The 72,089-nt window shown below is 42.6% G+C and overlaps 1 protein-coding gene across 2 annotated transcripts; it reads left to right on the top strand.

Moving 5' to 3' along the window:
* Positions 1 to 28,183: 28,183 nt before the first annotated feature.
* PAPOLA (poly(A) polymerase alpha) lies at positions 28,184 to 58,421 on the top strand. Of its 2 annotated transcripts, none has more exons than XM_069735034.1 (22): positions 28,184 to 28,358; positions 34,317 to 34,484; positions 35,009 to 35,075; positions 35,695 to 35,776; positions 35,931 to 36,040; positions 37,736 to 37,789; positions 38,378 to 38,489; positions 38,942 to 39,031; positions 39,106 to 39,244; positions 39,347 to 39,419; positions 40,004 to 40,124; positions 40,273 to 40,357; positions 46,737 to 46,790; positions 47,668 to 47,787; positions 47,872 to 47,981; positions 48,070 to 48,191; positions 50,151 to 50,293; positions 50,377 to 50,462; positions 50,552 to 50,784; positions 51,661 to 51,729; positions 53,768 to 53,827; positions 56,084 to 58,421. In XM_069735034.1, exons 1-22 carry the CDS (start codon positions 28,351 to 28,353, stop codon positions 56,177 to 56,179), a joined length of 2,202 nt encoding a protein of 733 aa, XP_069591135.1. In that variant the 5' UTR covers positions 28,184 to 28,350; the 3' UTR covers positions 56,180 to 58,421. The 2 variants fall into 2 exon arrangements, with proteins under 2 accessions (XP_069591135.1, XP_069591144.1); XM_069735043.1 differs by having other exon boundaries at positions 50,380 to 50,462.
* Positions 58,422 to 72,089: the final 13,668 nt, after the last annotated feature.

Below are 72,089 nucleotides of genomic sequence, written 5' to 3' on the forward strand. Positions count from 1 at the left end.
AGGTCTGGATACACATGATGAGAGCATTATACTGCCTCTGTACAAATCCCTAGTTAGACCGCACATGGAGTACTGTGTCCAGTTTTGGGCACCGGTGCTCAGGAAGGATATAATGGAACTAGAGAGAGTACAAAGGAGGGCAACAAAATTAATAAAGGGGATGGGAGAACTACAATACCCAGATAGATTAGCGAAATTAGGATTATTTAGTCTAGAAAAAAGACGACAAACGGGGGTGCGATCTAATAACCATGTATAAGTATATAAGGGGACAATACAAATATCTCGCTGAGGATCTGTTTATACCAAGGAAGGTGACGGGCACAAGGGGGCATTCTTTGCGTCTGGAGGATAGAAGGTTTTTCCACCAACATAGAAGAGGATTCTTTACTGTTAGGGCGGTGAGAATCTGGAATTGCTTGCCTGAGGAGGTGGTGATGGCGAACTCAGTCGAGGGGTTCAAGAGAGGCCTGGATGTCTTCCTGGAGCAGAACAATATTGTATCATACAATTATTAGGTTCTGTAGAAGGACGTAGATCTGGGCATTTATTATGATGGAATATAGGCTGAACTGGAAGTCTTTTTTCGGCCTTACTATGTTACTATGGGGCTCTGTGGTCTCATGGCATTATGCTATGATGGGGCACTGGGATAAGCACTGTTGATCTGATAGGGGTACTGCGAAGGAAACCATTTTTTCTTCTGTATCTTCCATCTTGTTCCCTGTGTTGACAATGAGTGTAGACTTTCATCCATGCAGCCCCCCAACCTGGAAGAACAAGTTCTCTAGTGGCCCTGGATGACTGAGGGCTATATCTATTGTGCATGTGAGGACCCCCTGTTACTGGCCATTAATTTATCTGCCTTTGAGCCTAAATAAACAGGAATTTACATTGAATACAACTGCTGGATCTGTGTGTTGCCTCCTCCTTTATATCCATTTTATTCAATTAGGCACCACACTGTGCAGCAAGGAGCTGTTTGTCACAGTCTGGTGGATCTCCCATAAGGAAAGCCTAGGCCAGGACCTAGGGCGCAACAGTCAGGACGGCATCTGTACAGAAGAAATAAAAAGCAAATATTTACATATTTTTCCATATAAATTGCTGTTTTTTACATTTAAAACATGAACAAATAGTAAATTGAGAGAAATACATTTTCGTTGCCATCTTCAGGTTTGGCGTCACAATAGTGATTCATTAAGCTCATATCACTTGACTTCTACATATCTACTGTCGTCATAAATGCTCTAAAATACTGTGAACATGACGAAACCCCAAAAGCAGGAACTCGAGCAGAAGCTGGAAATTATCAACTGTGAAGTCTGGACTCCACGCTCATGACGCAGAGTGGGGATCGGAGATGCTCACATTACACCAAGTCAATAAGTACATGAAAAACAGGGAAACTGATGTTATGGAAGTTCTTCAATCACTAGTGAAGTTCTTGATAGAATTGCAAGAACAGGTTTATATGAGGAAGGGAAAGAATATGAAGATGAAAAGCGATGGATTCTCAGGAATCTTTAATCTGATGAGACTATGTGATGGTGAAGTTTGTTTTAGCGGGCGTGACAACTTTCGAATCAATATCTTTCTAATCAACTTTATGAGGGGGAAGAAGGTGGCGCAGAGATATGTGATTTGACCCTGGGCATAGAAATGTATAAATCTGGCCCTGGTCACTGTTGTTGTGGTGGAGGCACTATGATAAGTCACTGTTGTTATGATGGGGCACTGTTGTCAGGGTCAGCTCCAGGTTTTTGTGGGCCCAGGGCGAAAGAGTCTCAGTGGCCCTTTTAATACATATAACAATTCATGATGCACAGCAGAGAAATATACAGTTAGGGCCAGAAATATTTGGACAGTGACACAATTTTCGCGAGTTGGGCTCTGCATGCCACCACATTGGATTTGAAATGAAACCTCTGCAACAGAATTCAAGTGCAGATTGTAACGTTTAATTTGAAGGGTTGAACAAAAATATCTGATAGAAAATGTAGGAATTGTACACATTTCTTTACAAACACTCTACATTTTAGGAGGTCAAAAGTAATTGGACAAATAAACATAACCCAAACAAAATATTTTTATTTTCAATATTTTGTTGCAAATCCTTTGGAGGCAATCACTGCCTTAAGTCTGGAACCCATGGACATCACCAAACGCTGGGTTTCCTCCTTCTTAATGCTTTGCCAGGCCTTTACAGCCGCAGCCTTCAGGTCTTGCTTGTTTGTGGGTCTTTCCGTCTTAAGTCTGGATTTTAGCAAGTGAAATGCATGCTCAATTGGGTTTAGATCTGGAGATTGACTTGGCCATTGCAGAATGTTCCACTTTTTGGCACTCATGAACTCCTGGGTAGCTTTGGATGTATGCTTGGGGTCATTGTCCATCTGTACTATGAAGCGCCGTCCAATCAACTTTGCAGCATTTGGCTGAATCTGGGCTGAAAGTATATCCCGGTACACTTCAGAATTCATCCGGCTACTCTTGTCTGCTCTTATGTCATCAATAAACACAAGTGACCCAGTGCCATTGAAAGCCATGCATGCCCATGCCATCACGTTGCCTCCACCATGTTTTACAGAGGATGTGGTGTGCCTTGGATCATGTGCAGTTCCCTTTCTTCTCCAAACTTTTTTCTTCCCATCATTCTGGGACAGGTTGATCTTTGTCTCATCTGTCCATAGAATACTTTTCCAGAACTGAGCTGGCTTCTTGAGGTGTTTTTCTGCAAATTTAACTCTGGCCTGTCTATTTTTGGTATTGATGAATGGTTTGCATCTAGATGTGAACCCTTTGTATTTACTGTCATGGAGTCTTCTCTTTACTGTTGACTTAGAGACAGATACATCTACTTCACTGAGAGTGTTCTGGACTTCAGTTGATGTTGTGAACGGGTTCTTCTTCACCAAATTAAGTATGCGGCGATCATCCACCACTGTCGTCATCCGTGGACACCCAGGCCTTTTTGAGTTCCCAAGCTCACCAGTCAATTCCTTTTTTCTCAGAATGTACCCAACTGTTGATTTTGCTACTCCAAGCATGTCTGCTATCTCTCTGATGGATTTTTTCTTTTTTTTCAGCCTCAGGATGTTCTGCTTCACCTCAATTGAGAGTTCCTTTGACCGCACGTTGTCTGCTCACAGCAACAGCTTCCAAATGCAAAACCACACACCTGGAATCCACCCCTGACCTTTTAACTACTTCATTGATTACAGGTTAACGAGGGAGACGCCTTCAGAGTTAATTGCAGCCCTTAGAGTCCATTGTCCAATTACTTTTGGTCCCTTGAAAAAGAGGACGCTATGCATTACAGAGCTATGATTCCTAAACCCTTTCTCCGATTTGGATGTGGAAACTATCATATTGCAGCTGGGAGTGTGCACTTTCAGCCCATATATAATTGTATTTCTGAACATGTTTTTGTAAACAGCTAAAATAACAAAACTTGTGTCACTGTCCAAATATTTCTGGCCCTAACTGTATGTATAGTACAATGCAAAGGATTTCACTAACTTCTTACATTACATGAGTGATATCATTAGCTCAGAAACCGGACAGTACAATCCTCCACACAGTATTATTAGAACCACATAGTGCTCCATACAGAATAATGGACCCCATATATTGCTCCCTACAGAATAATGAACCCCATATATTGCTCCCTACAAAATAATGAGCTCCATATATTGCTCCATACAGAATAATGAGCCCCACATATTGCTCCATACAGAATAATGAGCCCCATATATTACTCCACACAGTATTATTAGCACCACATAGTGCTCCATACAGAATAATATACCCCATATATTGCTCCCTACAGAATAATGAGCCCCATATATTGCTCCCTGCAGAATAATGAGCCCCATATATTACTCCATACAGAATAATGGACCCCATATATTGATCCCTACAGAATAATGAGCCACATATATTGCTCCCTACAGAATAATGAGCACCATATATTGCTCCATACAGAATAATGAGCCCCACATATTGCTCCATACAGAATACTGAGCACCATGTATGGCTCTAAACAGAATAATGAGCCCCATATATTGCTCCATACAGAACAATGGACCCCATATATTGCTCCATACAGAATAATGAGCCCCATATATTGCTTCATACAGAATAATGAGCCCCATATATTGCTCCATACAGAATACTGAGCACCATATATGGCTCTAAACAGAATAACGAGCCCCATATATTGCTCCATACAGAACAATGGACCCCATATATTGCTCCATACAGAATAATGAGCCCCATATATTACTCCATACAGTATTATTAGCACCATATATGGCTCTAGACAGAATAATGAGCCCCATATATTGCTCCCTAAAGAATAATGAGCCACATATATTGCTCCCTACAGAATAATGAGCCCCATATATTGCTCCATACAGAATAATGAGCCCCACATATTGCTTCATACAGAATACTGAGCACCATATATGGCTCTAAACAGAATAATGAGCTCCATATATTGCTCCATACAGAACAATGGACCCCATATATTGCTCCATACAGAATAATGAGCCCCATATATTACTCCACACAGTATTATTAGCACCATATATAGCTCTATACAGAATAATGAGCCCCATATATTGCTCCATACAGAACAATGGACCCCATATATTGCTCCATACAGAATAATGAGCCCCATATATTGCTCCCTACAGAAAAATGAGCCCCATATATTGCTCCATACAGAATAATGAGCCCCATATATTGCTCCATACAGAATAATGAGCCCCATATAATGTTCCATACAGAACAATGAGCCCCATATATTGCTCCATACAGAATAATGAGGACCATATATTGCTCCACACAGAATAATGAGCCCCATATATTGCTCCTTACAGAACAATGAGCCCCATATATTGCTCCATACAGAATACTGAGCACCATATATGGCTCTAAACAGAATAATGAGCCCCATATATTGCTCCATACAGAACAATGGACCCCATATATTGCTCCATACAGAATAATGAGCCCCATATATTACTCCATACAGTATTATTAGCACCATATATTGCTCCATACAGAATACTGAGCACCATATATGGCTCTAAACAGAATAATGAGCCACATATATTGCTCCCTACAGAATAATGAGCCCCATATATTGCTCCATACAGAATAATGAGCCCCATATATTGCTCCATACAGAACAATGGACCTCATATATTGCTCCATACAGAATAATGAGCCCCATATATTACTCCATACAGTATTATTAGCACCATATATGGCTCTAGACAGAATAATGAGCCCCATATATTGCTCCCTAAAGAATAATGAGCCACATATATTGCTCCCTACAGAATAATGAGCCCCATATATTGCTCCATACAGAATAATGAGCCCCACATATTGCTTCATACAGAATACTGAGCACCATATATGGCTCTAAACAGAATAATGAGCTCCATATATTGCTCCATACAGAACAATGGACCCCATATATTGCTCCATACAGAATAATGAGCCCCATATATTACTCCACACAGTATTATTAGCACCATATATAGCTCTATACAGAATAATGAGCCCCATATATTGCTCCATACAGAACAATGGACCCCATATATTGCTCCATACAGAATAATGAGCCCCATATATTGCTCCCTACAGAAAAATGAGCCCCATATATTGCTCCATACAGAATAATGAGCCCCATATATTGCTCCATACAGAATAATGAGCCCCATATAATGTTCCATACAGAACAATGAGCCCCATATATTGCTCCATACAGAATAATGAGGACCATATATTGCTCCACACAGAATAATGAGCCCCATATATTGCTCCTTACAGAACAATGAGCCCCATATATTGCTCCATACAGAATACTGAGCACCATATATGGCTCTAAACAGAATAATGAGCCCCATATATTGCTCCATACAGAACAATGGACCCCATATATTGCTCCATACAGAATAATGAGCCCCATATATTACTCCATACAGTATTATTAGCACCATATATTGCTCCATACAGAATACTGAGCACCATATATGGCTCTAAACAGAATAATGAGCCACATATATTGCTCCCTACAGAATAATGAGCCCCATATATTGCTCCATACAGAATAATGAGCCCCATATATTGCTCCATACAGAACAATGGACCTCATATATTGCTCCATACAGAATAATGAGCCCCATATATTACTCCATACAGTATTATTAGCACCATATATGGCTCTATACAGAATAATGAGCCCCATATACTGCTCCATACAGAACAATGGACCCCATATATTGCTCCATACAGAATAATGAGCCCCATATATTACTCCATACAGTATTATTAGCACCATATATGGCTCTATACAGAATAATGAGCCCCATATATTGCTCCCTACAGAATAATGAGCCACATATATTGCTCCCGACAGAATAATGAGCCACATATATTGCTCCATACAGAATAATGAGCCCCACATATTGCTCCATACAGAATACTGAGCACCATATATGGCTCTAAACAGAATAATGAGCCCCATATATTGCTCCATACAGAACAATGGACCCCATATATTGCTCCATACAGAATAATGATCCCCATATATTACTCCATACAGTATTATTAGCGCCATATATGGCTCTATACAGAATAATGAGCCCCATATATTGCTCCCTACAGAATAATGAGCCACATATATTGCTCCCTACAGAATAATGAGCCCCATATATTGCTCCATACAGAATAATGAGCCCCACATATTGCTCCATACAGAATACTGAGCACCATATATGGCTCTAAACAGAATAATGAGCCCCATTTATTGCTCCATACAGAACAATGGACCCCATATATTGCTCCATACAGAATAATGAGCCCCATATATTACTCCATACAGTATTATTAGCACCATATATGGCTCTATACAGAATAATGAGCCCCATATATTGCTCCATACAGAACAATGGACCCCATATATTGCTCCATCTATATATATAATTGCCGAAGGGTTTTTCCGTCTGTCTGTCTGTCTGTCCTGGAAATCCCACGTCTCTGATTGGTCGCGGCCGCCAGGCCTCGACCAATCAGAGACCGGCACAGCATCGACGTAGAAATCCCGCGTCTCTGATTGGTCGAGGCCGCCAGGCCTCGACCAATCAGCAACGGGCACAGCGACGATGATGTCATAATGGTTGCCATGGCGACGATGATGTCATAAAGGTTGCCTCGACCAATCAGCGACGGGCACAGTCTGCCTCGAATTCTGGAATCATCATTGGCCATATACTACGGGGACATGCATATTCTAGAATACCCGATGCGTCTACGACTAAGGGCTACGGCCAGAAACGCGTTAGAATGTTGGACTCTTTTTAAATCTGTCTGGACAACACTTTTTTCCTTTTAATGGAATAAAATAAAAAGAAAATTTTAATTGTATCCAGCCTATGGATCCTTTTTTCTCTCCTTTTTTCCTGAATGCATCCAGTGGTCACTGGACTTGGATCCTCGCTGCACTATTAAGAAGCAACCGACCATACATTACATGGTGAGGTTTATTTCCTAATATACGGTATATATATATATTTATTTCCTTTTATATATTATAGTACACTCCCCATAGGAAGATAAAATATAGTATATTGCACTCCCCATAGACCTCTATACTGTATAATGCACTCACCATAGGTCTCTATATAGCAAAATGCACTCCATATAGGCAGATTCTATATAGTATAATGTACACCTTATGATTGGTCGAGGCCGCCAGGCCTCGACCAATCAGCGACGGGCACAGCATCGACGTAGAAATCCCGCGTCTGATTGGTCGAGGCTGCCAGGCCTCGACCAATCAGCAACGGGCACAGCGACGATGATGTCATGAAGGTCGCCTCGACCAATCAGCGACAGACACAGTCAGCCGCGAATTCTGGAATCATCATTGTCTATATACTACGGGGACATGCATATTCTAGAATACCCGATGCGTTAGAATCGGGCCACAGTCTAGTCTATATATATAATTGTCTAAGGGTTTTTCCATCTGTCTGTCTGTCTGTCCTGGAAATCCCGGCTCTCTGATTGGTCGAGGCCGCCAGGCCTCGACCAATCAGAGACAGGCACAGCATCGACGTAGAAATCCCACGTCTCTGATTGGTCGAGGCCGCCAGGCCTCGACCAATCAGCAACGGGCACAGCGACGATGATGTCATAAAGGACGTAGAAATTCCGCGTCTGATTGGTCGACGCCGCCAGGCCTCGACCAATCAGCAACGGGCACAGCGACGATGATGTCATAAAGGACGTAGACATCTCACGTTTCTGATTCAGCGATGGGCACAGTATCGACGTAGATGTCATAATGGTTGCCATGGCGACGATGATGTCATAAAGGTTGCCTCGACCAATCAGCGACGGGCACAGTGTGCCGCGAATTCTGGAATCATCATTGTCCATATACTACGGGGACATGCATATTCTAGAATACCCGATGCGTTAGAATCGGGCCACAATCTAGTACAGAATAATGAGCCCCATATATTGCTCCCTACAGAAAAATGAGTCCCACATAATGCTCCATACAGAATAATGAGCCCCATATAGTGCTCCACACAGAATAATGAGCCCCATATATTGCTCCATACAGAACAATGAGCCCCATATATTGCTCCATACAGAATAATGAGGACCATATATGGCTCTATACAGAATAATGAGCCCCATATATTGCTCCATACAGAATAATTGACCCCATATATTGCTCCATACAGAATAATGGACCCCATATATTGCTCCATACAGAATAATGAGCCCCATATATTGCTCCATCTATATATATAATTGCCTAAGGGTTTTTCCGTCTGTCTGTCTTTCTGTCTGTCTGTCCTGGAAATCCCACGTCTCTGATTGGTCGAGGCCACCAGGCCTCGACCAATCAGCGACGGGCACAGTATCGACTGTTGTGATAGGCAATTCAGTATCACAATGGACATAGCGGTCAGAGCACATACAGTGATCTGACAATAACCCAAAATAATAGAACGAGCTCTGAGACGTGGGAACTCTGCAGACCGCAATCCCTAATCCTTTCCAAACAACACTAGAGGCAGCCGTGGATTGCGCCTAACTCTGCCTATGCAACTCGGCACAGCCTGAGAAACTAACTAGCCTGAAGATAGAAAATAAGCCTACCTTGCCTCAGAGAAATACCCCAAAGGAAAAGGCAGCCCCCCACATATAATGACTGTGAGTTAAGATGAAAAGACAAATGTAGGGATGAAATAGATTCAGCAAAGTGAGGCCCGACTTTCTTAACAGAGCGAGGATAGGAAAGATAACTTTGCGGTCTACACAAAACCCTAAAGAAAACCACGCAAAGGGGGCAAAAAGACCCTCCGTACCGAACTAACGGCACGGAGGTACACCCTTTGCGTCCCAGAGCTTCCAGCAAAACAATTAGACAAGCTGGACAGAAAAAATAGCAAACAAATAGCAAAGAAGAACTTAGCTATGCAGAGCAGCAGGCCACAGGAATGATCCAGGGAAAAACAAGTCCAACACTGGAACATTGACAGGAAGCCTGGATCAAAGCATTAGGTGGAGTTAAGTAGAGAAGCACCTAACGACCTCACCAGATCACCTGAGGGAGGAAACTCAGAAGCCGCAGTACCACTTTCCTCCACAAACGGAAGCTCCCAGAGAGAATCAGCCGAAGTACCACTTGTGACCACAGGAGGGAGCTCTGCCACAGAATTCACAACAGTACCCCCCCTTGAGGAGGGGTCACCGAACCCTCACCAGAGCCCCCAGGCCGACCAGGATGAGCCACATGAAAGGCACGAACAAGATCGGGAGCATGGACATCAGAGGCAAAAACCCAGGAATTATCTTCCTGAGCATAACCCTTCCATTTAACCAGATACTGGAGTTTCCGTCTTGAAACACGAGAATCCAAAATCTTCTCCACAATATACTCCAATTCCCCCTCCACCAAAACCGGGGCAGGAGGGTCAACAGATGGAACCATAGGTGCCACGTATCTCCGCAACAATGACCTATGGAATACGTTATGTATGGAAAAAGAATCTGGGAGGGTCAGACGAAAAGACACAGGATTAAGAACCTCAGAAATCCTATACGGACCAATGAAACGAGGTTTAAACTTAGGAGAGGAAACCTTCATAGGAATATGACGAGAAGATAACCAAACCAGATCCCCAACACGAAGTCGGGGACCCACACAGCGCCGGCGATTAGCGAAACGTTGAGCCTTCTCCTGGGACAATGTCAAATTGTCCACTACATGAGTCCAAATCTGCTGCAACCTGTCCACCACAGTATCCACACCAGGACAGTCCGAAGACTCAACCTGTCCTGAAGAGAAACGAGGATGGAACCCAGAATTGCAGAAAAATGGCGAAACCAAGGTAGCCGAGCTGGCCCGATTATTAAGGGCGAACTCAGCCAAAGGCAAAAAGGACACCCAGTCATCCTGATCGGCAGAAACAAAGCATCTCAGATAGGTTTCCAAGGTCTGATTGGTTCGTTCGGTCTGGCCATTAGTCTGAGGATGGAAAGCCGAGGAAAAAGACAAGTCAATGCCCATCCTACCACAAAAGGCTCGCCAAAACCTCGAAACAAACTGGGAACCTCTGTCAGAAACGATATTCTCTGGAATGCCATGCAAACGAACCACATGCTGGAAGAACAATGGCACCAAATCAGAGGAGGAAGGCAATTTAGACAAGGGTACCAGATGGACCATCTTAGAAAAGCGATCACAGACCACCCAAATGACTGACATCTTTTGAGAAACGGGAAGATCTGAAATAAAATCCATAGAGATATGTGTCCAAGGCCTCTTCGGGACCGGCAAGGGCAAAAGCAACCCACTGGCACGAGAACAGCAGGGCTTAGCCCGAGCACAAATCCCACAGGACTGCACAAAAGTACGCACATCCCGCGACAGAGATGGCCACCAAAAGGATCTAGCCACTAACTCTCTGGTACCAAAGATTCCAGGATGACCAGCCAACACCGAACAATGAACCTCAGAGATAACTTTATTCGTCCACCTATCAGGGACAAACAGTTTCTCCGCTGGACAACGATCAGGTTTATTAGCCTGAAATTTTTGCAGCACCCGCCGCAAATCAGGGGAGATGGCAGACACAATTACTCCTTCCTTGAGGATACCCGCCGGCTCAGATAAACCCGGAGAGTCGGGCACAAAACTCCTAGACAGAGCATCCGCCTTCACATTTTTAGAGCCCGGAAGGTACGAAATCACAAAGTCAAAACGGGCGAAAAACAGCGACCAACGAGCCTGTCTAGGATTCAAACGCTTAGCAGACTCGAGATAAGTCAAGTTCTTATGATCAGTCAATACCACCACGCGATGCTTAGCTCCTTCAAGCCAATGACGCCACTCCTCGAATGCCCACTTCATGGCCAGCAACTCTCGGTTGCCCACATCATAATTTCGCTCAGCAGGCGAAAACTTCCTGGAAAAAAAAGCGCATGGTTTCATCACTGAGCAATCAGAACCTCTCTGCGACAAAACAGCCCCTGCTCCAATCTCAGAAGCATCAACCTCGACCTGGAACGGAAGAGAAACATCTGGTTGACACAACACAGGGGCAGAAGAAAATCGACGCTTCAACTCTTGAAAAGCTTCCACAGCAGCAGAAGACCAATTGACCAAATCAGCACCCTTCTTGGTCAAATCGGTCAATGGTTTGGCAATACTAGAAAAATTGCAGATGAAGCGACGATAAAAATTAGCAAAGCCCAGGAACTTTTGCAGACTTTTCAGAGATGTTGGCTGAGTCCAATCATGGATGGCTTGGACCTTAACAGGATCCATCTCGATAGTAGAAGGGGAAAAGATGAACCCCAAAAATGAAACCTTCTGCACACCAAAGAGACACTTTGATCCCTTCACAAACAAAGAATTAGCACGCAGGACCTGAAAAACCATTCTGACCTGCTTCACATGAGACTCCCAATCATCCGAGAAGATCAAAATGTCATCCAAGTACACAATCAGGAATTTATCCAGGTACTCTCGGAAGATGTCATGCATAAAGGACTGAAACACTGATGGAGCATTGGCAAGTCCGAATGGCATCACTAGATACTCAAAATGACCCTCAGGCGTATTAAATGCAGTTTTCCATTCATCGCCTCGCCTGATTCACACCAGATTATACGCACCACGAAGATCTATCTTGGTGAACCAACTAGCCCCCTTAATCCGAGCAAACAAATCAGATAACAATGGCAAGGGGTACTGAAATTTAACAGTGATCTTATTAAGAAGGCGGTAATCTATACAAGGTCTCAGCGAACCATCCTTCTTGGCTACAAAAAGGAACCCTGCTCCTAATGGCGACGATGACGGGCGAATATGCCCCTTCTCCAGGGATTCCTTCACATAACTGCGCATAGCGGTGTGCTCAGGCACGGATAAATTAAACAGTCGACCTTTTGGGAATTTACTACCAGGAATCAAATCGATAGCACAATCACAATCCCTATGCGGAGGTAGGGCATCGGACTTGGGCTCATCAAATACATCCCGGTAATCAGACAAGAACTCTGGAACCTCAGAAGGGGTGGATGACGAAATTGACAGAAATGGAACATCACCATGTACCCCCTGACAACCCCAGCTGGACACCGACATGGATTTCCAATCCAATACTGGATTATGGGCTTGTAGCCATGGCAACCCCAACACGACCACATCATGCAGATTATGCAACACCAGAAAGCGAATAACCTAATGATGTGCAGGAGCCATGCACATGATCAGCTGGGTCCAGTATTGAGGCTTATTCTTGGCCAAAGGCGTAGCATCAATTCCTCTCAATGGAATAGGACACTGCAAGGGCTCCAAGAAAAACCCACAACGCTTAGCATATTCCAAGTCCATCAAATTCAGGGCAGCGCCTGAATCCACAAACGCCATGACAGAATACGATGACAAAGAGCAGATCAAGGTAACGGACAGAAGAAATTTTGACTGTACTGTACCAATGGTGGCAGACCTAGCGAACCGCTTAGTGCGCTTAGGACAATCAGAGATAGCATGAGTGGAATCACCACAGTAGAAACACAGCCCATTCAGACGTCTGTGTTCTTGCCGTTCAACTCTGGTCATAGTCCTATCGCACTGCATAGACTTAGGTTTAATCTCAGGTAATACCGCCAAATGGTGCACAGATTTACGCTCACGCAAGCGTCGACCGATCTGAATGGCCAAAGACATAGACTCATTCAAACCAGCAGGCATAGGAAATCCCACCATGACATCCTTAAGGGCTTCAGAGAGACCCTTTCTGAATATAGCTGCCAGCGCAGATTCATTCCATTGAGTGAGAATGGACCACTTTCTAAATTTCTGACAATATACCTTTATCTCATCCTGAGCCTGACAAAGAGCCAGCAAATTTTTTTCTGCCTGATCCACTGAATTAGGCTCATCGTACAGCAATCCAAGCGCCAGGAAAAACGCATCGATATTACTTAATGCAGGATCTCCTGACGCAAGAGAAAATGACCAGTCCTGAGGGTCGCCACGCAAAAAAAGAAATGACGATCCTAACCTGTTGAACTGGGTCACCAGAGGAGCGAGGTTTCAAAGCCAGAAATAGTTTACAATTATTTTTGAAACTCAGAAATTTAGTTCTATCTCCAAAAAACAAATCTGGAATAGGAATTCTCGGTTCTAACAAAGAATTCTGAACCACAAAATCTTGAATATTTTGAACTCTTGCCGTGAGGTGATCCACACATGAAGACAGACCTTTAATGTCCATTGCTACACCTGTGTCCTGAACCACCCAAATGTCTAGGGGAAAAAAAAGGCAAAACACAGTGCAAAGAAAAAAATATGGTCTCAGAACTTCTTTTTTCCCTCTATTGAGAATCATTAGCACTTTTGGCTTCCTGTACTGTTGTGATAGGCAATTCAGTATCACAATGGACATAGCGGTCAGAGCACATACAGTGATCTGACAATAACCCAAAATAATAGAACGAGCTCTGAGACGTGGGAACTCTGCAGACCGCAATCCCTAATCCTCTCCAAACAACACTAGAGGCAGCCATGGATTGCGCCTAACTCTGCCTATGCAACTCGGCACAGCCTGAGAAACTAACTAGCCTGAAGATAGAAAATAAGCCTTTAAGATGAAAAGACAAACGTAGGGATGAAATAGATTCAGCAAAGTGAGGCCCGACTTTCTTAACAGAGCGAGGATAGGAAAGATAACTTTGCGGTCTACACAAAACCCTAAAGAAAACCACGCAAAGGGGGCAAAAAGACCCTCCGTACCGAACTAATGGCACGGAGGTACACCCTTTGCGTCCCAGAGCTTCCAGCAAAACAATTAGACAAGCTGGACAGAAAAAATAGCAAACAAATAGCAAAGAAGAACTTAGCTATGCAGAGCAGCAGGCCACGGGAATGATCCAGGGAAAAACAAGTCCAACACTGGAACATTGACAGGAAGCCTGGATCAAAGCATTAGGTGGAGTTAAGTAGAGAAGCACCTAACGACCTCACCAGATCACCTGAGGGAGGAAACTCAGAAGCCGCAGTACCACTTTCCTCCACAAACGGAAGCTCCCAGAGAGAATCAGCCGAAGTACCACTTGTGACCACAGGAGGGAGCTCTGCCACAGAATTCACAACAATCGACGTAGAAATCACATGTCTCTGATTGGTCGAGGCCGCCAGGCCTCGACCAATCAGCGACGGGCACAGCGACGATGATGTCATAAAGGACGTAGACATCCCACGTCTGATTGGTCGAGGCTGCCAGGCCTCGACCAATCAGCGACGGGCACAGCGACGATGATGTCATAAAGGACGTAGACATCCCACGTCTGATTGGTCGAGGCTGCCAGGCCTCGACCAATCAGCGACGGGCACAGCGACGATGATGTCATAAAGGACGTAGAAATCCCACGTTTCTGATTCAGCTACGGGCACAGTATCGACGTAGATGTCATAATGGTTGCCATGGCGACGATGATGTCATAAAGGTTGCCTCGACCAATCAGCAACGGGCACAGTCTGCCGCGAATTCTGGAATCATCATTGTCCATATACTACGGCGACATGCATATTCTAGAATACCCGATGCGTTAGAATCGGGCCACAATCTAGTACAGAATAATGAGCCCACATATTGCTCCATACAGAATAATGAGCACCATATATGGCTCTATACAGTATAATGAGACCCATATATTGCTCCATACAGAACAATGGACCCCATATATTGCTCCATACAGAATATTGAGCCCCATATATTGCTCCATACAGAATAATGAGCCCCATATATTGCTCCATACAGAATAATGAGCCCCATATATTGCTCCATACAGAATAATGAGCCCCATATATTGCTCCATACAGAAAAATGAGCCCCATATATTGCTCCAAACAGAATAATGAGCACCATATATGGCTGTATACAGAATAATGAGCCCCATATATTGCTCCATACAGAATAATGGACCCCATATATTGCTCCATACAGAATAATGGACCCCATATATTGCTCCATACAGAATAATGAGCCCCATATATTGCTCCATACAGAATAATGAGCCCCACATATTGCTCCATACAGAATAATGAGCACCATATATTGCTCCATACAGAATAATGAGCCCCATATATTGCTCCATACAGAACAATGGACCCCATATATTGCTCCATACAGAATAATGAGCCCCATATATTGCTCCATACAGAAAAATGAGCCCCATATATTGCTCCATACAGAATAGTGAGCACCATATATGGCTCTATACAGAATAATGAGCCCCATATATTGCTCCATACAGAATAATGGACCCCATATATTGCTCCATACCGAATAATGGACCCAATATATTGCTCCCTACAGAATAATGAGCCCCATATATTGCTCCATACAGAATAATGAGCCCCACATATTGCTCCATACAGAATAATGAGCCCCATATATTGCTCCATACAGAATAATGAGCCCCACATATTGCTCCATACAGAATAATGAGCCCCATATATTGCTCCATACAGAATAATGAGCACCATATATTACTCCATACAGTATTATTACCACCACATAGTGCGCCATACAGAATAATGGACCCCATATATTGCTTCCTACAGTATAATGAGCCCCATATATTGCGCCATACAGAATAATGAGCCCCATATATTGCTCCATACAGAATAATGAGCCCCATATATTGCTCCATACAGAACAATGAGCCCCATATATTGTTCCATACAGAATAATGAGCACCATATATGGCTCTATACAGAATAATGAGCCCCATATATTGATCTATACAGAACAATGGACCCCATATATTGCTCCATACAGAATAATGAGCCCCATATATTACTCCATACAGTATTATTACCACCACATAGTGCGCCATACAGAATAATGGACCCCATATATTGCTTCCTACAGTATAATGAGCCCCATATATTGCGCCATACAGAATAATGAGCCCCATATATTGCTCCATACAGAATAATGAGCCCCATATATTGCTCCATACAGAACAATGAGCCCCATATATTGTTCCATACAGAATAATGAGCACCATATATGGCTCTACAGAATAATGAGCCCCATATATTGATCCATACAGAATAATGGACCCCATATATTGCTCCATACAGAATAATGCACCCCATATATTCCTCCTTACAGAACAATGAGCCCCATATACTTCTCCATACAGAATAATGAGCCCTATATATTACTGCATACAAAATAATGAGCCCCATATATTGCTCCAAACAGAATAATGCACCCCATATATTGCTCCATACAAATAATAAGCCCCATATATTGCTCCATACAGAATTATGAGCCCTATATATTACTCCATAAAAAATAATGAGCCCCACACATTACTCCACACAGTATTATTAGCACCTCATAGTGCTCCATACAGAATAATGGACCCCATATATTGCTCCCTACAGAATAATGAGCCCCATATATTGCTCCCTACAGAATAATGAGCCCCATATATTGCTCCATACAGAATAATGAGCCCCACATATTGCTCCATACAGAATAATGAGCCCCATATATTGCTCCATACAGAATAATGAGCCCCATATATTGCTCCATGCAGAATAATGAGCACCATATATGGCTCTATACAGAATAATGAGCCCCATATATTGCTCCATACAGAACAATGGACCCCATATATTCTCCATACAGAATTATGAGCCCCATATATTACTCCATACAGTATTATTAGCACCACATAGTGCTCCATACAGAATAATGGACTCCATATATTGTTCCCTAAAGAATAATGAGCTCCATATATTGCTCCATACAGAATAATGAGCCCCATATATTGCTCCATACAGAATAATGAGCCCCATATATTGCTCCATACAGAACAATGAGCCCCATACATTGCTCCATACAGAATAATGAGCACCATATATGGCTCTATACAGAATAATGAGCCCCATATATTGCTCCATACAGAACAATGGATCCCATATATTGCTCCACACAGAAAATGAGCCCCATATATTGCTCCATACAGAATAATGGACCCCATATATTGCTCTATACAGAATAATGAGCCCCATATATTACTCAATACAGTATTATTAGCACCACATAGTGCTCCATACAGAATAATGGACCCAATATATTGCTTCTTACAGAATAATGAGCCCCATATATTGCTCCATACAGAATAATGAGCCCCATATATATATCGATACAGAAAAATGAGCCCCATATATTGCTCCATACAGAACAATGAGCCCCATATATTGCTCCATACAGACTAATGAGCACCATATATGGCTCTATACAGAATAATGAGCCCCATATATTGCTCCATATAGAAAAATGGATCCCATATATGGCTCTATACAGAATAATGAGCCCCATATATTGCTCCATACAGAACAATGGACCCCATATATTGCTCCATACAGAATAATGAGCCCCATATATTGCTCCCTACAGAATAATGAGCCCCATATATTGCTCCATACAGAATAATGAGCCCCATATATTACTCCATACAGTATTATTAGCACCATATATGGCTCTATACAGAATAATGAGCCCCATATATTGCTCCATGCAGAACAATGGACCCCATATATTGCTCCATACAGAATAATGAGCCCCATATATTGCTACCTACAGAATAATGAGCCCCATATATTGCTCCATACAGAATAATGAGCCCCATATATTGCTCCATACAGAATAATGAGCCCCATATATTGCTCCATACAGAATAATGAGCACCATATAAGGCTCTATACAGAATAATGAGCCCCATATATTGCTCCATACAGAATAATGGACCCCATATATTGCTCCATACAGAATAATGGACCCCATATATTGCTCCATACAGAATAATGAGCCCCATATATTGCTCCATACAGAATAATGAACCCACATATTGCTCCATACAGAATAATGAGCACCATATATGGCTCTATACAGTATAATGAGCCCCATATATTGCTCCATACAGAACAATGGACCCCATATATTGCTCCATACAGAATAATGAGCCCCATATATTGCTCCATACAGAATAATGAGCCCCATATATTGCTCCATACAGAATAATGAGCCCCATATATTGCTCCATACAGAATAATGAGCCCCATATATTGCTCCATACAGAACAATGAGCCCCATATATTGCTCCATACAGAATAATGAGCCCCATATATTGCTCCATACAGAACAATGAGCCCCATATATTGCTCCATACAGAATAATGGACCACATATATTGCTCCATACAGAATAATGGACCCCATATATTGCTCCATACAGAATAATGAGCGCCACATATTGCTCCATACAGAATAATGAGCACCATATATGGCTCTATACAGAATAATGAGCCCCATATATTGCTCCATACAGAATAATGAGCCCCATATATTGCTCCATGCAGAATAATGAGCACCATATATGGCTCTATACAGAATAATGAGCCCCATATATTGCTCCATACAGAACAATGGACCCCATATATTCTCCATACAGAATTATGAGCCCCATATATTACTCCATACAGTATTATTAGCACCACATAGTGCTCCATACAGAATAATGGACTCCATATATTGTTCCCTAAAGAATAATGAGCTCCATATATTGCTCCATACAGAATAATGAGCCCCATATATTGCTCCATACAGAATAATGAGCCCCATATATTGCTCCATACAGAACAATGAGCCCCATACATTGCTCCATACAGAATAATGAGCACCATATATGGCTCTATACAGAATAATGAGCCCCATATATTGCTCCATACAGAACAATGGATCCCATATATTGCTCCACACAGAAAATGAGCCCCATATATTGCTCCATACAGAATAATGGACCCCATATATTGCTCTATACAGAATAATGAGCCCCATATATTACTCAATACAGTATTATTAGCACCACATAGTGCTCCATACAGAATAATGGACCCAATATATTGCTTCTTACAGAATAATGAGCCCCATATATTGCTCCATACAGAATAATGAGCCCCATATATATATCGATACAGAAAAATGAGCCCCATATATTGCTCCATACAGAACAATGAGCCCCATATATTGCTCCATACAGACTAATGAGCACCATATATGGCTCTATACAGAATAATGAGCCCCATATATTGCTCCATATAGAAAAATGGATCCCATATATGGCTCTATACAGAATAATGAGCCCCATATATTGCTCCATACAGAACAATGGACCCCATATATTGCTCCATACAGAATAATGAGCCCCATATATTGCTCCCTACAGAATAATGAGCCCCATATATTGCTCCATACAGAATAATGAGCCCCATATATTACTCCATACAGTATTATTAGCACCATATATGGCTCTATACAGAATAATGAGCCCCATATATTGCTCCATGCAGAACAATGGACCCCATATATTGCTCCATACAGAATAATGAGCCCCATATATTGCTACCTACAGAATAATGAGCCCCATATATTGCTCCATACAGAATAATGAGCCCCATATATTGCTCCATACAGAATAATGAGCCCCATATATTGCTCCATACAGAATAATGAGCACCATATAAGGCTCTATACAGAATAATGAGCCCCATATATTGCTCCATACAGAATAATGGACCCCATATATTGCTCCATACAGAATAATGGACCCCATATATTGCTCCATACAGAATAATGAGCCCCATATATTGCTCCATACAGAATAATGAACCCACATATTGCTCCATACAGAATAATGAGCACCATATATGGCTCTATACAGTATAATGAGCCCCATATATTGCTCCATACAGAACAATGGACCCCATATATTGCTCCATACAGAATAATGAGCCCCATATATTGCTCCATACAGAATAATGAGCCCCATATATTGCTCCATACAGAATAATGAGCCCCATATATTGCTCCATACAGAATAATGAGCCCCATATATTGCTCCATACAGAACAATGAGCCCCATATATTGCTCCATACAGAATAATGAGCCCCATATATTGCTCCATACAGAACAATGAGCCCCATATATTGCTCCATACAGAATAATGGACCACATATATTGCTCCATACAGAATAATGGACCCCATATATTGCTCCATACAGAATAATGAGCGCCACATATTGCTCCATACAGAATAATGAGCACCATATATGGCTCTATACAGAATAATGAGCCCCATATATTGCTCCATACAGAACAATGGACCCCATATATTGCTCCATACAGAATAATGAGCCCCATATATTACTCCATACAATATTATTAGCACCACATAGTGCTCCATAGAGAATAATGGACCCCATATATTGCCTCCTACAGAATAATGAGCCCCATATATTGCTCCATACAGAAAAATGAGCCCCATATATTGCTCCATACAGAATAATGAGCCCCATATATTGCTCCATACAGAATAATGAGCCCCATATATTGCTCCATACAGAATAATGAGCACCATATATGGCTCTATACAGAATAATGAGCCCCATATATTGCTCCATACAGAATAATCAACCCCATATATTGCTCCCTACAGAATAATGAGCCCCATATATTGCTCCATACAGGATAATGAGCCCCACATATTGCTCCATACAGAATAATGAGCCCCATATATTGCTCCATACAGAATAATGAGCACCATATATGGCTCTATACAGAATAATGAGCCCCATATATTGATCTATACAGAACAATGGACCCCATATATGGCTCTATACAGAATAATGAGCCCCATATATTGATCTATACAGAACAATGGACCCCATATATTGCACCATACAGAATAATGAGCCCCATATATTGCTCCATGCAGAATAATGAGCCCCATATATTGCTCCATACAGAACAATGAGCACCATATATTGTTCCATACAGAATAATGAGCACCATATATGGCTCTATACAGAATAATGAGCCCCATATATTGCTCCATACAGAATAATGGACCCCATATATTGCTCCTTACAGAATAGTGGACCCCATATATTCCTCCTTACAGAACAATGAGCCCCATATATTTCTCCATACAGAATAATGAGCCCTATATATTACTCCATACAAAATAATGAGCCCCATATATTGCTCCAAAACAGAATATTGCACCCCATATATTGCTCCATACAAATAATAAGCCCCATATATTGCTCCATACAGAATTATGAGCCCTATACATTACTCCATAAAAAATAATGAGCCCCATACATTACTCCACACGGTATTATTAGCACCACATAGTGCTCCATACAGAATAATGGACCCCATATATTGCTCCCTACAGAATAATGAGCTCCATATATTGCTCCATACAGAATAATGAGCCCCACATATTGCTCCATACAGAATTATGAGCCCCATATATTGCTCCATACAGAATAATGAGCACCATATATGGCTCTATACAGAATAATGAGCCCCACATATTGCTCCATACAGAACAATGGACCCCATATATTGCTCCATACAGAATAATGAGCCCCATATATTACTCCATACAGTATTATTAGCACCACATAGTGCTCCATGCAGAATAATGGACCCCATATATTGCTCCCTACAGAATAATGAGCTACATATATTGCTCCATACAGAATAATGAGCCCCATATATTGCTCCATACAGAATAATGAGCCCAATATATTGCTCCATACAGAACAATGAGCCCCATATATTGCTCCATACAGAATAATGAGCACCATATATGGCTCTATACAGAATAATGAGCCCCATATATTGCGCCATACAGAATAATGAGCCCCATATATTGCTCCATGCAGAATAATGAGCCCCATATATTGCTCCATACAGAACAATGAGCCCCATATATTGTTCCATATAGAATAATGAGCACCATATATGGCTCTATACAGAATAATGAGCCCCATATATTGCTCCATACAGAATAATGGACCCCATTGTTATGACCTGGTGGTAAGGACAATAATGGACCTGGTGGTTAAGCGCACACGGAATTACCTGATAGTTACTAATAATATAGGACGAGCTCTGAGACGTGGGAACTCTGCTGACCGCAATCCCTAATCCTATCACACACACTAGAAATAGCCGTGGATTGCTCCCAACGCTCCCTATGCAACTCGACACAGCCTAAGAAACTAGCTAGCCCTAGAGATAGAAAAATAAAGCCTACCTTGCCTCAGAGAAATTCCCCAAAGGAAAAGGCAGCCCCCCACATATAATGACTGTGAGTAAAGATGAAAATTACAAACACAGAGATGAAATAGATTTAGCAAAGTGAGGCCCGACTTACTGAACAGACAGAGGATAGGAAAGGTAACTTTGCGGTCAGCACAAAAAACTACAAAAAGACCACGCAGAGGGCGCAAAAAGACCCTCCGCACCGACTCACGGTGCGGAGGCGCTCCCTCTGCGTCCCAGAGCTTCCAGCAAGCAAGACAAAAATCAAAATAGCAAGCTGGACAGAAAAATAGCAAACCAAAGAAAAACAAGCAGGAACTTAGCTTCTGCTGGGAAGACAGGTCACAAGAACGATCCAGGAGAGAACTAGACCAATACTGGAACATTGACAGGTGGCATGGAGCAATGATCTAAGTGGAGTTAAATAGAGCAGCCAGCTAACGAATTAACCTCGTCACCTGTGGAAGGAAACTCAGAAGCCGCAGCTCCACTCACAACCACCAGAGGAAGCCCATGGACAGAACCAGCCGAAGTACCATTCATGACCACAGGAGGGAGCTTGACAACAGAATTCACAACACCCCATATATTGCTCCATACAGAATAATGGACCCCATATATTCCTCCTTACAGAACAATGAGCCCCATATATTTCTCCATGCAGAATAATGAGCCCTATATATTACTCCATACAAAATAATGAGCCCCATATATTGCTCCAAACAGAATATTGCACCCCATATATTGCTCCATACAAATAATAAGCCCCATATATTGCTCCATACAGAATTATGAGCCCTATATATTACTCCATAAAAAATAATGAGCCCCATACATTACTCCACACAGTATTATTAGCACCACATAGTGCTCCATACAGAATAATGGACCCCATGTATTGCTCCCTACAGAATAATGAGCCCCATATATTGCTCCATACAGAATAATGAGCCCCACATATTGCTCCATACAGAATTATGAGCCCCATATATTGCTCCATACAGAATAATTAGCACCATATATGGCTCTATACAGAATAATGAGCCCCACATATTGCTCCATACAGAACAATGGACCCCATATATTGCTCCATACAGAATAATGGACCCCATATATTGCTCCCTACAGAATAATGAGCTACATATATTGCTCCATACAGAATAATGAGCCCCATATATTGCTCCATACAGAATAATGAGCCCAATATATTGCTCCATACAGAACAATGAGCCCCATATATTGCTCCATACAGAATAATGAGCACCATATATGGCTCTATACAGAATAATGAGCCCCATATATTGCTCCATACAGAACAATGGATCCCATATATTGCTCCATACAGAATAATGAGCCCCATATATTGCTCCATACAGAATAATGGACCCCATATATTGCTCCATACAGAATAATGGGCCCCATATATTACTCCATACAGTATTATTAGCACCACATAGTGCTCCATACAGAATAATGGACCCCATACATTGCTCCTTACAGAATAATGAGCCCCATATATTGCTCCATACAGAATAATGAGCCCCATATATTGCTCCATACAGAATAATGAGCCCCATATATTGCTCCATACAGAACAATGAGCCCCATATATTGCTCCATACAGACTAATGAGCACCATATAAGGCTCTATACAGAATAATGAGCCCCATATATTGCTCCATACAGAACAATGGATCCCATATATTGCTCCATACAGAATAATGAGCCCCATATATTGCTCCATACAGAACAATGGATCCCATATATTGCTCCATACAGAGTAATGAGCCCCATATATTGCTCCATACAGAATAATGAGCCCTATATATTACTCCATACAAAATAATTAGCCCCATATATTGCTCCAAACAGAATAATGCACCCCATATATTGCTCCATACAGAATAATAAGCCCCATATATTGCTCCATACAGAATTATGAGCCCTAGATATTACTCCATAAAAAATAATGAGCCCCATATATTGCTTCATACAGACTAATGAGCCCCATATATCTCTCCATACAGAATAATGGACCCCATATATTGCTCCATGTATAATGAGCCCCATATATTGCTCCATACAGTATAATGAACCCCATATATTGATAAAAATAGAAATCCAGTGGCGCTAACAACACCAATGTTCCTGCAGCAGATAGTAGCGCAGTACCACTCTACTGCGTGTATATCTATAAATGATTTAAATAGTTTGTATCTGCGCTAGAGAACACTCCTCATTTGATATGTGGGTCGATAAATAGTAACGGTATTAAAACTTATTTTAAAAGCAAAAGAGAAGCAGCTAAAGGTAAGGTAGAATTAGCTAATAAAATGAATGCCCTTACCGAGAGAGTTGTAATGGGGGCACCCAGTAGTATGAGATAAAATCATATAGGTGTCAAGCATACATGATCATGCCGCAACTTCAGGGATAGATGAAAACGGTTTACCTGATGTATTTAGTGGTGTTGCGTGCTGTCTAGCTTTTGTATGCTGCTTGCCTCTATGCAATTTCCTTTTTCCGGAGGTCCCATGTAGGTACTTCACGTAGTGGCACCGGTTTTCTCTGCCCTGGCCGGTGGCAGGATGCCGCTGAAGTGTCTGCCGGCGTGCGGTGAATGCACGTTGCGCTGTACAGCCGCTAGGTACTCTGTGAATACAGGACCTTGCGTGACGTCACGGTCACGTGATATATCACGTGACTGGCTAAGGAGAGCGCGATGGATCAATTCCTACGCGTTTCAGAATAGACGTATTCCTTCCTCAGGGATCACTGTGACATCCCCTTTAAGTACCAGACCCGGTACTGAGTACCTCACGGCCCTGGCGGGCGTTCCACCATGCTACACAGCTAGGTAAATCAATGTGTGGATGAAGGACCACCACATCAAATCCCAAATTATGTCCATCGCAATCTCCAGACCAGAACCCAATTGAAAACCTCTGGAATGTAATGAAGAGGAAGATGGATAGTCAGAAGCCATCAAACAAAGAAGAGCTGCTTACATTTTTGTACCAGGAGTGGCATAAGGTCACCCAAAAATAGTGTTAAATACTGGTGGAAAGCATGCCAAGACACATGAAAGCTATGATTAAAAATCATGGTTATTCCACAAAATATTGATTTCTGAACTCTTTCTGAGTTAAAACATTAGTATTGTTGTTTCTAAATGATTATGAATTTGTTTTTTTGCCTTATTTGATGTCTTCAAGCAATGCATTTTTTGTTCTTTTGACCATTTCTCATTTTCTGAAAATAAATACAAAATGTATTGCTTGGAAATTCGAAGACATGTCAGTAGTTTATAGACTAAAAGAACAATTTACATTTTACTCAAAAATATACCTGTAAACAGAAAAATCAGGCAAACTGAAAATTTTGCAGTGGTCTCTTAATTTTTGCCAGAGCTGTATATTTGTCCATGCATTATAATAAGCCCCATATATTGCTCCATACAGTATAATGAGCCCCATATAATGCTCCATTTAGTATAATGAGCCCCATATAATGCTCCATAACAGAATATGATGGGCCCCATATATTGCTCCATATAGAATGAGCCCTATATAATGCTCCATACAGAATAGGCCCCATATAATGCTCCATACAGTATATGATGAGCCCCATATTATGCTCCAATATATGATGAGCCCCATATATTACACATATTGCTCCAAACAGAATGAACCTCATATAATGCTCCATATATGATTGGCCCCATTAGATGATCCATATATGATGGGCCCCATTTGATGCTGGCCCCATAAGTTACTCCATATATAATGGGCCCCATATACTGCTCCATATGTAACTGGCCCCATAAGATGCTCCATATATAATGGGCCCCATACAGTATGTTGCTCCATATGTAATTGGCCCCATAAGATGCTCCATATGTAATTGACCACATAAGATGCTCCAAATATAATGAGCCCCATATACTGCTCCATATGTAATTATCAGGCATTGCTACTATAATGGAGGTACTATGATCGGGCACTGCTTCTATGATGGGGTCCTATGATCGGGGGCACTGCTTCTATGATGGGGTACCATGATCGTGCACTGCTTCAATGATGGAGTACTATGATCGGGCACTGCTTCTATGATGGGTACTTTGTTTGGGCACTGTTTCTATGATGGGGTACTATTATTGGGCACTGCTTCTATAATGGGGTACTATTATTGGGCACTGCTTCTATGATGGGCTACTATTATCGGGCACAGGAAAGGGTGAATCAAACACCCGAAAACCCCGCCCCTATGGCTGAAGATTGTTCCCTCCAAATTCAGGTGACAGAGTCCCTTTAAGGGTATGTGCAAACGTATTCTTGAGGTCTGCGGATTTTTCCGCAGTGGATTTGTGAAAACCGCAGGTAAAAGGCACTGCGTTTTACCTGTGGATTTCCTGCGGAATTACCGCGGATTTACCGCGGTTTTTGTGTGGATTCCAATGCGGTTTTACACCTGCAGTTTTCTATTATGGAGCAGGTGTAAAATCGCTGCGGATTCCGCACACAGACGATACATCGGAGGCTTATCTACAGCATTCTGTAATGCCCTTGATGCCGGTGGGCTTAGCTCATCTTCCATTTTGGGGGTGACAGGTTCCCTTTAATATTTGTCTATGCACCAGCTGCCTACCACAGTGCAGGTATATACGTCCTGGAGGCGGCGCTGTGTGGACACTAGGTGGCGCCGCAGTGTTATCTATAGTAGCTGAGGAGAGGCCTACTGTGACCACTCAGTACTTAAGGGGATTTCTCAGAATTAGTTTATTATTGTTTAACCCCTTCCTGACCAGATCATTTTTCGTTTTGCACTCTTTTTTTTTCTATACAAGCCGTATGAGGACCTGTTTGTTTGTTTGTTTGTTTTCCAGAATGAGTTGTACTTTTGGTTAACGAAATTCATTTTACCATATAAAAAAATAATGAAAAAGGGTTTTAAAAAATCCCAACTATGGAAAAATGGGAAATGCAAGTAAGAGTAAATGCAAGTGTTATTTGTACGGGGACCCGGACCTGGCTCCTAATTGCCTCTTTTTGGTGTTGCTGGTGGTCGGACCCTCCGCAGATAGAATAACTTGATTTGGGGGGATTAACTCTTTAATTCAGGTAGCTGTATTTTCTCGGCTGTATCACACCTCATTCACACATCATTTTAAGCATGTAAGAAAAAACGGGCGCGATTATCACCCACTTTAGTTCTATTTTTACCATCAGTCTTTCAGCCATTTTTCTCATATGCAACAAAAAAAAATCTCAACTTCTCCCATTCAGTGAAGATCAAACAGCAAAGAAATGTAATTCCAGCAGGTGTCGCCAGGTGTCGCTGCTGCCTAGAGAACTACATTTCCCATGATTCCTGGAGACAGCAGCAAGGCGTGCTCATGCAGAGGACGCATAGACGTCACGACGTTGACGTCCTCCCGAACGTTGCTGTGGTAGCGGCGGGCGCCATGTTGGGACAGACGGGAAGCGTTTAGGCGGCAGGTTCCGGTCGCTCATTGTTGTTCTCCGAAGCCGGGTTTGTTGTGGCGGTGTCCGGCTTCCTCATGCCCAGAGTCGGTGGGCGGCGGCGGGAGGAGTGAGGTCACCATGCCTTTGTGAGTACCGGGCTGTGGGGAAGGAGCCGGGGTGACGTCATTAGCGAGGTGACCCGGCGCTGAGGTGAGCGGCGGCCTCGTTCTGGACGTACCTGTGCCGTGTGAGGAGGCGGCTCCGGGGCGGCGGCGGCCACTACACAAAGGGCCGTTATGAGGAGGAGATCACCGCTGTCCGCGTGTTAGTTGTTAATAAAGCTTATTTATGATAAGAGCCGTGTTTACCTTCTGCTGCCAGTGAATAAACACAGTGACGTGTGGAGAGCAGATGCCTCAATGTGCAGATTGGGGGTCTCCATCCGCTAACATTCGGGGGGCTATCATTGTGGGGGTCACTCTTTATCCCTCCACTATAGTTCTGACAGCACACAGTTATATCATCATACTATATTTACACGCAGAGAATAAAACCATTGACTTATGTGACCATCAGAAGGCTCCGCTGTGAATGAGGGGTCCGCACTATGCCAGCCTTCGGGGTTGGGGGGGATCCTGGAGAATGGGCACTCGCTATTAAGTGCAGCTCTATCACTAGGATTCATCATCACTTTGTAAGGCTATGTGCACACGTAGAATGATCCTCTGCGGATTTTTCCACAGTGGATTTGGTAAATCCGCAGGGCAAAAACACAGCGTTTTTCCTGCGGATTTACCGCGTTTTTTGTGCGGATTCCACTGCGGTTTTCTATTATGGAGCAGGTGTAAAACCGCTGCGGATTCTGCACAAAGAAGTGACATGCTGCGGAATGTAAACCGCTGCGTTTCCGTGTGTTTTTTTTCCGCAGCATGGGCACAGCGTTTTCTGTTTCCCATAGGTTTACATTGTACTGTAAACTCATGGGAAACTGCTGCAGATGCGCAGCAAAATCCGCATTGTGTGCACATAGCCTAATACTTGGGGACCCCCCGATCCTGAGAACGAAGGGGGTGCTGACACCCCTCCGCTCAGGCTGTGTTCACATGACCAGTAATTGCCCTGCAGAACGGATCCATCAGCAGCTGTGCAGACACCGCTTTATGTCCAGCTAAAAAGAAAATCATTTTAACTGGATCTGTTTTTTTGTTTGTTTGTTTGTTTAACATTGAAGTCGATGGAAACCAAGTCTATTAAGTAACCAGCCATTTTAGTTACAATTGAAATGGATCCTTTCAAATGGAAGAAACCGTTTAACTAATTAATGGATCTGTCGTCCATAGACTAAAATACTGTTAAATTAAAAAAAAAAAAAATCTGGTTAAAATCAGGTTGTTTTTTTAGCCAGGCAAAAAAGTGGTGTCTGCACAGCTGCTGCTTGATCTGCTCTACTGGACATGTGAACACAGCCTTACCAGGGATCCCTATTCACTGGCAGGGATCTGGCAAATACTGGAGGGGTGCAGTGCAGAATCAGCATTGCAGACCCTTCATTCTCCCCGCCAATCATATCACTTTATATGAATCAAAGTATCCCTTAGGCTTAGGGATATTTAAATAAATCTATTCAAAGTGTCGCTTTACTTTCCTACTTAATATTACATCTGAATGTACAGACCGCGGCAGAACATGGGGCGGTAATACTGATAAGGGGTCTTATACTACAGCAATGGAAGATAGATATATTATAAAATTTGTCGGATGGTGAGCATTTCCAACAGATAATCAGCAACTTTTGCTTTCTCTGCTACTTTCTGTTTTTCACTCCTTCAAGGGAACACAAGCACTTTCAGTGTAGTGGAGTGTTGATGCGTTTTCAGTAGTGAGAGGCCAGTATCAGCTGCTCCATGAGAACAAAGCAGGAGATCTGTAACTTGTCTGATTCATCTATGGGAGTGTCCCACAAGCAGCAGTTGTTTAGGCCACAGATGATCTACTTATGCATGTGGACACCTTTTAACCCTGCTGTTCTGTTGGTCAAAAATGACCGACTTTGAACTTCAATATTCTTTAAAATATTCAAGATGCGGCTCTGAAACCCGTGGCCGACCGACCCATCCTCATTTAAGTCAATCAACCACAAGTTTCAGAACCGCATCTTGAACACCCCAAAAAATACCAAAGTTCAAAATAGGTCTCCCCAGACCGAACAGAACAGCAGGGTTAAAGGGGTTACCTGGCCTTTTGTTGCTGAGGATTTGCATTTCAATATCTTTGCCTTCGGAGTTGAGCTGTGATTCCCGCCTCCCTCCAATGTTTACAGTCAGAGTTGATTTGTTTTGCAGCCTTTTCAATTAAATCTAGTCTAGGCCATCTGTATATATACCAGGGCAGGTATCTGCCTTGTTGTTATCCCCTCCAGAGAGGAGTGAGCACAGTTGAGCAGCACCTACCATACACTTGCTACTGTATTGGTCGGGGATCTTCCTTGTGCCAATCTGCAGGTTAAAATCTTCACAATTTCCCACAAGGATGGGTCGATTCTCACACTGCAGTGCCCCAAAGAGATTTTGGTAAGTGTTTGATGTTGCAGAATTTCTTCATTTGTGTCCATTTGGTCTATTGGTTTTTTTGTTCGTATTTTTATCGTGTTTTGGACACTGCAGTTTTTGCCTGCTTGGTTTGTCATGTTTTATATTCTCCGTTGTTGTTACTTCCTGGTATTTGGCTTTGCCAAAGCTTTATTGATAGTCATGTGCGGATTACATTTATGTTTTTACCTGTGGATTTACAGCATCTAAGGCAGTCCTATAGTGAAACGTTGCACAGAAAACCTGCAAGAGTAATTGCCATATTGCATATTTGAGACGCACTCCACAGCTCAGTTTATACTAAATGAAAAGCCCAGTGGGCATGAGATTCTGTTGCTGTTTTGGACACAGAGAAAATACACAGTGTGAAAAGCTCATGGTGATCACATAGCCTAACTTTACCCTTGTTTAATTGTTAAATGATTGCGGTTTCAGCAATAATTACCAATATGGCTGATCTTCACTACTGACGGTTCTTTGACCACTCTGGATTTCATTCAGTCGTTGTGGACTCGTTATCTGAAACAATAACACTCGGCCTTATGTTTTATGCCTGACTTTTGTGTGTAAGGCTTCTTTCACACTAGCGTCGGAATCTCCCCGTCGCAATGCGTCGGGGAGAGATTCCGACGCTAGCGTTTAACGCTTTGCACAATGGGTGCAGCGGATGCATTTTTCCGGCGCATCCGCTGCCCCATTGTAAGGTGCGGGGAGGTGGGGGCGGAGTTCCGGCCGCGCATGCGCGGTCGGAAAAAGCGGTCCGTCGGGAGAAAAAAAACGTTACATGTAGGGTTTTTTTTTTCCCGACGGTCCGCCAAAGCACGACGCATTCGTCGCGAAGTGTGCAAATCCGTCGCAAATGCGTCGCCAATAGAAGTCTATGGGGAAAAAAACGCATCCTGCAAGCACTTTTGCAGGATGCGTTTTTTCTGCAAAACGACGCATTGTGACGGATTTACAAAAAAACGCTAGTGTGAAAGTAGCCTTAGAGTGATTTGGGAAAAAGGCATGAAAAATAATTGGTTTCTGATATCCACTGTTAACATGTGAATAGACTGCCAAACGTCACAGCATTGTGGATGGGAGAAGTTGGCTCTTAACCAGTTAGAACTTGGTTACAGTGATTTGGTTCTCCATGATTCCTTAATATGGACCCTTTCAGTGGTCGATAAGCTGAAGTTTCTGTTCTTTTGTCTTAGTTATTCACATACAAAATACTATTCATAGACGCCCACAGTGTGGTAACCTAGTGGTACATGGTGTATTTACCGTACAAGCTTTTTTTTTTTTTCCTTTAAACTATAGCTGAAAATGGTCCAAAAATGCCTGTTTTGCCGTGGTTCTTGTGGTGTGCTTCGGGTTCCACAATTATTTAGTACTAGATGGTGGCCCGATTCTAACGCATCGGGTATTCTAGAATATGTATAGTAGTATATAACACAGCCCACGCAGTATATAGCAATGTGGGCACCATATCCCTGTTAAAAAAAGAATGAAAATAAAATAGTTATATATTCACCTTCCAGCGGCCCCCGGATCCAGCCCAGGCCTTTAGGGATGCTCCTCGCGCTCCGGTCCCAAGAATGCATTGCAGCAATAACACGTGATGTAGCGGTCTTGCGAGACCGCTACGTCATCGCCGGTCATTGCCGCAATGCATTCTTGGGACCGGAGCTTCGCGAGGAGTGGGAAAGGCACCGGAAGGCGAGTATATAATGATTTTTTATTTTTAATTATTTTTAACATTAGATCTTTTTACTATTGATGCTGCATAGGCAGCATCAATAGTAAAAAGTTGGTCACACAGTGTTAATAGCAGCGTTAACGGACTGCATTATGCCGCGGTGTAACGCAGTCCATTTAACGGACTGCTAAACTGCTATGTGGGCACTGACTGGAGGGCAGTAGGGAAGGGCGAATTCGCGGCCTGACTGTGCCCGTCGCTTATTGGTCACGGCCGGCCGCGACCAATCGGCAACGCGGGATTTCCATGACAGACGGAAATGACCCTTAGAAGATTATATAGATAGGCTCTAAAATGTAGTAACTGATTTTTTTTTTCTCTTTCTGGCAGGTTATAAATGCCTTACTGTGTAGTTGCACAAGTCTGAATGTGCAATGTGTATTTCTATCAATTTCTTTGTTTAGTAGTTAGACATGAAGCTTAAAGGAGTGCTCCCATGAACCTGTTAACTGCTTAAACCTGTCATTGCTTATATACTTGCCCATCACCATCTTCCCTGGTTTCCAGCACAACTCTGGGCCTCCTGTGGTTCACTTGAGTACTTCTCTGGCTGGATCACACAGCGGTTTGTATGTGAACTTACAATGTAAGTCTATGGTGTTTTTTGCTGACTTTTCATTGGTTCACATATTAACAGCAACATGATCTGACGAGACGTACTAGACGCCGTGTGTGAGAAGAGGACGGCGGTCAGTGCTATATTACCGCAATTATGCTACGTTACCCACACATTTACTCAGCTTTAGGCAATAACAAGTTTAACAGGAGTGCTTCTTTAGCTGTTGTATTAGGCAGTGTGCACACGATGCGGAAAATGCTGCGGATCCGCAGCAGTTTCCCATGAGTTTACAGTATTATTATTTTTATTATTATTATACATTTTTATAGCGCCATTTATTCCATGGCGCTTTACATGTGAATACGGGGCAAATATAGACAAATACATTAAACATGAGCAGATAACAAGGCACACGAGTACATAAGGAGGGAGGACCCTGCCCGCGAGGGCTCACAGTACAATGTAAACCTATGGGAAACAAAAAACGCTGTGCACATGCTGCGGAAAAAAACGTGCAGAAACGCAACGGTTCACATTCCGCAGCATGTAACTTCTTTCTGCGGATTCCGCAGCGGCTTTACAGCTGCTGCTATAGAAAACTGCAGGTGTAAAACCGCAGTGAAATCCGCAGAAAAACCTCGGTAAATCCATGATAAATCTGCAGCAAAAACGCAGCATTTTTGCCCTGCAGATTTATCAAATCCGCTGCGGAAAAATCCGCAGTGGACCATTATACGTGTGCACATAGCCTTAAAGGATTATTCCTATCTCCATATAGTAGGTATAATAAGATTAGCAAATATCTCCAATTAGAATTGTAGTATAGTTCTTCTGATTCACTATGTCGCTTACTCCATGTGCAGGGCATTGCAGTAGCTTAGGTATCCATGGTTACGACCACTAACTCACTATGAGTGATCGTTCAGTTCTACAGTTCTAATTGGAGGTATTTGCTAATATCATTTGGATAGACAAGCTTAAATATTGGGAATACTTGTGTAATGTGTATAGCGGGGTGAGCTGTGTATGTAGTGGTTGAAACATCTGCGCTGTCGTTTCTCTTTCCTAATAGGAAAGAAGCAATAGATTTGGGCTAAAGAAAAATCTTGATAAAATTTGAACCTTTCGAACACGCATAACCCCTTCATCCAGTAATGCTGTGTGTGATTTTTATGTTTCACCTTATTTTCTATCATTGTATCTTTTACTTTAGTCCACTGACAAACCAGGGAACACCGCAGCAAGCGCAGAAGAACTTTGGCATCACTTCTCCGATCAGTTTAGCGGTTCCGAAGGAAACTGATTGCACCCTCACCCAGAAACTCATAGAAACCTTGAAACCCTTTGGTGTGTTTGAAGAGGAGCAAGAATTACAGAGGAGGTGGGATCAGTCGCAGAGCCCTTTATATGTGCTCCTTTATATATGTAAAAGAGTCATAGACTTGTAATATGACTTGATATTAAACTATGCCTGGTCTAGGATGGGCCAGGGAAAACATCCTGCTTGTTCTGGTTTAAGTATCCAGGACTATTATTGATTATCCCTGGTATCTGACCGTGGGGGGTCCGACACTTGGCACCCACTGATCAACTGATAGCCCGTGTAAAGTTGAAGCTGGAAGTACAGTGTACAGAGCTGAATGGTACAGCGCCATTCACTGTGTAGTGGCCGTTCTCACTCTGCTCCTATTGAAGTGAATATGCTCAGTGCAGTGTAGTGACTGCCCTCACAGCAATGTGAACAGTGCCTTATACGCAGCAATATGGTCATACAGCTACACAGTATAATCGGGCGATAGTGTACTGTCACCTGCTACCAACCTGTGATGATTACGGTCACCCTGAATATTTTATTGTAGGCAATGCATTTGTCTGAGATTCAACATTTTTTTTACTTTCCTACAGAATTTTAATTTTGGGAAAGCTGAACAATTTGGTTAAGGAATGGATTCGTGAGATCAGTGAAATTAAGGTAAGGTCTAATTTCAGGTTCATCAATGTCAAATACAATCTGAAATGCTGACATGAGTAGTTTGCTTCCTTCTTGTCCACTACTTGGACAACTTGTTCTCATACCCCTCGCTTGGCCCCCATATAATATAAAAGCTTATATTCCCCTCCCGTTCCATCATCGTTCCTTCAGTGCCTGCACTCGACAAATCGAACATGAAGAGGAAGTCTGGGCTGTTGCTGATCTCAGACTTCCTCTTCCTGCTCAATTCAACAGGAGGTGGAGACAATGACGCCGGCGCTGATTGGGTGCCGATATCACGCCACAACAACTGCACGTGAGCCCCTGGAGAGTGCTGACACCGCGGGAACAGTGCCAGCTCAGGAGATGATGGGCTTTATTTTGTTTGGGCCAAACATTTTGATCAAAAAGGGACTATTGGAGGACAACCCCTTTATTTCTTTCCAAAGAACTGAGAGCTGGCAAATATGCCACTTCTCTAGTTTTGGCTGCCCCTTCCCACCACCTACCCCACCTCCTACTGTGTTTGTTACTTCAACGGTGGCAGAGACTAATATATGTCCACTGTAGGATACTTAGCCTTTACAATGTATAATTGTTTTCTTTTTACTTTCCTCAGAATTTACCGCAGTCTGTAATTGAGCATGTCGGAGGCAAGATATTTACTTTTGGATCATACAGATTGGGTGTCCATACAAAAGGTCTGTACATTTTATTTTAAGCTGGATAACAACCACAAATCCATCCTATCAGATCTACAAATCTTATTAAGCACTTAACGGGTTGATGTAGTTTTCTGCTATTGTATTCTTGAGTTCCCCTTGAATCAGTATTGTGTATTCCTTCTGGTTACAGGTGCTGATATTGATGCCTTGTGTGTGGCACCTAGACATGTCGACAGAAGTGACTTTTTTTCTTCCTTTTATGACAAGTTGAAGCTGCAAGATGAAGTTAAAGACCTTCGTGTAAGTATGGCTCTCCTACCTGCAAAGTTTTGCTATTAGAATTGTTATTTCGATTGAATGTAATTTAATGTATCTGCTTGAGATCTACCCCACATGTGATATGCACGAATATAACTCATTACGTTTTGGAAACAATCTATTTAGAGCAGATCTGTCCTCGTTTTCAGACCTGATAAGGCTGATGCAGTTACTGTGACCGTTCTTGTCAGAATGATTGTAAAATCTCAGTTGACAGTTCAGACTCTGTCTCCAACCTCCTAGCTGGATTGACAGCGCCTCAGTGTCCCTCCTCACTGTTGCTGAGATTTCCCCCTGCTCGGTACAAGCTACAACTGTGTCAGACGATGGAGAAGATTGTAAGATAAAAATTGGTAATTGGAGGACACTGTCTTCAAGGATAGGAATAAAGGTTCCTTCAGCGGTTTTACATGTAAAGCATTTTTTAGTTGTAGTCAAAAATAATAAATACACTTTGCAAACCAGTTATTGGCCCTGAACCAGAGCTTTCATCGGGCTCTGTAGGTGGGCTAAGATTGAAGCTCATGAGCTCACACTGGCCTCATAAAATCCTAATTTTATATCAGAATTATACAGCCATTCTGAGTGATTTTTAAAGTAAGTATACCTGTCTTTTCAAGTGTAAAACATCCTTGTAATATTGTTTCCAGTTTGTATTGTGAGATCTGGTGACCTGCTTTTAAATCACCGCTCAATCGTTTTGTTTTTTTACTTCTCTGCTGGCGCAGTATCGATCCATTTTCCCTCCTATTTGTAATATACTTGCCAGCCGCTGTCTTCTGCTCTTCCCAGCACCGGTCCGTTCCCGCTCTGCCATCTGGTGACCACAGCTTCTGACCGACCGGAAGTCAGATGGTAACGGTCACAAGCTCTCAATGTGAGTCTATGGAGGCCTAGTTCTGGCTCTCATAGACTTGCATTGAGAAATTGACTCCGGATCGCCCTGGGGAACTCTTGAGCAATCCAGCAGGTCCCAAACAGAAGGTGAGCCAGAGCCAAGAACAGAAGAGGATGGCAGCTGGTAATGATATTACTATGGGCAGGGAACTCGCATTAGTGAATACCACTCCAGAGGCTTTTTACTTCACCAGTGAAGTGGTGCTTTAAAGTGAAGTTATCATGTCGTTAGGTGATCGGTCATACGGGCGGCGCTGGCACGGTTTCAGTAACTGCTCTGTATAGAGAGCATTGGCTGTAACCGCGCACCCAACACTGACTGACAACGGCTCATCATTAAGTTCCGCTGCCAGTCAGTGCCAGGAGCGAGCGGTTACAAACGCCTTTCTATGCACAAAATGCCTGAACCAGCGCCACCACAATGACTGAAAGTTAATTTACTTCCAGCAGCGGGGCGCTTCATGGTGTCAGAACGATATTAACCTGCAGATGAACCCTATAGTTGCAGGTTAATAGCGTTATTTCACATGTCAGGTTCCCTTTAAGTTTGTCTGTAGACGTACTCGGTGAATGCATGCTGCAGAATATGGCGGCTTTATAAATCAAAGATCATAAATAATTACGGTAGCTATATTTGCTACTTGCAGATTAGCTTAAGTATTGTGCTTCTCCAGCGCGTGATTTTTGCACAGCTTTATACTCTTGCGGTCACCATTAACGTCACTACCAACCTTTTTATGGTTTTATTAAAAATGTTTTGTTCCCTCTTTTGTTTTTTAGGCTGTGGAAGAAGCTTTTGTACCTGTGATCAAGCTTTGCTTTGATGGAATAGAGGTAACCATTTTTTATTTTCTGTTGCATATGAGTAATCGTGATCTCTGGAAAAACAGAATTTGATCAGTTTTTTTAAGATGTGTATAATGATAAAAACTGCTCTGGCGGCTTATTGTAGAATGACGAGAGATTTGCAGAACCCTGTGAACCTCTTTCTACCTACTGGCATCACCACCGTCTTTGTATTAGACCTGGTGCAAAGTTGTCATTGTGGTACGACGCTCAACGTCATGGCGTGGCTACTAATCAGAACAAATATCGGGCAGGTGACGGGAGGTTTGCGTGGCTCCCGTCTGTGTACTACCGACGCTGCTGGATCGGGTGACGGTGACTTTTGGTCAACTCTTGTCTTCAATATCTACTTTTTTTGCATCAATCAGTATGCATCCCTGAAGATATTAACTTCATGGCGTAGTAATTACTGAGGAGTTCAAGTATGATAAAGGTGCTCGGGTACCATGGCTTCTCCCGTCTGTCTACTCATTCATCAATATTGTTCTTAATCGAACTGTGTGAATACAAAAGTATCTCTTTCTGCTTCATAACTACAATTTGTTTTAATGGATTTGCTTTTTTTTGTCTTTTCAGATTGATATTTTATTTGCAAGACTTGCACTTCAGACAATTCCTGAGGACTTGGACCTACGAGATGATAGCCTGCTGAAGAATTTAGACATAAGGTGTATACGGAGTCTTAATGGTGAGTCCTCTTGGATAATAATTATAAAATAAACCTTTTTAGTTTTCTCAATGGAAGAGTGATTTGTCTGTTAACCAAACTTTGCTAGAGGCTGGACTTATCTGACATGTTAGATCACCGCCGGCATCGGTGCAGGGAATTAGCTAGAAAAACTTGACAGATTGAAATGTAATTGCATATACTAAGTTTTATATAGAAACTTCTCTCCCCCGGTTTAATTATTGCAATAAGATTTTTTTTTTTATTTTGCTTTAATTAAATGAATGTCAGAAATATTCTTATCTCTACAATTTCCTCCTTTCCCTATTTTAGTTGATCGATCTTAAACAGTTTACATATTTTTATTATTTACTCAATTTCCAAGTCCCATTAGAAGCTACTGACTCAACGCCATTGCGGCCCTCTCCTTTTCTGCTCGTAATCAGTTTCTATTTTCTTCCTTTCTTCCCCAGGTTGCAGAGTAACCGATGAAATCCTTCATCTAGTACCGAACATTGATAACTTCAGGTTAACTTTGAGAGCAATCAAACTATGGGCCAAGCGTAAGTTACTCAGCCGAGCTCAATGTTCTTTTACCGGCTGCTAGAAACCTTGCTAATGTCGTTTTGTTTTGTAGGTCATAACATATATTCCAACATCCTAGGATTTCTTGGTGGCGTCTCCTGGGCTATGTTAGTGGCAAGAACATGCCAGTTGTATCCAAACGCAATAGCTTCCACGCTTGTCCATAAGTTTTTCCTGGTATTTTCCAAATGGTATGTTTAAAAAAAACTGTATAATGTTACTGTTGTAATTGTTTGGAATGTGTGTTTTTCTATAGTGTGCTAATCTTTTTGTTTTGTTTTCTTCCAATGCAGGGAGTGGCCAAATCCAGTTTTGTTGAAGCAGCCAGAGGAGTGTAACCTTAATTTACCTGTCTGGGATCCAAGGGTGAGTAAACAATGCTCATAAATTTGTGAACAAATGGTAAATTGTGTTTTCAAGTTGTTGTTCAGCATGTCTCTTCCTTTTGATATTGAGCAAGTGGAGCCATTGGTGCTTGCTGGGTGGGATAGGTATCTGACACTCAGCACGTATTGTTCACTTGTCCTGTTAGGTTGGGGTGAGGGGCCGTACTGTGAATATGGTGGCATTCGAGCGTGTGCTCTCCTGCCACATTTTCTAATGTACTTTGCTGTCTTCAACATTGCCATAGACTTTAAATGGAGCAGAAGCACATCTCTATCATAATGACATTACAGGGGTATCACCTGTCCTTGTTAGTTCGTGTCTATCTCGTCCTATAGAGAGTGAATAGAGGGATTGTGTGATTGCTCCGCCTTTGCACCATTCCGGTTGTGCCTTTGAGACCCCTCTGGGAGTTGATGGAGGGTCCTAGTGGTCAGACCTCCAACTAATCTGCAAGTTAGGATGGGTGTTATCTTTCAAAGTTTGGAATAGTGTTCTCCCAATTTAAATAAGTAACTACTTAATGTATCCTTCAATTTGTTTTTTGTTTGTTTGTTTTTATGAAGGTGAATCCCAGTGACAGATACCACCTCATGCCCATCATTACACCGGCCTACCCACAGCAGAATTCTACCTACAATGTGTCTGTTTCCACACGGATGGTCATGGTAGAGGAATTCAAGCAAGGTACATTCAGTTTAAATGATTCTTGTTCTTCACTCCCGTAGTGGTTGTATTCCCGTTCTTATCCACGTTCTAAAATCATTGATTTATGAACGGCATCATAATTAATTAATTTAATTTATTTATTTTTTTGTAACTCCTTCTCCCCTAGGATTGTCCATCACAGATGAGATCTTGCTGGGTAAAGCAGATTGGTCCAAACTTTTTGAAGCTCCAAACTTCTTTCAGAAATACAAGTATGTATATTATAGTCTGTCTGCCATGTTTGGTGGGACGCAAAAAGTAATCTCTGATGGTGATCAGCAGATTGTATTTCACATTATGATGTTACCCTAAAAAAAAAATCCCTCCAGTCCAGGCTGCTGGTGTCTTCATTCTGTGTGACGTGCCGTCAATTGTCAAGTGTAATCCATCTGTAGCAGCAGGATGGATTACAGGAGGTGGGGGCTGCTTTTTTGTTGCTCTACAGGTAATGGGGGCAGACTTATAGTTCAGGGCAGGCAAGCCATTTGACAATGGTAGGAGTTTTGCATTCTGGGAATGTGAGGGAAAGGAATTTGCAGCACCTATAGTGCTGGCAGAATGCTGATGGCGAGAAATCACCCACTCAAGAGTGGATGGTAAGTAACAGAGCTTAAGAATCGGGTCAGTTCCTGGGCATTAGATTGGTAGATGTGCTTCGAGCAGTGTTATCTGGACATGTGTAGGGGGCTCGGTAAGACCATGCTTTCTAAAAACATTGTGTAAGGACGGTTAACACTTTGTCTAGATTATTGTAGAGTGCAGCATTATTATTTTGCTTGTTATAAGTCAGTCATGACACTGGTCGTGTCCCCAGCGCCAGTGTGAACAGAGCCTGCAGTACTCATAACCACAGTGATCACTGAGCTGGGAGGGCCAGTAACATAATCAGATACAGTAAAACCTTTCCAAGCTGACTGCCCGAATCTACATTGAAAAGCTGTAGCTTTTCACCTAATACACTAGCTGGGGCACACTTACAGAATGCGTCACCTGGCAAATAATTATTGATTTTTCATTCCCAGTTAAGTTTCAAAGTTCACATGAAAAATACAATTTTACAAGGTGATTTTTGACTTCCAGCGAGCCTCACATGCGCTGGATGGGAGAAGCTTTTGCCTTCCCTGGATTAATTCAAATTACTGTACAAATCATTCTCCAAATGCAGCCCTTCTGTGCCCGTTTCCTGTGGCTTCACTTTGCCCACTTGCATGCATGTCAGGTTTTGTGTTCTTGATTTGGGTTGGTTTTCTGAGTGTGGACATTTATTACCATTGTACTCTGTCTCCTGTATGTTATTAGCAAATAAATCTAAAAAGAAAAAAAAATACAACAAAAAAATAACAAAAGAAAAAAAAAAAGAAAAAAGAAAATAATGTGAATGTGTCTGATTTATTTTAGAGCTTTTTGAACGTTATGTTAATAGGTTGCTGAGCTGACAACTCCAGTCATTTAGTTGGTACATACTTTTCTGCACATGCAATTTGTGTTACTACGGCTGCAGACGACTGTTCTCTCCATCCGATTATGCTAATCACACTCTGATTTGGTCTGAGGAAAAAATCTGACGTGCACATATGCGAGTGCTGTCTGTCAAAACCTCAGATGGCACTGGTCCAAATAAAGAGGTTGTCTGCAGGAGTGCTTACTGTGTCTCTTGGTTTGTTTGACAGGGCTTAAAGGGAAGGTGCCGCAATTTTTTTTTTGCATTAAAAATGATTGTTTATCTAAACAATTATTTAAAATACAAAATTAATTTTTTTAACTTTAATATCTTTTTTATTACTAATTATTTTTTCTGCCACTGGGCACCGCCATTTTGCTTTTCAGGAGTCTAAGTGTAGCTGCAGGACACTTACACTCTGCAAATACAGCAGCCCTGGGCATAGGAGACTGCGGTCGGATGCCGACCCCATACCTATCATTGAGCTGCTCCCTGCTGTGATGTGGCCACGCCCCCTGGGCTGTCTCCACATCACAGCCGAGGCAGGAGGTTGGCGCCATCTTTCTTGATCTGTGATTGCTGTGTATCTGTGAGCTCCACATGAGAGCTGCGCTGTTGGAGGGGCAGCTTTATCCGTCTCCCCCCTTCACGCTATCAGCAGGCATTATCTGTCTCCTCTATGCTGCCTGCTGCCCTGGCTGTAATCTCTAGAGAGGATGAAGTGCTGCTGGCTGATGTGGTTATGAGCTGCAGAGGTAACAGAGGGGGAGGCTCTGTGCTGCTCCTGTCCTGCCTCTCACTGCAGCTCATCAGGACAGCAGACCTTGGTGTTTCTATTCCTGCACTGTGCTGAGCCATGTATCTAAGCCTATAGTGTGATACTGACTGCTAACCCCCATATATCTAATCCTATACTGAGTGATACTGTTTGCTGAGCCGTGTATCTAATCCTCTCCTGTGTGATAGTCTGCTGAGCCGTGTATCTAATCCGCTCGTGTGATACTGTATGCTGACCCGTGTATCTAAACCTATCCTGTTTCATACTGTCTGTTGAGCCATGTATCTAATCCTCTCCTATGCACTCTCTCCCGTTGTGTGATCTATATGGCGGTATTATGTGAGAACACTGGCAGTATTATGTGAGATCTATATGGCGGTATTTTGTGTGAAGTATATGGCGGTATTGTGTGAGAACACTGGCAGTATTATGTGAGATCTATATGGCGGTATTATGTGAGAACACTATGGCAGTATTATCTTCAGAAAGGGGACCCATTCTAGGGTGCTTCTGACTGAGCACCTGCATACGGGTCTGGGGTAATAGAGGGGGCAGCATGACCTCCAGTTAGGTGTCGTCAGGGGAAGGCTGGTGAGGCGTCTCATTTTTATCGTTACTATATGGCTACATTTCCCCACAGCGTCACCCCGACTGTACCTGTCACCTCGCTTTCACACATCGCCAGGACAGGATCTGAGGAGGGGAATGGGGTCTGCATGCAAAGTCTGCATCAGAACAGGCCATCAATCCACAGAAATGTTTCCTGGATTTCTGTGGAGCAGACGGTCCATCCATGTGTATAAAAGACAGCGCTCTATGTACAATCCCTGGCTGCTCCGCACACCGAACAGGGGGCCTCCATACACCAGCACACTGCTCTCCTGAAATACTCTGTGCTGCTGTCACCCTGCTCCCTCCACCACATATCTCCCAGAATCCTTGCTGCCTGCCATCCTCTGTGACTGTCTACTTGTCAGTATAAGGCTGGGATCACACATATGCGAGATACGGCCCAGTATCACAGGTGAAAACCCAGCTCTGGCACTCTGGAGCAGAGCATGCAGCTCCGTGTATTGCTGTGTGGCTGCACGCTCCGCTCCGGAATTCCGGCACCAGAGCTTGGTTTTCACCTGCGAGACTCTGCCGTATCTCGCGTATGTGTGATCCCAGCCTTACTCTGCAGTCACCAACAAAATGGCTGCTCACTGGGTTCCTGAATATCATCCTCTCTAATCCCTTAGCAAACACCCATAAGGAGAGGAGAGGAGACATCACACACATCAGCAGACTCCGCCCATAATTACTGCAGTGCGGTAATGTGAGCTATTTGTACACTAGGTTTTTGTCAAATTTCATTAGCTGCTCCACCTAGTGTTTAAAAGTGGAAATGCCAAACCTTTTAAAATTATTTTTCATATTTTACTAAATTATAAACAAATGATAATTTTTTTAATGAAAATTTAAACATTAATTCTTTACATTTTTTTCAATCGCTGTAAAAAAATTTTTTGATGGCACCTTCCCTTTAAGTGAATTCTGCCCGAACTCAGTCAGTGGCCCAGCCGTGCTCATAGTGTCTTCCGGGCCCTCATCGTTGCCTCTGATCGCTCCTCAGCACTGTACTGTAGACAGGAGGCAGCGCTGAGAGCTGACACTGAGCGCGGCTGCACTGCAGAGCCGCTGATTGAGCACCCCTAAGGGGCGTCATGGTTCACTGATCCTGTGGACACGCCAAGGGTGCACCAAAGCCCCTCTGGATAGGTTTTTTATTATTATTGTCTTACAACACAACCACTAAAATCTATTCTATAGATTTTTTTTTAGTGGATAAGTTCCCTACCTGAGAATGGTTTAATCCGCATTTTGGGGGTGATGGGAAAATACTTTGTGCTGTTATTTCATCCTCCGAAAGGAGATTTCTCAAGCAAAATCTGCAGTAGGTATCATGCCAGTGACCTATCCATAATGATTTGTGCTACATGTCAGACTGATGCCTCTGCAGCAGACTCTACCCCCTGTGTCAGGTTGGACAGAAATATCTCTGCTTGCGGTCTGTGGATAGAGTAGTTCTTGTTTACATCTAATGGCTCATGACTGGTCAAAGACCAAAGTCTTCACTGCCACGGCGTCAAGTCCAGGCACCGTATGGTTGTGTGAATTCACACATCATGTGTTTGCCTAAAAAATAAACACAGCATTTTTCTGTACCAGCAAGTTTTTTCTGAAATCTCGTGTGCTTGCTGCTTGGCTTTTCCTTGCAGATTAGGAGCAGTTGCAAATTTGCAGTATTGTCCATTCTTTTATCCGTTTTGTTTTTCACACATGCAAATGAGTGGGGGGAAAAAGCATGACACTTGCGCATTTTTCCTGCCAGCATAAAATTTGCAGCAGATTCTGGGACCTTTAAAAAGCTTATACGGTTGCTTTAATGAACGCACCTACTACGTTTCATTTAGTAGAAGTATAACCTGAAAGTCCATTATTAATCAGAGTGAATCCTGAAAAAAGTGGTATCCTGACTGTTGTCTGAATCTCCAGGAAAAATGAATTTTTTTTTAACAAGTGTCCTTAAAAATTAAATCACTGCTTGTAATATTTCTGCCCAAAAAGCTGTATAAACTAAAGGTACCTTCACACTGAGCAACTTTCCAACGAGAACGACAGCGATCCGTGACGTTGCAGCGTCCTGGATAGCGATCTCGTTGTTTGACACGCAGCAGCGATCTGGATCCTGCTGTGCCATCGCTGGTCGGAGCTAGAAGTCCGAAACTTTATTTGGTCGTCAGGTCGGCGTGATTCGTCATGTTTGACAGCAAAAGCAACGATGCCTGCTATGTTTTACATGGAGCTAACAACCAGCAGGAACGATAAGTACGTCACTGGATCGCTCCTGCATCGTGCCGTGTTTGACGTCTCCTAGCAAAGTAAACAGCGACGCTGCAGCGATCGGATCGTTGTCTATATCGCTGCAGCGTCGCTTAATGTGACGGTACCTTAAAGTCTGTGGATTCAGATCTCCATGCCAGGAGTTCGCCATGGGAGATCTTAACACCCTATAAGCCCCTTTATCAGTTGGTTAGGATGCTGGAGCCAGTATGGCAGACTGGAAGAGTATGTGACAAGTCCAGTCCATGCCAAGGATGGTGTAAAATCACAAACCTTCAAGGTTGCTGTTACTTATCCTCTTATTCCTTAGTTCTGACCATTCCTGCGCCTTGTCAGTCTTAACAAAGCCTCTGATAAAATATTCCGAATACAGACCATCTAGCTAGATTATTAGCAGAATGTTTAAATGTGTTGGCCCAGGATTAGAAAAGCATGGATTGCAAAAAATATGTTTTACTCACTTATATAGCGCCATTAATTCCACAGCACTTTACACTTCTGTTCAGGCTGTGGTATTGGAAGTGCATCATTTTACTTCTATGGCTGCAGTATTGGACATAAGGACTGGTGCTGTTTTGGGGTTACAGCAGACAGGTTTTTCAGATACAGGACAGCCTATTTTAACGTTATTTTACCTCCTCCAGGTTTGTGACTTGTACTATTAGTTGTGACTCATTTATGGCATGATAGTTGATCACCCCAGACTTGCTGGAGACTGCTCTTCTGTGCGCCTACATACAGGCAGAAGGTCCGGAACCTGGCGTCCTGTCTGGTCCTCTGGCATCAGGATCAGGGCAGGCTTCACTTTTTGCAACATTACTAAATAGATGGAGCAGAGAGAGATTATATGACATTAACATCTGTGAATTAATCCCATAATGCTGGTACTTCGACCTTTCGTCTACAGTCCTATGAGTTTATTGGTTTGGTTACGACAGAACGTTTTACTGAATTCTTCATATTGTGAGTAAAGATGAGCGAATTTGATCGGGTCGCTTACTCAATAAGCTGTAGAGGGAACCCGGCTACATGGATCACTCCTGCTGATCAGCTGTCCCGCTCTGTAGCTGCATGTGTCACGGCTGTGTTGACCGTCACAACACATGCATGGAGAGCCTGTGTGTTGTGACGGTCACACAGCCTCTGTGAAACCGGGTTCCCTCTGCAGCTTATTCTGTAAGCGCTATAGCTTGCCGAATCAGGAGGGACCCGATCAAATTCGCTCATCTCTAATTGTGAGCAGCTTTGAGTTTCCTGTCCCAGCAGCCGGGCTCCTGCCCAGATAATGAAAGCCACAGCTCCGGCTTCTGCCACAGATTACAAGCGTGATGTACAGGATTTGAAGGGTTACTAGCCAGCAAGAATACCTGACTTTACAAATAGGAGATTTCTGTTTTTGTCTCTTTCATCTTAAGTGTAGGGGATAAGACGGAATATTAATTGTTTTATACTCTTTGCAATAAAAAGGCATTCTTTATCTTCAAAGGCATTATATTATACTTCTTGCCAGTGCACCGACTGAAAAACAGCATCTTGAATGGTAAGTCCTCATCCAGCAAGTGTTGTTTTGTCTGATATGTACATTATCTTTTATTTTTTCCGAATATTAGTTGTAAATCAACTAAAAGGAATAGTGCCAATGAATCTTCACTTTCTTAAAGGGGCTGTCAGACCCCACTGATCTGATATGACCTATCCTATAGATGGGTCCTCAGTGTCTTGTGACCACATGACTCGTTTTAAAGGGGTATCTCTATCTCGTGAAGAGGGCCTGTATAGTCCGATTCCTGGTGGTCCTTCAACATTCCTGCTACCTGTGAATAGAGCAATTGCTGTTTACATCAGGAAGGGTTAAATATTTAAATATTGCACGATTCATGTCAAGAAATTGGTCTGATGGATTGATAAACGGGTGTATGTGTATGTATGTATGTATATATATATATATATATATATATATATATATATATATATATATATATGTATGTGTGTGTATATATATATATATATATATATATATATATATATATATATATATATATATATATATATATATATATATATATATATATATATATATATATATGCATATATATTTTTTTTTTTTTTTCATGTTCTGCTGCCGATAAGAAGCGATTTCATCTGGTCACTTCTGCCTTCTGGGAGATACAGGTGTATAGTGACAGATTAGACCTTGTAAACCCTGGCAGCATACATCACTTATGAAGAATCTCTTTCTATAGCTGCTCCTGGGTATTTCTTGCGTTCACTAGAATAGATCTGTGCAGCACTTTTGTAAGTGTGGCCCAGTCTCGGACAGTTCTTGTCAGAACAGATTTACAAGGAGAGGAAAGTAGAAGATGAGTACAGCTATTCTCTGGTGCCTGCATTCACCAATGCCGTTCCTCCACTTACAGGGTGGGTTTAGTCGAGTCGAAGATCCGTATCCTAGTTGGAAGCCTAGAAAAGAATGAGTTTATCACACTCGCTCATGTGAACCCTCAGTCATTCCCAGCTCCTGGAGAAAACCCAGAAAAGTAAGCCTGCTGATATTGCATGGGAGCACTGTCTGTGCTCACATGTTCTTTATTGCACATTTATTTATGTTCTCCAATTAACAGGGAAGAATTCCAGACCATGTGGGTCATCGGACTAGTCTTCAAAAAGATGGAAAACTCAGAAAATCTCAGTGTGGACCTCACGTACGACATCCAGGCCTTCACAGACACTGGTAACTCCTGCTGCTCTTAAGGCATAAATGTGTTTTGCCTCCTTCCTTCTCCTCTCATCCCCTCTTAACTTTTGGATATTTTGTGCAGTTTACAGGCAGGCAATAAATAGCAAAATGTTTGAAATGGACATGAAAATCGCAGCGATGCACGTGAAAAGGAAGCGACTGCATCAGCTCCTCCCAACACACGTATTGCCGAAAAAGAAAAGGGTAAATGACACCTATAAAACTATATGTATTGAGTTTCTTAGTGTGTGTTTCCAGTACTTTATAGATCATGGCTTATTGCTAAGATAGCCCAGTAGAGGGGTTGTTCATCTCTGGATTATTTTCACTTAAGTTCTTGGCTAAAAAAAAAAGATATAATTTTTGCCAATAAGTTTAATGAATTTTGTTGCACCTGGTTATCTGTTTCCTTGTACATTCAATCTTGTGGTCATAAATCAACTGCGAAAAAGTTATAAATGGTCAGAGCGAACCCACTGATGGATTGTCAAATAACGCATTCTGCAGCTAGCAATAAATAGTGCAATACCGAGTCTATAAAAGGGAAATGTTGCAAAATTCTTAAACAAAAAAGTCCCCAAATATGGACATCTCTAATGAATAATCATGGCAAACATAACACTAAGGCTGAATCACATAGGCATACATATTTGATCGCGGCTGCCCAAATACAGGAACACTCTTCTCTGCCAAGACTCCTTCATCTCGGAGAATAAAAGATTGGATGTTGGAAATCCAAGATACCGGATCCTTCTCTTCCCTGACATCTGTCAATGGAGAACTGGGAGGCCCCATATACAACAGACCAGGTTCATCTAGTGTAGGGTATCGCTACAGTACCAGCTTTGTTGATTTCATATGCAGAGAAAATTCTCCATGTAAATTCACCTGGAGATTTGTCTCCCGCAGCATTTCGGCTTCACTGAAGAAATACCTGCATGATGTGATGTAAATCCGCAGTGATACGTGTCTCTAGTGTAGCTGCCAGCCTTGTCCTGCAGGATGACCCTGCTGATTAGTGTGACGAATAGGCAGCCGGCCATTGTGCAAAGCAAGCGTGGCTGCTGATTGTAGTTCTTTCTAAAGTGCGACTTATCAGACAGTTGCATCCATTCCCTATCACACTTTGCGCAGCTGTGACATCCACTGACTACAGCTTCTCTGTGGTTAACTATAGCGCCAACAACCGCAATCAACCCCTAAACATGCGGACATATTTAGTTATTTCTGCTTTTGTTTATTCTTTTACAAATAGACATAATTCCTTTAGTTTTCAGTCCCCATAGCTGTATGAGTGTATGTATGGTTTTTATGTTGGTGCGAGTCGTAAGAAAAAGTCCCAGTGAGGGGCAATGTTGGGGGGTGGGGAGTGCAATTCCACCTTTGAATTGCCTGCAATAAAAATAGCATGTCAACGTGATCCTTCAGGTCCGTAGGATTATGGCCATGCAAACTCTCATACAGGTTGTTGTTTTTTTGTTTTTTTATACTGCTTTTAACCCATGAATGACTTCCAATGTGCGTTTTTACTGAACTGAGAAACAAGTTTCCCCGACGGTTGAAAATGTAGCAGGTGTCAGCGTTATACAACCGCACACCGCCTGCTGCATCGGCCACGATTGCTATTGGCACCATGGCCGTTTAACCCCTTAGATGCTCTTGTGCATAGCAGTGGTATCTACATGGATAAATCGGGAAGAAGTCTCCCTGTGTACCCAATTGGCCCCCTTAAGATCGTGTTTGTATGGTCTAAATGGTTGCCATGGCAATCCAAGTCCAGGGTCCCTGGATCTGTCAGCTATGGGGGCCTGTTGAAATTTTTTCTACATTTTAGTGGGAAAAATATTTTATTCATTCCACATATAGGCCTCAAGGTGCCTTCAAAACTGAATAGGTCTCTTAATAAAAAATCTATAATATTTTCCTTGAAAACCAAACTTGATGGTAAACCTTTAAACCTTCCAAATGACATTTTCTGTATTTGTTAGACTTATGGAAAATGTTATTAAATTAAAAAAAATATTTTTTTCCATTTCCCCCCCCCCCCCTTCCCCATGTCCTGTGTTTAGGTAACGGTGTTTGATGGTGTGGACTGTCTAATATTAAGCATCAAGTAACAATTTTATGGAAGCTTACTATTTCTTTTGCTTTTGTGTTTTGCAGCATTCGGTGGATGGCGTTAAGCTAGTCTCTCTCAACGACAACAGCTTGGACTTATCGATGGACAGTGACAACAGTATCTCTGTGCCTTCTCCAACCAATGCCACAAAGAGTTGTCCTCTGAACATCTCAGGATTGTCTCAGGGGTACAAATTGCCTATTTTCCAGAAACAGACCCCTTCTAAGATGTAAATGTACAAGTATAATTGGATTTTTGTCTTCCATCTAGTAGGAACAGTCCAGCAGTCCCAGTAAACACTTCAGCCACTGCAGACGTCATTGCGTCACCGAGTAATCCCTGCGATATTTCATGGGGTAGGCTAGAAAAGCTTCATGTAATTTGCATCCTTGGCTTTATTCAAGTTTTATGTTTTTTCTTATAATTTGTGGGAAATTTCTTGCAGGCAACCTCAACGAAAGCATTCCTGCCGATACTGCCATGCAGCCAGCCATTTCTTCCACACCAAAGCCTGTGGTGTCGAGAGTCGTGACTGCGACCCGTTTGGTAAACCAAGTCTCGAAGCCTTTAACAAGCATTGCAGTCAAATTGCCCAGTCCTGTATCTTCTGTTTCCGGTGTAAAGCGGGCTTCCTCATCTCCGAAAGACGATAGTCCCAAGAAACTCAAACTTGAAGAGGTATTTTCTAGCTTGTTAAATACAAAAGCAATTCCAGCAAATGTATATTTGGGAATTGTCACTCATGCGATAATGGTGAAGTTACATGTCTTATGTATATGTGTACGTAGAATGACGTTAATACCTTTGGTTGCACAAGCAGGATGGGCTATACCCTCTCCTCAGACACTAGGCAGCTCAGCATAGTGTGAGATCTTCTTTATTCCCCTTCTTTTTTTTTTCTCAGCTTTTTCTTAGCTGTCTGGAAACTTCAGCTTTTTTTGTGTGGCCTTTACCTTTACAAATTCCTCCATTACTAGTAAGGTTGGTGCCACTTTTGAGGAGGTTTTTGTTCACTTAAACACCTTCTTTTCTGGTCTGCCTGCTGCACTTTTGATAAAATCCTTGTTTTTTCTGCTGCAGATCTAACCCTACCCACACCACTGAATATCTGCTTCCTGTGCACACTGCGCATGGGCAGAAAGCTCCCAATCAGCGGTGGAGGGTGGGGTTGTATACAGCTCATGAATATGGAGGACTACATGGTAGCAGGCTTACTAGTCCTCTAATGATTATCTGCTGAGATAAGTGATTTTTTTTTTTCCAACTACAGCAAGCAGCCCAGGAAGTGACAAATTGCTAGAATAAGGGTATCTGCTACATTATGCTGCTAACAGATTGGGTGGCAAAAATCTGGTGACAGATTTCCTTTAAGTACAAACATCCAATTCTTAGTAAGCTATCCGCTGCTCCCTTGTTGTGCCTGTGCTTTTTGTGATTTTATAGAATTCTGTGCAGCCATGATTTAGGTACATGATGTGGGAGATGACTGATGGCATTAGGGAGAATCGTAGAGAGAGACTTCAAAATATTTATCGCTTTCTATTTTTTTTGCAGGACGAAATCGAAAACTGTTCTGCAAACGATGTGGAGGAAATGCAAAAAGTTGAAATGGAAGTTATAAAGGTAAAAATATGATCTTCATAATTCACAGCAGCAATAGTTATCTGTGGTGATTAGTGATGAGCAAGTATACTCGTTGCTCGGGTGGTCTCCGAGTATTTGTGACTGCTCAGAGATTGTTTTTGTTGACGCAACTTCATGATTTACAGCTGCTAGCTAGCCTGAGTACATGTGGGGGTTGCCTGGTTTCTAGGGAATCCCACATGTAATCAAGCTGTTTAGTAGCCCCAAATCATGCAGCTGCCGCTAGGAAAACTAAATCTCCGAGCACTCACAAATACTCGGAGACCACCCGAGCATGCTCGAGGAAAACCCGATCAATGAGTACACTCGCTCATCACTAGTGGTGATTGCATCTAAAATGAGACCCTTCCCAGTGACCGTTACTGGTGTAGTGTCTGTTCAGGCACAAGAATGTCTTGGATGGAGGTTTGCTGCACGCTTGATTGGCCAATAGGAATATCTCTCGGCCACCGCACTCGCTTTCATACTCATGCATGCTTGGTTTGGCCATGCACACATGGGAGAGTGGAGAGTAAGCTGCTGTCAAACACCTGGCAACAGTAAACTACCAAGGAAACCGACAATTGGCCTTTGAAATTCAACCCACCTGATGCTCTATCTAACCCTGACGTCATCTGTGGGTGAGACCTCTCAAAGGGGCTGCGGATTATCAGAAAGCAATGTGGCCTAACATTAAGCACTATGCGCCCAAAATTGTGATGCAAATTCCGACATCATGATTAACCCCTTAATGACCGCCAATACGCCTTTTAACTGACCTTACATATAAGAGAATATCATCCCCATACAGGTATCAATCCGGCATCTGTTGGTTGTGCACTATAGCTGACAACTTTCTGCATCAGCCACGATCAGTGTTTGCACCGTCCAAATCTGTTTAACCCCTTAGATGCTGCTGTAAATAGTGACTACATCATTATATATGGTTAACAGAGTGTGGGGGCTTCCTCTTTATCCAAATTGGTGCCCTCAGATCATGATTTTGTGGTCCTGATGTTTGCCATGGCAATTCATGACCAAATAGCGGCCTTCGAGTCTGCCGGGTGTAGTAATCTGTTCAGAAGTTAGAGGCATTTAGGTGGTAAAAATACACATTTTCATTTCTGTCATACCACTTTGCATTCATTCCTGTAAAGCACCTGAAAGGTTAATAAACTACCTGACAGCAGTTTTTTATATGTCAGGGGGTGCTGTTTTTAAAATGGTATCACGTTTGGGGGTTTCCCAATATATGAGACCCCTAAAGTTACTTCAAACATGGATGAGTCCCTAAAAAATAAATTTAGTAAATTTCCTTGAAAAAATGAAAAATTGCTGCTACAATTTTAAACCTCCTAAAATGCTAAAAAAATAAAATATCATTTTACAAATGGTGCTGATGTAAAGCCTACATGTGGGAAATGTTATTTATTAATGTTTTGCTGTGGTATGACTATCTGGATTAAAGGGATAATCATTCAAATTTTGAAAATTGCTAATTTTTTAACATTTTTCTCAAATTTTTGGTATTTTTTAAAAATAAACACAAAACATATTGACCTAAATTTACCATTTTCATAAAGTATAATGTGTCACGAAAAAACAGTCTCAAAATCACTGGGATTTGTTGAAGCGTTGCAGAGTTATTACCACATAAAGTGACAATGGTCAGATTTCAAAAACTTGGCTCCGTCACTAAGGGGTTAAGGGTGCCCTGTCACCTGAAACGCGTAGTGTTTTTATTGTATTGTGCTGATGTTTCATCCTCTGCTTCTGATTGAAGTGAATAAAGTATTTAGTTTTTACTTTTCACGCCTCGTTGAGCTGGAATTTTTTCTTCATTTCTGGCCTAACATTAAGCACTATGCGCCCAAAATTGTGATGCAAATTCCTGGCACAGAGATGGTGGTGTAAACATTCTCCAGGTTTATCAAACTCCAATAACTACTATGCTAAGCTAGCACATTTCATTACGGTCTAAAAATTAACTGATAATGATAAATCTGCCTTTTTTGGTTTTTTTTTCCTGATTTTGCAGGAGCATGAAGGTGAAGTCAAATCATCATCCCCTGTTCCTGGAACTCTGCCATCTACTCAGGTACCAACTGTAGTCTGCTAAATAACATCAAGCCAGAGACTAAATTCTGCAGTTGGTGTGTGTGTGTTTGTCAGAAAAGAAGTTTTATACTGCATTCACTATTCTGCTGGTGCAGTCACTGTGTACATACATTACATTACTGATCCTGAGTTACATCCTGTATTATACTCCAGAGCTGCACTCACTATTCTGCTGATGCACTCACTATTCTGCTGGTGCACTTACAGGATGTAACTCAGGATCAGTTATATACACTGCTCAAATATATAAAGGGAACACTAAAATCCCACATCCTAGATATCACTGAATGAAATATTCCAGTTGTAAATCGTTATTGATTACATAGTGGAATGTGTTGAGATCAATAAAACATAAAAATGATCAATGTAAATCACAACTAATATCCCACAGTCTGGAGTTGTAATGATGTTATTATTATTATTATTATTTATTTATATAGCACCATTGATTCCATGGTGCTGTACATGAGAAGGGGTTACATACAAGTTACAAATATCACATACAGTAAACAAACTAACAATGACAGACTGATACAGAGGGGCGAGGACCCTGCCCTTGCGGGCTTACATTCTACAGGATTATGGGGAAGGAGACAGTAGGTTGAGGGTTGCAGGAGCTCCGGTGTTGGTGAGGCGGTAGCTCCGGTGTTGGTGAGGCGGTAGCTTCGTTGGTGATGAGGCAGCAGCGGTGTTCACAATCAAAGTGGAAAATGAAGTTACAGGCTGATCCAACTTCAGTGAAAATGCCTCAAGACAAGGAAATGATGCTCAGTAGTGTGTGTCCTCCACGTGCCTGTATGACCTCCCTATAACGCCTGGGCTCCTGATGAGGCAGCGGATGGTCTCCTGAAGAATCTCCTCCCAGACCTCGACTAAAGTATCCGCCAACTCCTTGACAGTCTGTGCTGCAATGTGACGTTGGTGGATGGTGCGAGACATGATGTCCCAGATGTGTTCAATCGGATTCAGGTCTGGGGAACGGGCGGGCCAGTCCATAGCATCAATGCCTTCATCTTGCAGGAACTACTGACACACTCCAGCCACATGAGGTCTGGCATTGTCCTGCATTAGGAGGAACCCCGGGCCAACTGCACCAGCATATGGTCTCACAAGAGGTCTGAGGATCTCATCTCGGTACCTAATGGCATTCAGCCTGCCTCTGGCGAGCACATGAAGGGCTGTGCGGCCCTCCAAAGAAATGCTACCCCACACCGTTACTGACCCACTGCCAAACTGGTCATGCTGAAGGATGTTGCAGGCAGCAGATTGCTCTCCACGATGTCTCCAGACTCTGTCACATGTGCTCAGTGTGAACCTGCTTTCATCTGTGAAGAGCACAGGGGGTCAGTGGCGAATTTGCCAATCCTGGTGTTCTGTGGCAAATGCCAAGCATCCTGAACGGTGTTGTGCTGTGAGCATCTGTGGATATCGGGCACTCAGACCATCCTCATGGAGTCGGTTTCTAACCGTTTGTGCAGGCACATGCACATTTGTGGCCTGCTGGTGGTCATTTTGCAGGGCTCTGGCAGTGCTCCTCCTGTTCCTCCTTGCACAAAGGCTGGGTTGTTGCCCTCCTACAGCCCCCTCCATGTCTCCTGGTGTACTGGCCTGTCTCCTGGTAGCTCCTCCAGCCTCTGGACACTACGCTGACAGACACAGCAAACCTTGCCACAGCTCGCATTGAAGTGCCATCCTGGATGAGCTGCACTACCTGAGCCACTTGTGTGGGTTGTACAGTCCGTCTCATGCTACCATGAGTGTAAAAGCACAACCAACATTCAAAAGTGACCAAAACATCGGCCAGAAAGCATTGGTACTGAGATGTGATCTGTGGTCCCCACCTGGAGAACCACTTCTTTATTGAGTGTCTTGATAATTGCCAATAATTTTCATCTTTTGTCTGTTCCATTTGCATAACAGCATGTGAAATTGATTGTCAAGCAGTGTTGCTTCCTAAGTGGACAGTTTGATTTCATAGAAGTTTGATTTACTTGGAGTTATATTCTGTTATTTAAGTGTTCCCATTATTTTTTTGAGCAGTGTATGTACACAGTGACTACTTTTTATGTACAGTAGATATTATGTAGCTGAAAATGTTTTTCTGTGAACCTGCATTTTGTAATTTGCAGATTCTCTGTAGAAGGATCCTTGTCCCATGCACATGAGAAATTACTTGTTTTTAAAAGCATTTTTTTCTTTCTTTTTAATCCCTTTTAAACTTGTCTTCTGTCCCTAGCGATCGTCCAGTACCGATCTGTCTGACATCCCCGCGCTGCCGGCTAATCCTATCCCAGTTATCAAGAATTCTATAAAACTGAGACTGAACCGGTAAAAGTCCCCCTCCCCTCAGTCTTAGTACCTCAGGGTCCATAAACAATCTCTCCACCAGATGAACAGTGGTCTCCTGGAAGTGCTGGAGAAGAAGAGGATGTGATATTACTTTAAAAAAAAAAAAAATGTATAAAAAAATTAGCTAATTGTATTGGCCTGTAAGCACCAATCTGGAAGTCCAGGTTAGTACGATGACTGGTGACGCACTGGTAACTGGTTGCCATCTGTTCCATAATTTACCCAAAAGGACTGACGTCTTGGGAGAGACTCGCAGTTGTGACTGATAACTGTATCCGTACTCCACGATAGTTCATGTATCTCTCGCAGAATTGACAATACATCTGGCCTGAAATCTCTCAGCACTTTTTATTTTCATTTCTTTTTAACCGTAGCGAGGAACTTTTAGATGGGTTTCTTTTTAATTGTCCTTTTCAGTTTCATTCATGTGCTAGATTTTTTTTTTTCTTTCTGCATGTTGTATCCCAGCACTGGACATGTCATCCTCCCCCACCTTTTGTAAAGAAAATGAAAGTGAAGCGTTAATGTTTGTCGTAATATCATTAGGTTATCATTTGTGTGAGTTCTGAAGGCCGATTGCGAGGGTCCCTTTCATTTTCCTTTCCTTTTAACGCCAATATTTCTTAGTTCCCCCTACCTTTACACAGACTTTAGGGGAGGTGCGGCATCGCTTCAAAAGCTGTATAAGTGCGGGTATCCTTTGGTAATGCCGGGTTTGGGGTTTTTGTCCTGCTGCAAAGTGCTGCAGAAACTTTCATGTATAAGACAACCAACTTTCGTTCGTTTTTTTTTTTCCCCTACTGTAACTCATTTGAGAAGCTGTGATTTATCCTCTAAGCTAGGTGGGGTGCAAGATGTATATGACTAAAAGAGTATCTAGCATTGCCGCGGGTAGGTTGAATGAATCAGTGGATGTGTTGAAAGTCTGACACACACTATATCTTTTGGTTTCGTGGCGCAGTCGGTGTGCGATTGCCAGCGCACGACTTGGGGGGGCACAATAACTAATGCGGTTTTCCTTCTCTGTACTTTGAGTTATCATTTGCAGTGCATTTAATTTATAGGGGTTTCCAAAATTAGGAGAAAAAAAATGAACAGCACCACTTGTGGTTGTGGGGTGGTATTGCAATTCATTCCCATTTGATTGAATGCTGCAATTTTTCAGGGATAAAAAAAAAAACATTTTCTTATCCAGGAAAACTCATGAAAGGCTGGGATCACACATGTTGGGTTTTGTATTTTGTTTATTTTTAGCCAGAACTGGATTTATGGGGATGGGGAATATATAGGGCAGATTTATAAGGCTATGTCAAAAACTACATGTGATTCTTGAATTTAGCAACATTTGGCATAGGGGTTGTTTTTCCGTTTAAAGGCCTGGTCCAGAACTTTTTATGTTGATGGGCTACCCTTAGGATCAGATTAATGGGGTGCCTTGGCTGAGACCCCCCTCATTTATCTGCTGTTGCAAGGTCATACAGCAGCTGAAGGTCCATTGGACGGAGTTGGAGCTCCACAGCACCGTACACTTTGTAGTGGCCATTTTTGGGTACTGCCGTTCTTGTAGTACCCAAGAATGATCACTACTCATTATATGGCACTGTGCTGTACACTGTATATCTGGCAGCTACAGGAAACAGCTGATCGGTTGGGACGCTGGGTGATCGACTCCCACCGATTCGATATTGATGTCCTATCCTAAATGCAAGTTATCAGTAACGTAATCCAGGACCACCCCTTTAAGCCCATGCAATAATTCCTTCTCATATTACATTTTGAGATTCCCTTTAGGTATAAAACCCACAAAATAGGACCTGTAATGTCTATTCCTTATAGTCATGCCAGCCGCCAGGTTATAAGTCTTTTGTTTACAGGATACGGTCCCCCCACACTCCGATTCATCATCCACAGCTTTCTAGAAACCTAAGATGTTTGTATATTTCTTTTCTGTCTTCTCCCCAGGACAATGTTTGGCCTCGTTTATTACTTTTTTGTTTGCCCACCTTCTGTGTTGTACCTTTTATCTCTAGTTTCTCCCATCCTGAAGATCAGACTGTTGCTTCCGCATGATGTATGTATTGTCCCATGACTGGAGTTTGCTTTGTTTTATAGTACCCGTTCTCCTTGTATTTTTCAGAAGCTATTTTGTAAACAGATGATGTATTTCTCAATTGAAAACAGAAAAAAAATACACAAAAAAAATAAAAACCGCACAACCCCATGTACATCTATTGTGTCCTGTGGATTTATTTTTTCTTATCTCCTTACACTTCCAGCTGTACAAGTAAGATCGGCCAATCAAATATTGCACGGCTGCAACGGTGGGGGAGGGGGTAGCTAAAATAAGCTATGGGGGTCTGGAGAAATGAGTGTTTTTTGTGTGACATTGAAAGTGCGGTGGCTAAAGAAACCCTTCAGTCTTAACCCACCCAGGTTCATGACGTCAAAAAGGGGAAGGTGGGTGGGAGTAGGGATTTCCCATGCAGATTACATGGTCAGTAATATTGGCTTATCCTCATTTAAATAGCAATCTTCTAATAGTGTTATGCCTTGAAAATGGTCACACCACGCAAGCTAATAACATACAGTGGGGCAAAAAAGTATTTAGTCAGTCAGCAATAGTGCAAGTTCCACCACTTAAAAAGATGAGAGGCGTCTGTAATTTACATCATAGGTAGACCTCAACTATGGGAGACAAACTGAGAAAAAAAAATCCAGAAAATCACATTGTCTGTTTTTTTTTATCATTTTTTTGCATATTATGGTGGAAAATAAGTATTTGGTCAGAAACAAACAATCAAGATTTCTGGCTCTCACAGACCTGTAACTTCTTCTTTAAGAGTCTCCTCTTTCCTCCACTCATTACCTGTAGTAATGGCACCTGTTTAAACTTATCAGTATAAAAAGACACCTGTGCACACCCTCAAACAGTCTGACTCCAAACTCCACTATGGTGAAGACCAAAGAGCTGTCAAAGGACACCAGAAACAAAATTGTAGCCCTGCACCAGGCTGGGAAGACTGAATCTGCAATAGCCAACCAGCTTGGAGTGAAGAAATCAACAGTGGGAGCAATAATTAGAAAATGGAAGACATACAAGACCACTGATAATCTCCCTCGATCTGGGGCTCCACGCAAAATCCCACCCCGTGGGGTCAGAATGATCACAAGAACGGTGAGCAAAAATCCCAGAACCACGCGGGGGGACCTAGTGAATGAACTGCAGAGAGCTGGGACCAATGTAACAAGGCCTACCATAAGTAACACACTACGCCACCATGGACTCAGATCCTGCAGTGCCAGACGTGTCCCACTGCTTAAGCCAGTACATGTCCGGGCCCGTCTGAAGTTTGCTAGAGAGCATTTGGATGATCCAGAGGAGTTTTGGGAGAATGTCCTATGGTATGATGAAACCAAACTGGAACTGTTTGGTAGAAACACAACTTGTCGTGTTTGGAGGAAAAAGAATACTGAGTTGCATCCATCAAACACCATACCTACTGTAAAGCATGGTGGTGGAAACATCATGCTTTGGGGCTGTTTCTCTGCAAAGGGGCCAGGACGACTGATCCGGGTACATGAAAGAATGAATGGGGCCATGTATCGTGAGATTTTGAGTGCAAACCTTCCATCAGCAAGGGCATTGAAGATGAAACGTGGCTGGGTCTTTCAACATGACAATGATCCAAAGCACACCGCCAGGGCAACGAAGGAGTGGCTTTGTAAGAAGCATTTCAAGGTCCTGGAGTGGCCTAGCCAGTCTCCAGATCTCAACCCTATAGAAAACCTTTGGAGGGAGTTGAAAGTCCGTGTTACCAAGCGAAAAGCCAAAAACATCACTGCTCTAGAGGAGATCTGCATGGAGGAATGGGCCAACATACCAACAACAGTGTGTGGCAACCTTGTGAAGACTTACAGAAAACGTTTGACCTCTGTCATTGCCAACAAAGGATATATTACAAAGTATTGAGATGAAATTTTGTTTCTGACCAAATACTTATATTCCACCATAATATGCAAATAAAATGTTAAAAAAACAGACAATGTGATTTTCTGGATTTTTTTTTTCTCAGTTTGTCTCCCATAGTTGAGGTCTACCTATGATGTAAATTACAGACGCCTCTCATCTTTTTAAGTGGTGGAACTTGCACTATTGCTGACTGACTAAATACTTTTTTGCCCCACTGTATACTGCATGTCTACTTTGTCAGCATGATTGTGTAAACTTTTTTTTTTGTTTAGAAGGGTTAAAAGTTTAGTAGCAATTTTTCGTTTTTCCAACACCATTAACAAAACCTATTGATGTAGAGACTGCTTCACTTTTGAAGTGACTTTGGGAGTCTTTTTTTTTTTTTTTTTTTTTAACACACAAGTCCCTCAAACAACCCAATTTTAAAAGCTGCACCTCTCAAGGTATTCTAAACCACATTCAGGAAGTTTAATCCTTCAGGTGCTTAACAGGAATTACAGCAAGGTGTTTTTCACTAACATGTTGCTTTAGCTCCAAATTTTTAATTTTCACAAATGTAATAGTAAATGCACTCCATATCGAGTTGTGCGTGTTTTTTCCGTAGGTACGCTGCTGCCTCATATTTGGCATACTGCAAGGAAAGCACGCCATTTCACAATGCAAACTAAGATCCTATAGTTTACAGGTCCATGTCACATTTCCAGAGCCCTTGGAAGTGTCAGAATGGCAGCAAGCTTCTGCAAGTTACCTAATTTGGAATTGATCTAAGAGTATAGTAAGTTTTATTTTTATAGTTTTTTTCTGGTGTTTGAATTTCTAAATGTAGGTTGTGCTCTGTACATCAGGGGTGTAGATCAGAAGTAATAGACGTGTGATACTTTACATGCCATTAAGAAACAAAAAAAGGGGAGACAAATATTATAGAAGGGTGCTGCAAAATGCATTTGAAGGCATATCAAAGGGGGAAGAAAAGACAATAGCATATATAACGCACACGCCTGAATATCGAAAAATATTTATTAATTGGCTCAAAATTCAGACAAAGATAAAACCCCATTAAAAATAAGAGACAATGATACAACACCGAGGTACCGGGATAGTCCACATAGCTAGTAATGCAAAAGAACCCAAATTGGTGGTACAATTATGGATATAGATTATGCATAGCTATAAACTAAATTAATATTAGCATAGACAATACACAGCAAAGACAAAGCTCCATAAAGGGGACATGTAAACCATCTGAAAATAGCAGCATATAAGTAGCCAAGATTGGGTGTCCCCAAGGTTGGCACAAGAAAACATATACAAGAATAAACCAAGTGGTGCACTCTGGCCCTATATAGGGCTGACTGTAAATAGTATAGAGGCACACAAATAATGGTATGATGTAAAACCACTACAGGGCAGATGTAATGTAATATTGTATGCTAACAAAAAATAACAAATTATATGTAATGCTAGCTAGTCAACCCAAATAATGAGCTACAAATACATACGGTATGTCACCATGAGGAGCAGCAAGCCATGAGGTCAAAGAGGTCACTATGATAAGAAAGGTAGGTCCTGGGACCAAGGCGTGTGGGAAGCCCCACACGTATCGCTGCCAACTGCGGCTTCGTCAGGGGAGGTCTGTCAGAGTAGGTAATTTAAATACAAAATAAACACAAGCTTACCATTGTGTGCCGGAAGCCAGCATGTGCTTCCTGCGGGGAAGTAAACTAGCATGTCAGCTGATTGCATTAAGATAGTCGAATCAGCGCATGCGCAGAGATAAAGAATGAAGTCAACGAAGACAGGGAAGAATATAACTTGTATAGTGGCTTAAACCAGCACATGCGTGAAAGGCCAGTATGATTCTCATAGCTAAAGGAAAGTGTGATCACTAATAAGAATGCTGATATCAGAATAGCGCATGCACGGTGATGGTACGATAATACAGCAGGGAAACGGGACCATGGGTGAGAATCATGATATAAAGGAAATATACAAGCAAGGCCTGGCATGCCACGAGCTTTAATGGCACATATGGGATAAAGGGCAATGAATTAAATGTTATACATAGAAATTTATATAATGAAATAAAATATAAACCTCAGTAAGTAGTTGATTAAATATGATAAAATAAATAATAAGTTTATAAACAAAACAAACAATTATCCCTGATGTAGGAAGCAGCCCTATTTAGTAAGGTGGGCAAAAGCACAATTGTGGCAAACCTGAATGGTCCCCAAGGGGAAGTAGAGTCCCCAATTGTGCAAGCAAAACAATTGAAGTACAGTAAAATAAAGAAGGCCAGATGAAGTGCTGTAACGAGCAAAGGATACAAACAAATATAGGTGAATAAATAACGTATAGCCAAGGATATTTTGTTCATCTAATATATGTGAAGAAAAACAGAGAACACAAAAACCGAACTAATGCCCAGTGAATTCAAACAATTTTATTTGTAAAGGAATACACCAAATGGTAGGGGGGAAAAGAAACCAAAAGAGGGCACAAGACCAAGGAGACGGAGCAAAAATGTTGTTCTTCAGCCAATGGCGGCGGGCCGGGTGGTACGCACATCGCTGTAAGGTCCCTGGCATCTCCGCTTTCCGGCTTCATGTCCCCCAGCGCTGCGTCATCTGAACGCGTCGCCGGGGATCACGTGGGCTGGCGGCGGGGGTTGCCATGGTGACATCTAATAGCGGTGCGCGTCGCCTCACACCTGCACCCCCTGCTCATTGGTGTGCTTTGCCCTTATATACCCGTTCTCTACCGGATGATGCCACCCCCTGACGAAGGCTGATGCCGAAACGCGCATCGGGGAGTGGCACATCCAGGAGACGGCAGCACCAAAGGTAATACCTGCTCCATTCATTTAAAGATACAGCGCTCTAAATTTGACACTGGTCATTATGCCTTAATCTATCTAGCAGGTACCTGTATACATATCCCTATCTCCAGCGTATATTAGGCCGCACATTTGCATTTTAGATTATTACTTCGGCTGCACTTTTCAGCACTTGTTGCACTTTATGCTGATATATATACATACACACACACATTGCACTTGCAGCTACTATGTGCACCTTAGCCTAGTAAGTACCTTAGGCCAGTTTTTAAAGGTGCACCGTTTTATATATATTTCATCTTTTTCCTTGATATATCCACTTTTTTCAGTGTGTGTGTGTATATATATATATATATATATATATATATATATATATATATATATATATATAATGTTTCGGTTCTGTGTTGTTACATATATTTATTTATTTGTATCATATCATCACTGTACTATAGCAGGACTGTTTTTTTGCTCCATCTCCTTGGTCTTGTGCCCTCTTTTGGTTTCTTTTCCCCCCTACCATTTGGTGTATTCCTTTACAAATAAAATTATTTGAATTCACTGGGCATTAGTTCGGTTTTTGTGTTCTCCGTTTTTCGTATATTTCTTCCGATTTGCCTATTATTATGTCCATCGCGGGATACATACATATACCGTATATACTCGAGTATAAGCCGAGATTTTCAGCCCAAATTTTTGGGCTGAAAGTGCCCCTCTCGGCTTATACTCGAGTCACGATCGGCGGCAGGGTCGGCGGGTGAGGGGGAGAGGGCGCTGAGGCATACTTACCTAGTCCCGGCGATCCTGGCGCTCCCCCTGCCCGTCCCACGGTCTTCGGGTGCCGCAGCTCTTCCCCTGTTCAGCGGTCACATGGGACCGCTCATTAGAAAAATAAATATGGACTCCACTCCCATAGGGGTGGAGCCGCATATTCATTTCTCTAATCAGCGGTGACGGTCACCGCTGATAGAGGAAGAGGCTGCGGCACCTGGAGACCAGCTGTCCGGGGGAAGGAGCGGGACGCCGGGAGCAGGTAAGTATCGCATATTCACCTATCCCCGTTCCGGGCGCCGCTCTGTCTTCCGGGCGCCGCTCCGTCTTCCCGGCGTCTCTCCGCTCTGACTGTGCAGGTCAGAGGGCGCGATGACGCATATAGTGTGCGCGGCGCCCTCTGCCTGATCAGTCAGTGCGGAGAGACGCCGGGAGCTGCAAGCAAGAAAGGTGAGTATGGCATTTTTTTTTTATTATTGCAGCAGCAATGGCAGAGCTTTCTATGGTACATCAATGGGGCAATAATGAACGGTGCAGAGCACTATATGGCACAGCTATGGGACAAAAATGAATGGTGCAGAGCACTATATGGCACAGCTATGGGGCAAAAATGAACGGTGCAGAGCACTATATGGCACAGCTATGGGGCAAAAATGAACGGTGCAGAGCACTATATGGCACAGCTATGGGACAAAAATGAACGGTGCAGAGCACTATATGGCACAGCTATGGGACAAAAATGAACGGTGCAGAGCACTATATGGCACAGCTATGGGGCAATAATGAACGGTGCAGAGTACTATATGGCACAGCTATGGGGCAAAAATGAACGGTGCAGAGCACTATATGGCACAGCTATGGGGCAATAATGAACGGTGCAGAGCACTATATGGCACAGCTTTCTATGGTACATCTATGGGGCAATAATGAACGGTGCAGAGCATTGTATATGGGGCACAGCTTTATATGGAGCATCTATGGGGCAATAATGAACTGTATGGAGCATTATATGTGGCACATTTTTATATAGAGCATCTTATGGGCCCATCATGAACTGTATGGAGCATTATATGGGGCTCCTGATTCAATATGGATATTCAAAAACACTTAACCTACTGATGTCTCAATTAATTTTACTTTTATTGGTATCTATTTTTATTTTTGACATTTACCGGTAGCTGCTGCATTTCCCACCCTAGGCTAATACTCGAGTCAATAAGTTTTCCCAGTTTTTTGTGGCAAAATTACTCGGGTCGGCTTATACTCGAGTATATACGGTATATATAATTTTTGATAATGTACTGAATGTTTCATCTTTTTTTATTATTCTACTAAGTTAATCAAGTATCTATGTATTCCTTGCCTTGAGTTTTTATTTAATATATGTGAAGGAATATAAACGTATATCCCCCACAAAAAGATGTAATTCCAATGTAATGAAGATAAGAATGGCGGTCCAAAGCAAGGAAATGTCCATGAAGTCCATAATGAAAGGCCAAAGGTAAGATATGAAAAAAATTTTTTTTTTAAAAAGTCAATGGTTATCCCAAAAATCCGGTGAACAGTAGTTCCTCGTTGAGGCCTTTTAGGAGTAATGCTCTGTAGAATATAAATCCAAGGTGCTTTTGCTTGGAGAAAGCGTTTTTGAAGATTTTCTCCTCTTCTGCTGCTGGTATCCTCTGTAAGCCAAAGAAGTGAGAATTGCCTCTGTGCTGTCATAATGGGAGGCAACAGGAGTAAGTACCTTACCCTTCTCAAGATCTGAGGCCGCCAAATGAATGGTAGATAGTTATGAGCGAGTATACTCGTTGCTCGGGTTTTCCCGAGCACACTTGGGTGGTCTTCGAGTATTTATGACTGCTCGGAGATTAAGTGTTCTTTGCCTCAGCAGCATGATTTACAGCTACTAGCCAGCTTGATTACATGTGGGGATTTTCTTAGCAACCAGGCAACCCCCACATGTACTCAGCCTGGCTAATAGCTGTAAATCATTCAGCTGAAGGGATGAAAACTAAATCTCCGAACACTAACAAATACTCGGAGGTCACCTGAGCGTGCTCGAGGAAAACCCGAGCCACGAGTACACTCGCTCATCACTAGTAGATAATTGTTTCTGCGCTCTTTTTTTCAATTCTTGGTAGGTGTGGCCCACATAAACCCTATGGCATAGACAAATGATTGCATAGATAACATTTTTAGTTTTGCAATTAATGTAGGACTTCAACAAGTGTTTTAGAATCAATTAGATTGATGAAAGAATCCCTACAACTGGGCATAAAGGAGCAAACGCTGCAGTCCCCACATGGAAAGGATCTCCTGAGGTGTATACCACGGTTCAATCTTGTGGTAGGCCTCACAAAGTGACTCCAGGAGAGGATGTCACATAGGTTGGGTGCCCTAACTGTCAAAAGGGGTTGTGGGCTAACAAGAGGTGAGGTTTGGGCATCCATGGTCAGAATGTCCCAATGATTATTTAAAGGGAACCTGTCACCCCGTTTTTTCAGATTGAGCTATAAATACTGTTAAATAGGGCCTGCGCTGTGCGTTACTATAGTGTATGTAGTGTACCCTGATTCCCCATGTATGCTGAGAAATACATTACCAAAGTCGCCGTTTTCGCCTGTCAATCAGGCTGGTCTGGTCAGGTGGGCGTGTTCACAGCGCTCTTTTCTTCCCCAGCTTTCCGTTGGTGGCGTAGTGGTGTGCGCATGTCCAAGGTCTGAATTCCCTGCGCCCACGTGAAGACACAGCGCGCGATCTGCGCTGTCAACCCTTTCATCGGTGGGGGCGGCCATCTTCCTGGGGCCGCGCGTGCGCAGATGGAGTGCTCTGCTGCACGGGGCTTCAGGAAAATGGCCGCGGGATGCCGCGCATGCGCACAAGAGATCGCGGCGGCCATTTTCCCAAAGCCGATGAAGGGGTTGACAGCGCAGATCGCGTGCTGTCTTCACGTGGGCGCAGGGAATTCGGACCTTGGACATGCGCACACCACTACGCCACCAACGGAAAGCTGGGGAAGAAAAGAGCGCTGTGAACACGTCCACCTGACCAGGCTGATTGACAGGCGAAAACGGCGACTTTGGTAATGTATTTCTCAGCATACATGGGGAATCAGGGTACACTACATACACTATAGTAACGCACAGCGCAGGCCCTATTTAACAGTATTTATAGCTCAATCTGAAAAAACGGGGTGACAGGTTCCCTTTAACAAAGCCCTCACCTGAGTCCAACAATTATTATAGTTGGTGATAAATCTGATCTGCGAATCCTGTTGATGTGGATGTGGAGCAAGTAAGGAATCTTCGCTGCAGCTGTTTGCCCGTTGGTAAGCCGGTAAGATACATATTTTTTTTTTTTGGGGGGGGGGGGGGGGTATACCCGTTGTTGGAACCTCTCAGTAAGGAGTCCCTGTTGGTGCTTGAATTCTTTGTCCAAAGTACAATTGCGATGGGTCCTAAGAAATTTTCCAATCGGAATTCCTTTCTCAGTATGAAGAGGATGAAGGCTATCAAATTGAAGAAAACTATTGGTGGCCATGGACTTACAATAGAGATCCGTGATAAATTCATTGTTCTGGAAGGTAACCTTCAAATCTAGAAATGTAGCTGAGACAGAAGAGAGGGAATAAGTCAAGATGATTTTGAGACAGTTGTAATTAAGTTCCTGTAAAAAGAGAAGGCAATCCGCTTCGGTCCCTGTCCAGAGAAAGAACACATCGACAATAAAGTGATACCAATGTTGGACGTGTTCCTTGAAGTATTGTGAATGGTAGACTCCTGCTTCTTCCCACCAGCCTAAAAAAATGTTAGCATAAGCTGGTGCACAGCGAGCCCCCATTGCAATGCCACACTTGGCGAAAGAACGACTAGTCAAAGATAAAATAATTGTGGTGTGAGATGAAGTCCAGGAGATCGGTTACAAATGAATCATGTATCCGGTTCAGATTATTCTGTTTGTCCAGACACTATGTAATCGCATGGATACCATGCCTATGATAAATTTTTGAGTATAGAGACTCAAAAGCACACATAACCGGCAGGGTGGAATCGCTGATTGTGATGTTACGACAGATCTGTATAAAGTGAGCTGAATCTCTAATGTAGGATGGTAAGGAGGAAGCTAATGGCTGCAAGAAGAAATCAACATAAATATTTGCTTTTTCACAAAGGCTTCTGTTGTGAATTCTGTGACCAAGCTCCCTCCTGTGGTCGTGAGTGGTACTTCGGCTGGTTCTGTCTGAGCTTCCTTTGGTGGATGAGAGTGGTACTGCGGCTTCTGAGTTTCCTTCCTCAGGTGATGAGGTTAAGTCGTTAGGTGCTGCTCTATTTAACTCCACCTGGTGCTTTGATCCTGGCCTCCAGTCAATGTTCTAGTATTGGTCTTGCTTCCTCCTGGATCGTTCCTGTGGCCTGTCTATCCTGCATAGCTAAGTTCTGCTTATGTTACTTTTGTTTGCTATATTTTCTGTCCAGCTTGCTATATTGGTTTTTCTTGCTTGCTGGAAGCTCTGAGACGCAGAGGGAGCACCTCCGTACCGTTAGTCGGTGCGGAGGGTCTTTTTGCCCCTCTGCGTGGTTGTTTGTAGGTTTTTGTGTTGACCGCAAAGCTATCTTTCCTATCCTCGGTCTATTCAGTAAGTCGGGCCTCACTTTGCTAAATCTATTTCATCTCTGTGTTTGTATTTTCATCTTTACTCACAGTCATTATATGTGGGGGGCTGCCTTTTCCTTTGGGGAATTTCTCTGAGGCAAGGTAGGCTTATTTTTCTATCTTCAGGGCTAGTTAGTTTCTCAGGCTGTGCCGAGTTGCATAGGGAGCGTTAGGCGCAATCCACGGCTACCTCTAGTGTGGTGTGATAGGATTAGGGATTGCGGTCAGCAGAGTTTCCACGTCTCAGAGCTCGTCCTATGTTTTTGGTAAATGTCAGGTCACTTTGTGTGCTCTGAACTTCAAGGTCCATTGTGGTTCTGAATTACCTGATCATAACAGGCTTCCAATAAGAGACTATAGGGCGACCTGGTGGTGTTCAAAGATTTTTATAGTTTTTGGGCAATAAATAAAATTTTGATGTTACTGGAGATCTGCGCTCTCTGTTCGTTAGGAGTAAGGTTATGTGCCCCAGCACCTGATGACATTCGCTAAATGTCTCTTTTAACAAGTTCAAAAAAGATTTTAACTGCCGGAACCAGTGAAAATGAAGAGGTAGCTTTGGACCTATTCTTGTGTGGGAAAAACCATCCTACCTAGTTCTGAATCATTCTCCTGGAGAAGATCAAGTAAATCTTTAAACACTTGTCTTTCATCATTCGCCAATGTTTGTATCACATCTGGTTTGTTATGAATCACTTGAAAAATTAATTTTCGGCAGAAAGAATATAAATCCTTGACTAGGTCAAATTTATCCAAGGCCTGGGTAGGACAGGTGAGACCTTTCTGCAAAACCGAGGTTTCAGTAGGAGAGAGAGAATAATCAGACAAATTGACAATTTGCAGAGATGTGGAGGTTACCTGGGCAATGTTGTCATGGCTGCTGGTCGAAGATAAATTATTCCTCGGCATTGGGTCCGACGAAATGGAGATCTGCAACCCCTGAATACATCTGTGCGCTTTCTGAGAGTTCTTGAATTTGCCTCCACGACGGGTCCTACATCGAGATCGCTTCCCCATGTCGATAAAAAAATCACCGGAGCTGGTAGCTCAAGGGGGAGGGGGGAATCTGAAGACGAATGGGCCTGAGTGGATGCCATGTAGCTGGTGTAACGTGAATTCCATGAATGTTTCCATTTAAAGGCAGATTTGTTGTCAAAATCTGCACGATCTCTATGAATTTTTTTTTTTTTAAATAATGTCTGATTCAAATTTATCCAGGACTTCTTTGAGATTTTGTTTGTAGGGAGTAATCTGAGTGTTTTCGTCACAGGTTGCCAATTTGGCTTCCATCTCTTTAATGCGTTGTTAAGTGGAAGAAAGGAGCTCCCTGTCATGCTCAAGTAACATGGAAATAAGAATACTTGAGCAAGGTAATAAACCATGCTCCCATGTATGTTTGAAAGCAGGTGTAGGTTCCCAAGCGGGAAAGATGGAAACTGAGACCTCGAGGAACAATGGAGGCCTTTGTATATTCCTCTAGGCTCCTGATATTCCACCAAAGTCTAATACTGGACTTGTGTGCTGCTGTGAGCTCATGGGTTAATTTGGACACATCAAAGCCAAATCGATAATCCTCCTTAGACTGAAAAACATTCAATGATTGGGCCCACCAGGCTGCCCACGTGCATCCCAATCCATAATGAAATACTGAACAAAAGAGCACAACACCGAAACAATTGCGTACAGAACAAACAAATGTAGACCAGCACCTTATAAGGTGCCTGGAAACAATACTAATTAGCGTTCAAATAAGCTGCGTGCACCTCAATAGAAAAAAAACTCTCAAGTGAGAGGTGAAGAAGCATGGGAAACAACAAAAAAAGGGAGTGCACTACATAATAAGACAAAAATATCATGGAAGGGTGCTGCAAAATGCATTGAAGGCAAATATCAAAGGGGAAGAAAATAGCATATATAATGCGCACACCTGAATATTGAAAACTATGTATTAATTGACCAATAATTCAAACAAAGATAAAACACCATTATAAACAAAAGACAATGATACAACACCGAGTTACTGGGATAATCCATGTCATTATGCACAGTCCAGGGTTGTTGGGGCAGATGTCGCTTTGAGAAATGGTTTCCTCTTTTATCCTTTTGTAACACACCGTGCACTTTTTTTTGTGCCCCTCCTCTCCTTGCAGTTTAAGGGGACCTCAAGGGTGTAATGTTGCCTTGACTTTCACTTCCGGATTTCTAAATTTTAGTGCCTTGATCATTACCTCCTGATACTGAAGCAATGTGCCAGTCTGGCCTGCTCACCATAACGTGTGAGCATGATACAGTGTCATATGTATGATATGCACGGCCATCTGTTTGTACTGGATTTTTGTTTCCTGCATGGCACTAATGCTGGAGGACTTGATCAGAGAGGAACTCCCATATTCTTGTACCAGTGCATACAGTCTGATTTGGGGATCTGTGTAGTGGTACCCCTGGTGGTGGGGGCTGCCACTTACTTCAAGGTCAGGATTATCCTTAACCTTCAGCAGGTTCTCGCTACGCTGAGCAATTGCCAATTAGTGACCCATGGAGGCTACTCTGGTCTCTGTGGTCGTTCAACATCTCTGCCAGGTCAGGAAGGTATTCAGATGCTTCAATCCTGGTGTCCCCCCTTTCATAAACCCTAAATCTGTGTGTGTACCCTGAAGTACGCTCACACAGTTAATACATTTGATATGGGTTGATCGAATAGCTTCTGATAAGTCCTTATCCAAATAGCAAGCACTTACCGCATAGCTGCATCAGGAACCCGGATACCTGGAGCACTCCCGATAATCGGCTGTCCGGTGCCGCAGCTACATATGTCGCGGCTATGTGACTGACCATGACACATGCATGAAGAGCCTGTTTGTTGTGATCTCCATACATGTGACTGTCACACGACCAACCCTACATTTGATTCCTTACCATTTAATGAGCAAGTATTGATGGAACTCAAGGTGGTTTATGGAAAGTGTCCCTCAGTGGTGAAGTTAACTGGCCTAATTTTGAAGTCTATGCTGAGGTCCTTTTTGAATAATCTTTGTCTTGGTCATAGCCATGCAGAAAACAGGAATGTTACATAATATCCACATGACATTGCCAAACTTCTTGTTGGAGGAGAAAAATCAGACTTAATCATGTAGCCAAACATAAGAATTGATGTTGATCAGACATGTGTCACGTTAATTTGAAATGCCTTACAGATTGGAGGTTTATTGCTATTTCTTTTGTTGCAGACTTTAACCCCTTCCCGACCTTTGACGCCACGTAGGCGTCATGAAAGTCGGTGCCATTCCGACCCATGACGCCTATGCGGCGTCATGGAAAGATCGCGTCCCTGCAGATCGGGTGAAAGGGTTAACTCCCATTTCACCCGATCTGCAGGGACAGGGGGAGTGGTAGTTTAGCCCAGGGGGGGTGGCTTCACCCCCTCGTGGCTACGATCGCTCTGATTGGCTGTTGAAAGTGAAACTGCCAATCAGAGCGATTTGTAATATTTCACCCATTATAACGGGTGAAATATTACAATCCAGCCATGGCCGATGCTGAAATATCATCGGCCATGGCTGGAAATACTAGTGTGCCCCCACCCCACCCCTCCGATCGCCCCCCCACCCCCCCGATCTGGCCGGTACACTGCTCCGGCTCCCCTCCGTCCAGTGCTCCGCTCCC

This window comes from Ranitomeya imitator, chromosome 1 (assembly GCF_032444005.1).
Source record: "Ranitomeya imitator isolate aRanImi1 chromosome 1, aRanImi1.pri, whole genome shotgun sequence".
In the NCBI taxonomy this organism is placed as follows: Eukaryota; Metazoa; Chordata; class Amphibia; order Anura; family Dendrobatidae; genus Ranitomeya; species Ranitomeya imitator.

Excerpts from the sequence above, each read along its gene's own strand:
- PAPOLA (XM_069735034.1), top strand. Across the intron at positions 50,785-51,660 it reads AGAAACTCAAACTTGAAGAG|GACGAAATCGAAAACTGTTC; the intron begins GTATTTTCTAGC and ends TTTTTTTTGCAG. Across the intron at positions 51,730-53,767 it reads TTGAAATGGAAGTTATAAAG|GAGCATGAAGGTGAAGTCAA; the intron begins GTAAAAATATGA and ends CTGATTTTGCAG.